Source organism: Pseudonaja textilis, chromosome 1 (assembly GCF_049901715.1).
Source record: "Pseudonaja textilis isolate UNSWEBS1 chromosome 1, rPseTex1.2, whole genome shotgun sequence".
Classification (NCBI taxonomy): domain Eukaryota; kingdom Metazoa; phylum Chordata; class Lepidosauria; order Squamata; family Elapidae; genus Pseudonaja; species Pseudonaja textilis.
In genome coordinates, this window is record NC_141990.1 from 29157206 (window position 1) to 29229294 (window position 72089).

Sequence of the window (72089 nt, forward strand, 5' to 3'; positions counted from 1 at the left end):
CTCTGGAAAGAGTGCAGAGAAGAGCAAAAAATAAATGATTAGGGGATGGCGGGTTAAAACATATAAAGAACGGTTGCAGGAATTGGATATGTTTCGTCTAGTGAAAAGAAGGACACGATAACAGAGTTTCAGAGTTTTCTTTAGTACAGGAACCATTGGTAACTCTTCACCATCTTCATTCATCTGCTGCAAAACAGACTAGGATGAAGCAAAATAGGAAGAGTATTGAAAGCTTTCAACTTTGGTGTTATATAGAATGAGCATACTATGGGTGGCCAAAACAAGAAATTGTAGGATTATTGAACAATTTCTCATTTGAGAGAAAAGTGCACAGATTCAAGTTATCCTATTTGGATATATCATATGAAGCCCAGCTCTCTGGAGAAAACTGTAATGCTTGGAAAGTAGAAGGAATGAGAGGAAGAGGAGAACCAATTGCAAAATAGATGCATTCAGTAATGATGATGCACTATTGAAAGAAATCAAGAACCAGGTTAGGAACAAATTGTCATAGAGAAAATCTATCTATGAAGGTCCTAAGAGTCAACACTGATTTGATAACATATGATTAATCAATCAGGATGATCAATGTATAATTGCACTGCCTGCAGCCAAGAAATATGGTGCAAATATGCCAAAAGGGACAGAATGGATAGTCCCTTCACTCTAGAAGGAGAAAGGAAAAAGGAGAAAAGAAAGGATTTTTGAGGAAGTTTCAGATAACATATAATCAGAGTTGGAAGGAACCTTGCAGGTCATCTAGTCCAACTCCCCATCCAAGTAAGATACCCTACACAATTTCTGACAAATGACAGTCCAATCTCTTCTTGAAAGTCTCAAGTGATGGCACTCCCACAACTTCTGAGGGCAAGCTATTCCATTGGTCGCTTGTTCTCACTGTCAGAAAATTTCTCCTTATTTCCAGGTGAAATTTCTCCTTGTTCAGTTTCACTCCATTATTCCTTGTCTGGCCTACAGGTGCTTTAGAAAATAGATTAACCCCTTGGTCTCTGTGGCAGCCCCTCAAATATTGGAAGACTGCTATGATGTCTTCCCTGGTCCTTCTCTTCACTAGACTAGCCAAGCCCAGTTCCTGCAAACATTCTTCGTATGTTTTCGTCTCCAATCATCTAATCATCCCGGTTGCTCTTCTCAGTACTTTTTCTAGAGTCTCAACATCTTTTTTATAATGTGGTAAACAAAACTGGATGCAGTACTCTAGGTATGGTCTTACTAAGGCTTTATAGAGTGGTATTAGTACCTCCCTTGATCTTGATTGTATCCCTCTGTTAATACAATTTAGGATTGCATTAGCATTTTGGGCTGCTGCTGCACACTGCTGACTCATATTTAGCTGGTTGTCCACTAAGACTCCAAGATCCCTCTCAGAATTACTGGTATTGAGCCTGATTTTACCCAGTCTATATTTGTACTTTTGATTTTTCCTGCCTAAGTGTAGGACTTTACTTTTCTCTACATTGAATTTCATTTTGTTAAATACAGCCCAGTGTTCTAGTCTGTCAAGATCCATCTGGATCTTGAGCCTATCTTCTTGGGTGTTAGCTATTCCTGCCAGCTTAGTATCATCTGCAAATTTGGTAAGTTCCCCTTCTATTCCTTCATCTAAGTTGTTAATGGAGATATTGAACAGTACTGGGCCTAAGATGGAACCTTGTGGCATCCTACTGCTTACTTCCCTCCATGTAGACTTAGACCCATTAAGGACTACTCGTTGAGTACGGTTTTTCAGCCAGTTGCGAGTCCATCTAGTGGTGGTGCTATCTATTCCACTTTTTTCTAGCTTACTAAGAAGTAGGTTGTGATCTACTTTGTCGAATGCCTTGCTGAAATCTAAATATATTATGTCCACAGTATTTTGCTGGTCTACTAATTTAGTCACTTTGTTGAAGAATGAAATAAGATTGGTTTGGCATGATCTGTTCTTAACAAACCTGTGCTGACTGCTAGTTATTACTTTACTAGTTTCTAGATGTTGGCAGATCTGTTTTTTTTTATTATCTTTTCCAGTATCTTCCCAGGTGTTGATATTAGGCTGACTGGTCTATAATTTCCTGGGTCTGTTTTTTTTTTCTTTTTTGAAGATGGGAACCACATCAGCTCTTTTCCAGTCCTCTGGTAGTTCCCCCGTGCTCCAGAATTTTTGAAAGATATGGTGCAGTGGTTCTGAGACGACCTCTGCCAGTTTCTTTAAAACTCTGGGATGTAATCCATCAGGCCACAGTGATTTCTGTTCATCAAGATCAGACAGGTGTTCTCTTACTTTTTTTTTTTTTTGCTTATATTTACTTTTATTTCTGGTCTGTCTATTTCAATTATGTTTTTGGTGGCTTGAGCTATAGTTTCTTTTTGCATCAAGACTGATGCAAGGAATGAGTTAAGCCATTCTGCTTTCTCTCTGTTGCCTGTTACTTCCTTGCCATCTTCTCTCTTTAGTAGACCGACTGTTTCCTTGATTTTTTTCTTGTTATTTATATGTTGGAAGAAACTCTTTTTTATTATCTTTGACTTTTGTTGCAAGTCTTTGTTCATTCTGAGCCTTTGCTTTCCTGACTTCGTCCTTGCAGATTCTGGCTATCTGCTGATATTCCGCCTTAGTTGTATGTCCTTCTTTCCATTTTTTTATACTTGTCCTTTTTTTCTTTCAATTTGCCAGAGAGTTCTTTGTGCAGCCATGCTGGTTTCTTCTTGGATTTCTTCTTTTTCTTTCTCAGTAGTATTGTGCTGGTCTGGGCTTCTGTGATCGTACTTTTCAGGGTTTCCCAAAATGATTGAGTTGTTTTCCCCTTTAGGATTTTCATCCATGGAATCTTTCCCAAGTTCTCTCTGAGCTTATTAAAATCAGATATTTTAAAATCCAAGACTCTGGTGTCATTATGTTCAAATCCATATGCCAACTGTGTTCTTTACCAAAAAAAAGTTACTCAAGGTTACTCAAGGACCATCAACGGTTTCTTATTAATGCAAGAAATAAATGTAGAAATGGCGATTGCAATTTGCGTCCTTGAGACACTTTAACTCTGAGTGTTATTGAAATTTACAGAATTGCTCTATGGTGACATAACTTTGTTGCTACAGCAAGTGACTCAACCACTTACCCGCTCACCCAAAATGAAGATGGAAGTTGAAATGCTTTGTCTGCTTGCTATTTACACTGGAAGAAAATGTGTCAGATCCAAATTTCTATGATTTAGGTCTAAGGGCTCCTCTCCCTCTCTCTCTCTCTCTCTCTCCCTCTCCCTCTCCCTCTCCCTCCCTCCCTCCTTCCCTCTCCCTCTGCCTTTCCTGCATCTTCTCACAGTCTTGATGCTTTGGAGAAAATAGGAGGAGGAAGGAGTATTTGATAAATTAACCACCTTGACTTATTTTTGAAAAATAAAGATGGGGAAAAAAAGATACATAGTAATCATTTAGTAAATCTATTTGTACTCAATGTGAGAAAAAGAGAAGAAATTGCAACAAAAAGTCACATATGTACAGCTTTTCAAGAACAAGGAAGAGCATCCTTGAAAACATTAAAACCAGAGGGGGAAAGCCAAAGGAAAACCAGGTCCTGAAATCAAAGGAATTACTAATTTACACACAAGGTCTCCATCCAAAACATTCAGCAAAACTCACTTGGATTATTTCCTAGCAAACAAGGATCCATGGACGAAAATGGAGGAAAATATATCACTGCAAGATCTTCCACTGGTATTACCTAGATTTTTTTCCTCCCTTATTATCCTAAAATGCAGGCATACCAGCCAATTAAACTATACACCAGGCTTCAAATTTGGCTTGGTATCAGATTTATTTGGGCTGCTGCAGGGAGATCAACAGAAAGGGAGGAAACTTTCTGAAGTGAGAACTTCCTCTAACTCCTAGAGTTTCCTATCCAAGTCCTGTTATTCTATGGAAGAAGACGGTGTCTTCAAAGAAAAAAATGGATATAAATATCAAGATATCTTCACTCATTATTTTCTGTCTCCTCTTTTTCTTTTCACAGGGAATGTCTATCCATGCTGTCATAGCCTAGGAGGAAAGTGTGTTAGGTTTGTGGAACTGAAGAGACTTATCTGTTATGGGAAACAGGATTGCCCAAGTGGATGGTTGTGCTGCAGGTGGTAAGAAAAATCTCTTCTAATAGAAATACTACAAATATATTGTATATCGAGATATTCTGTCTGATATTGTTTGCATTCACAAAACGTTGCAAAGCATAGAATTTACCTTAAACTCATTTTGATCAACCTTTTATTTTATTTCATTTGTACAGCAGGTACAGAAAATAATTTCATCTCCATTTACCACCTGGATTGTCTTCAACATATGGCCAATGACCCGAGATTACCGCCTGCTATCGTTTTATCTTTCTTTACATGAATCAAATTGCTATCTATCAAACTCAAAAACATTTATGCATTGAAGTAAAATTTGGGAAATATTCCCTCAAATAAGACTAAATGAGCATTGCAGACATTGTGTAACTTCTTTAACAGGGATCTGGAGCATTATATTCCCATGAGAGAGAAAAGGAGAGAGAGGGGTGGAGGGAGGGAGAAAGGGGGAGATGGAGGGGGAAGAAGAGAGGGGGGCATCTCTTTGCCCACATTTCTACAAAGAGAAAGGGAGAAAGGGAGAAGGGGGGAGGAGAAAGATGAGAGAGAAAGAAACGAGAGAGGGAGAAAGAGATGACAGAGGAAGAGGCAGATAAGAGAGAGAGAGAAGGGGAAAGAGAGAGAAGGAGACAAAGGGAGATGAGTGAGAGAGAAAGAGAAATGAGAGTGAAAGAGAAATGAGAGTGAAAGAGAAATGAGAGAGAGAAATGAGAGAGAAAGGGAGAAAAGGAGAAAGAGAAGGGAGGAGAAAGATGAGAAAGAGGGAAAAAGAGATGATGAGAGAAGGAGAAAGAGAGAGAGAATGAAACTGAGGGAGATGAGAGAGAGAGAAGAGAGAAATGAGAGAGAGACAGAGTGAGGAGAAAAAGGGAGAAAGAGATGGAGATGAAAAAGAGAGGGGGGGAAGAGAGAGAGAGAAAGATGAGAAAGGACGAAAGAGATGAGAGAGAGAGAAAGAGAGAGAAAGGAAAGAAATGAGAGAGGGAAAGAGAAAGAGAAATGAGAGAGAGAGAGAGAGAGAGAGATGAGAAGCACGACAAATTCTTCTTAGTACCACAGAGGAGATTAACTTGGTTCATTTAAAAATATCATTGAGAAATTATGGAGTGGAAGCAGGATATGTGAAAAGTCCTCATGAAAATTTGCATGTTTTGAATGCTAAAAGACACAAGATAATAAAAATGTTAGAAGCATAAAATACTTCTTGAACTACCTTCATCTATTTCCTGTATGACATCAGTGCAACCAAATTCCCAAGAAACAATTGCCAATACTTAAAAAAAAAATCTATCAGCAGTAAAATTTATGGAATGATGAGCTTCAGTACAGAAGAAAACGGTCCACACATTTGGGCATGTTGTATCATGGCTTCATTTTCCATGTGGCAAGTTAACTGCAATAACTGAAACTAATACATTCCTTCTCTCAAGCCTAACCATTAGTCCCAAACAACAAAATGCCCTAAGCATGCATAATAAATAAAAGGCCTGGTTTATTCAAATGCCTTTCTAACCATTGCCAAACAGTATCAACTTCTTCAAACAAAAATTTATGCAGATTCTTTTCAAAGAGTGCTCCTCAATTATTTCTTAGTCTAAATGTAAGTAACAGTCTCCACTTATTTTATTATTCTTTACCTTCCTTAACTTGATTACTAAATACCAAGGCAGTTTGTATCTGAGGTTTCCTCATTACCATTGTTGCATCCACTCATTACATAAGGCAATTCACAATTTCTTGGGTAATAGCAGGAGTTCAACATTATTTAGAGGTTTCAAGGCAATTTTAGAGATGCAATTGACTTCCAGTATGTCCTCATTAACTGCTTTCAGTGGTTCTTGAGCAAGCAGCCACATTGTTAAATACAATCTTTCTAGACCCGGCCAGTTTTACTATTTTCAGTCTTACTTGGATTTATACTATTTAGTGTACCTATGGTTAATTGATTTCTGATTTTGCATGTTCATCTTTTATAAGGGTTAGGGTTAGGGTCTACCAGCAAGCAGTTGCCAGCTGCATTTCTCAGAGCCTGGCAGAGCTCCACTATTTTCCAGCCTTTTTTGCCACGACATCAATGGAGGTGTCAAAGGCAAATGTTGAGCAGTCATATTTAGTTTGTGAAACTAGGCTGACTCAACAACTAAGTCTAAATTTTTGGTTTGTGAAAACAGATTGTAAGCTATTATGTCTCCCATAGTATGGGAAAATGGCTTGTGCTTCACTTTGAAATTAACTCTAAATCTCTATAGCATACATGCAACTGGATGCAACATTTCAGAAACAACAGAACTTACAAAATAACCGAGTTGGAAGGGACCTTCTAATCCAATTCGCTGTTTAAGCAGGAGATCATATCGTTCCAGACAAATTATTCTTTTAAACGTTCAGCGATAGAGCACCCAAAACCTCTGGAGCCAAACTGTTCCATGGGTTAATTGTTCTCACCTACAGGAAATTTCTCTTTCATTCTAGGTTGGATCTCATCCTGATATGTGTTACGAGCCATACCAGGCTCAGATAACTGAGAGTTAGTGTGAATGCACAATAGTGTATACAGACAGCTGTTTACTGTTTAATTGTGGGTTACTATCCTGGTAAAGATGGCACAAGACACTTCAACAAGTCTATCAGTGATAACCCGGTTGGATGGAACAAACTATGTTTCCTGGTCTATGAAGTGCAGTCTACTTCTGCGTAGAGAAGGTTTATGGAATGTAGTTCAAGACTCACCAGATGTAAATGCTTGGGATCCAGCTAATGAGGATGATGCCAAGAAGATTGCTGACTTTAAACAGAACAACAAATGAGCTCTTTGTATAATTGGACTAACACTGAGTGACCAGTAGCTCATCCATATTCATGAAGAAGAGTCTGCTGCTAGGTGTTAGGAGAACCTGAAGAGGATTTATGTTTGTGACAGTGTAGGTGCACACATACATCTTACACATAAACTGTTTAGAGCATGTCTTCTGAAAGGTGGAGATATCTTAGCTCATTTAAACTTCATGAAAAGAACTTTTCAAGAGCTACATGAAAAAGAACTGATATTTTCAGAGCTGCATCAAGTTTACATCATTATTTCCTCATTGGATGAAAGTTATGATGACTATGTATCTTCACTGGAAGTCCTGCCCAGAGATAAACTGACATTGACTGACATAACTGGAAGATTGTTAGAAGAAGCAAGAAGATGGCTGGATAGGGACCAAATGAGGAAGGAACAACCACAAGAAGAAAATTTGTCTTCAACTGCTTATACTGTTAGGAAATGTTTTTCTTGTGGGGCTAGGGGACATATAGCTAGATTTTGTAAGAAGGGAAAACAGCAGAATATTAGTAAATGCCAGAAGGCCAAGAAGAATGTTAGTTTAGCTATGTCTAGCAATTCACCTGTAAACCATGATTTGTGGGTTGTTGATAGTTGTGCATCACAGTGTATTACTAAAGATAGAAAAGTGTTTGTAAAGATGTCTATGAGTAAACAACATGTATCATTGGCAAATGGATGAAAGATGAAAGTGTCTGGTGAAAGTATTGCACATTGTTCTTGTGTAAATGAACATTTAACTATGTTATATGTACCTAAACTGAAATTTAATTTATTATCAGTAAGAGCTTGAGTTAATCTTGATTATGTAGGAACCTTTAGGGGAGATAATTGTATAATAGAGAAAGAAGTTAAAAGTGTTACTGCTAATTTAGAGAATGATTTATATGTGATACATGATGACCAGTTGAAGATGGCTAAGTCAGTTTATTACAATGTTTAGCCACATGATGAATGTATATATTTACTGCATAGATGTCTAGGGCACATTAATTTCAAAATGCTGAAACAACTGTCAAATTGTCAGAGGGAGTAAAATTGAAACCCTGTAGCAAGGATTTAAACTGTAATGATTGTAGCCAAGAGAAAAGCAAGGTTACTCCAGCAAACAGACTTAATGGTTTTAAGACCAAAGAACCTTTAGAGGTTGTGTTTGCTGACATAATTGGTCCAAAGAAACCAAGTTTAGGAGGTGCCTGTTATAATTTGAGTATTATGGACCATTACTCACGATACGGTTTCTGCTATCTTATGAAAAACAAAACAGAAACATTCCAACATTTCTTTAACTGGCTAAGGTTTGCTGAGAGAAAAATGAAAAGTAAAGTAATTACTTTAGTTACTGATAACGGGACTGAGTTTGATAACAAAAGATTCCAAACTATGTTGAAATTGGCTGGCGTTGAGCATAAACGTTCTGCACCTTACAGACCACAACATAATTCCTTTGTAGAACAAAGAGGGCAAACATTACAAGCCATGGCTCTCACTATGTTATCTGACTCAGGTTTACCTGAAATACTGTGTGGTGAAGCCATAATGTGTAGTAACCATGTTTTGAACAATGTAGTAAATACAACAACTGGAGAATTGCCATTCACTCGTTGGCATGGCAGAAAACCAAATTTAAGTTACCTACACACATTTGAAGCTGCAGCATGGGTACATATTCCCTCACAAGTAAGACTGAAAGGGCAACATAGAGCTAAGAAGGTTATGAGACCAACTATAGATCTTTTAGATTCTGGGATCAAGGCACAGCTCATGTTTATTATAGTGCTAGTGCAAAATTTCTTGAGCACGTTGGATGGGATAAACTGAAACAGGAATCCAGCAATTATATTATTATTGACACCCAAATAGTCCCTAAAGATGAAATAAGTAAACCACGAATAGCCACTAAAGAGGAAGAATTGGCACAGGAGGAAGTAGTAGAAAGGCACAGAAGAGGTAGAAGAATAGGAGCAGGTGGCACAGGAAAGTCCACCAGTAAGCCCTGTATTACCAAGACATTCAACCTGAGTAACACGACCACCTGATAGATATCAGGCTAGTGTTGTATGCCAAGTGAATACAGTTCCAAGTAATTGTAGTGAACTAAAACTGTACCCTGCTAAAGATCAGGCTGCTTGGCAGAAAGCAATGGATGAGGAACTGGAATCATTAAAAAGACTGGAGGTATATGAAAATGTTAAGTTACCACCAGGTAAACATGCCATAGGATGCAGATGGATTTATAAACTAAAGACAATTGTAGATGGGACTTTTACCCATAAAGCCAGGTTAGTAGCACAGGGGTTCAATCAGACAGCAAAAAAGTGATTAAAGGAAAAGATTAGAAATCTGGATACTGAGTTCTAGTCCCACCTTAAGCCTGAAAGCTGACTGGGAGAATTTGGATCAGTCTCTGCCTCTCAGACTGAACCTTCTCACAGTCTTGGTTTTTTGGAGAAAATAAGAGGAGGAAAGATGAAAGCCATCTGGGTCTCCCCCCTGCCCCCCTCTCTCTCAGACCAAGCCTCTGCATGGTATTGCTGTTGTGCAGAGAAAAGGAAGAGGAAGGATTATTAGATACATTCACCACCTTGAGGTTATTTTTACAAAATAAGGATGGGAAAAATAAATGATAAATATTAATCAGGGCTGGGATCCAACTGGTGTAACTACTGGTTTGGTGATTTTACGTTTTGCATAATACAGCTCTGTGTGTATGTATATCTTTGTCAGCTGGGCTGCCTGGACAGAACTGGTAGAATCCCAGCCCCGATCTAGTGAAAATATTTGAACTTAATGTGGGGAAAAGAGAAGAAATTGCTGTAAAATGTCACAAATGCACCACGTTTCAAGAGCAGAAAAGAGCAGTGATAGAAACATTAAGAGAAGATGGAGAAAGCCAAAGAAAAACAGGCCCTGAAGTTTAAAGGAAGTTAATCCTTCTCATTTAAGGTTTTCATCCAAACACCCAGCAGAACCAGCCACTGTAACTCAGCAAGGTTCTATGGTAATACTGGAGAGAAATATATTACAGCAAGGGCTTCCTTTTGAGTGAACCACATTATTTCTTCCCTGCTACCTTAATAGATGTAGGAGAACCATCTAATTCATCTCTGAGCCAGACTTCACACCTGGGCTAATAGCTGATATATTTGAGCTGCTTCAGGGAGATCAGCAGAAATGGATTCCAAAGAAAACTTGTTGTAGACCTAGGAATCCTGCAATTCTTGGAAGGATGTTTCAATTCCCACCTTGGACGAATAGTTACAAAAGCTGATGGAGTTAGCAGAGATGGCTAAACTGACTGTTTTGATTTAAAAAAAAAATATAAGTACTTTTATTTCTACTTGGAAACCACTTCTGGACTTTGTGTTGAGGTAGAAAATAATGATACTATGATTTTAGGTTTTATTGATTAGATTGACTTGTTGATATAGAAATGGCTGATTCATACTACTACAAAACTGTAAAAAGTTGAGATTTGATTTTAATGACTTATTTTACTGCAACAGAGGGAATTGGAAATCAATGCCTTTTGTTTCCCACCCACCCCCTTCTATTGTTGTTCCTTACTGTTTGCTTTTGTATTTTCATATTTTTTATGTTATAAATGAATAAATTGATAAAGGGATTCTGTAGAAGAAAGTAGTGTCTTGGAAGGAAAAATGTATTTAAATATCAAAGGATCTTTACTCGTTGTTTATCTATCTCCTCTTTTTTTCCCATAGGGAACGCCATCTATGAATGTCATCATCAAGGAGGAAAGTGCTTTCACATTAAGTGTCCTAATTCTAGCACCTTGGGATGCTGGGCTGTCCAGTGGGATGGAGATGCTGCAGGCGATAAAAAAACTTTCCTCTAATAGAGATATTACAAACAGAGTATATATTGAGATATCTGCCTGATATTGTTTGCATTCAGGAAGCTTTGCAAAGCACAGCATTTTTTAAATTTGATTTGTCAATCGCTTACAAGATAATAGATATAAGTGTTTATATAGCTATGAATACATGAAATGGGTACATATAAGAAAAATAAACAATAGGACATGGATGGTAGGCACATTGGTGTGCTTATGCACACCCCCTACAGACCTCTTAGGAAAGGGGTGAGGTCAATAGTAGACAGTCCAAGGTTAAAGTTTTTGGGGTTTGGAGAAGAAACCACAGAGTCAGGTAGAGTATTCCAGACATTGACCACTCTGTTGCTGAAGTCATATTTCCTACAATCAAGTTTGGTGCAGTTAACCTTGAGTTTGTATGTATTGTGTGCTCTTGTGTTGTTATAGTTGAAGCTGAAGTATTCATTGACAGGTAGTTCTCTATTTCGATGGCTTCCTTTCAATGACACCCATAACATGAATAAACGGGATGATACCTCCCACCTACCAGACATCTGGAAACTAGCCCTCACCAACAAATGAGTCCCAGCCACGAAAACCAACACCAGACCCAAAACAACACGGGACACCACCACCAGTCCCCCTCATCAGACCCAGGCCCAAACCCATCCTATAAATGAAGGACAACCACCATCCAGAAACCAGACCAAAAACCATTCTGGCACAGCAGTAGGCTAGCCCCAAATTTAAAACTGAAACGGCTGTGAAAGTTTGACTCACAGATGAACACTGTACAGAAGCCTGATGATGGCAGATGAGATTCTGCTGAAACATTGCTACAACTTTAAAAGCACAACTATAATGACATGGGAAAATACCCAAACAAAGCTGAATACCTTACATGTAAGTACCCGTGAAAAGCACAAATGACTTGTTGAATCTTTTATCTGTTATCTGTATGGCACCATACAATTATCAAGCCAGATTCCTTAGGAAAGAGTTGCTAATACTAAAAAAAATCTGTCTCAGAAGTAAAATATATGAAATCATGGAGCCTGGTACAGAAGAAAACCAGCCAAACATGTGGCATGTTATATCAGATTCATTTTCCATTACCTTAGTTAATGTGATTTCTAAACATCAAGTCAGTTTGTCCGTGAGGTTTCTTCATTATCCTTGCTGCACACACTCATTACACAAGGTAATTGACCATTTCTTGGAATACAGCAAAAGTTCAATGTTCTTTCTAGGCTTCAAGGCCAAGAAAATTTCAAAGATACAATTGGATTCCACAGTTTCCTCATCCATTGTGTAATTCTTACACTTAATGGTGTAAGTCTTTTGCTATGCCAGGTGATTACATTTTATTTTTATTTATTAAATCTGTTTGCTACCCATCTCACTGCAATCTTCCTGCAGCTGGTAGCCCACAGCTATAGGTGCCCCAGGCAAATGTTGAACAGCTATATTTACTTAGGGTCTAACAGTATAACTGTATAACTAAGTCTGAAAATTGTACCGTATGACCAATCTCAAATTACCATGTCAGCATAGGTGTTAGAGAATGTCTAGTGTTTCACTTTGAAATTATATATAGCATCCATGTTAACTGACATTACATTCACATCCCAAATGAGGTAACATCAGGGGCCTCCTCCCAAGAGACTTTTTCACATGGGGATGACAGGCACCCAGGAAAGCTTCAGAGTAATAGAAAGATTTATATTAAAAAAAAAACTTCACACAACCACCAGCAGCACTGTCTATCATTTCAAGCTTTTAAAAATTCCCTTTTTACCACTCTGTAATGTCTTAATTATGGGCAGAGTCAAGACAACTGGAACGAGCTGAGCATTTACTGGCTAGATGCCCTTCCTGACACTACACAGAGTTCAGAGCAGATATTTTTTATTTGCACCTTAGGAGAGAATCATTTGAGGCTACCAGGGATTGAGCTCTTAACCTTCTGAGTGGGAGGTAAATGTCTTTCCTACTAGGCCACCATGCCAATCACCTATTCAAACTTAACAGAAGCACCAAAACAATTTGAGAGTTATTCTGAACCATCATGACAGCAAAATAAAGAAACAGAATTCCTTCGTATAGTGGAAGAGAACCTCTGAGGAAATGCAGACAGATTTTGCTCAGAAGTAGAAGAAAGATCTCCAGCCTCATACAACTGGATATCTTGGGTAACTACTGGATGTGAGTACAATCCTGAAAGTTTGAAATCTGGTTAATCGGCTTTAGTAAGGAAATCTGTGAATAGGATCTTCTGTGTAGGCTTTCTCTTTTTAAAAGTAGAGAACAAGTCTGGAAGGAGCAGAGGCAATACCATAAAGTCAATGATTAGAAAGAATAAAAATGTGATTCAGCAATGAGCTTATGACAGTGACTACATCAAAGGTCAATTAGAAACGCTGTGTAATGCTTCCAAATAACATTCCAAAGCATGAGGTGTAGAAGGACGAGTTTTAGTGAAGCAGAAGTTTCTCTTTACAGCAGGGATGTCAAACTCATGGTCCAGGGTCCGCATCCCATGGGGTGTTAGATCTAAACAGCGAAGGACTGGGCCATGGTGCCTTGGCCTGGCCCTCCCGACCTCCATTTTTGCTGGCAGGGTGGTGCGGAAGGTGCAAAACAAAGCTTGGGAGGGCTGCCCGCACCCCCTCCCAAGCTTTGCTAGGACTCTGCCAGCAAACATGGAGCTTGGGAGCGGGTGCGGGTAGCCCTCCCAAGCTCCATGTTTGCTGGCAGAGTCCTAGCAAAACAAACTACTAGTAATAGTGGCATTTGATCACAACACAAGGAGGCATCGAGAAATGTTTCCCCTTTTGCATTTGAGCATCCAAGATGTGACAGGAAAAGAGAAAGGGAAAGAGGAAAGACAAAGAAAAAGAAGGGAAGCTGGGAAGAGAGCAAGGAAGAAAAAAGAAGGAAAGGGGAAGGAAGAAGAAAGGAGAATGAAGAGGGAAGGAAAAAGAAGAAAAAGGAAGAAGGAAGGAAGTAGATTATAATGAGAGGGAAGTAGCATCTGAGGGAAGTCCTGCCTTAGCACCAGCAGCCCTGCTTCCCTTTCACCATCCCCTTGTCTCTTCCTCTTGACCTCTCCTGGTGGTCTCCCATCCTATCGCGGAGGATGCTTTGGTTACAAACCCAGATCTCCTCATGAGAAGAGGGAGTGGGCCTCCCTCTGACCTACCCACTTTTCCCTCTGGCACACACTACGAGCAACCTAGCGAAGGAGAGTGAGCAGCATCCTTGAGGAAAAGGTAAGCTCAGCCAGGCACCCCCTTGGGGAAGTGGGGCCAGCCTGGGCTGGGCTGTGGGATCCCAGTGCCCTGCACTGCCATCCAGGGGTCCTCCAGGTGGCCTGAGAGGGATGGCCTTATTTCAGACTGCTACAAAGTACTGCGTTATACTCACAGCCAAAGAACTAAACCAAAGTATCCTCATACAGAAATAGAGACTGCAGAAGCTATTGTGATTTGAAGAATGTTGCCAGAAAGGCTGTGCATTTTTCATCTTGCATAGATGTTCAGGCATGAGGAAAGAACTGCACTCACTTTGTTCCTCCTGCTGAGACTTCATACAAATAAAGCGTAATGTAGAACTTCCTGTCTGCTCAGCACCTATTGGCTAACTGTTCAAAATACTCATGGAAATTACTCAGGTAAATGTGTCCCTTTACTGCAGACAAGAGTGAACCCATATGTAGAATATTTGTTCACCATTTCTAAAATAGTCTGTGGATTTTTTTCTGCCATAAATCTGCAGACTTTATATCCACTTGTCCACATTTCTCAGAAACCAAAATTTTTATATAATTCAGGCAGTGGTGGGATTCATTTTTTTTACTACTGGTTCAATGGGCATGGGCTTGGTGGGCATGGCAGAGAAAGGATACTGTAAAATCTCCATTCCCATCCCACTCCAGGGGAAGGATACTGTAAAAAAATTTGTCTTATTTTCTTTCTTTCCTCCCCCCTCCCCCAGTACAAATAGGTTTAATAGATGATTAGGATCTTTCTTCTTCCCTGAATAGATAATACTATGGTGATAATTTGGTCAAACCAAAAATAACCCTAAACCCTAATACCTAAAACCAAGCAAAAAAGGAAGGAAGGAAGGAAGGAAGGAAGGAAGGAAGGAAGGAAGGAAGGAAGGAAGGAAGGAAGGAAGGAAGGAAGGAAGGAAGGAAGGAAGGAAGATACAACAACAAAAACCCCAGTACAGTTCAGTACAGAAAAATGAATCATTATATTGGCTTTCCTATTCTTCCTTGATGCATTTCCTTACTTTTTAGTAACGTGGTTAGTCTAACCATTTCTGCACATTGGTGGATTTTATTAGTTATTGCCAGGTCTGTGGGTATCATTGTTGATTTCCAGTTTTGGGCAAATATTATCCTTGCTGCTGTAATGATATGTGATATCAGATGCTGGTGTTTTTTGCTCCATGTCGGTTCTGTCATTCCAAGTAGAAAGGTCTCTGGGTTGAATTTAATCTTTAGTTTTGTCATCTCTTCTAACCATGTCTGTATCTTAGACCAGTACTTTTGGGCTTTAGGACATGTCCCCCACATGTGTAAATACGTCCCCTGGGTAAAGTTATACTTCCAACATTTGGGTGACATATTAGGGAACATCCTAGCAAGTCTTGCTGGTGGGAGGTGCCAGCGATAAAACATTTTATAAATATTTTCTTTACATGAGACTGATAACATTAATTTATAGTTAGTTCGCCAAATTCGTTCCCATTGTTCTAATTCAATATTGTGGCCACAATTTTTGGCCCATATTATCATGTTATCCTTAACCATTTTCTCTTCCATTTTGAATTTCAATAAACAATTGTACATTTTGGTAATCATCTTTTTTTATTTCCTTGTAAAATTTTGTATAATTCCTGATCTGTATTATAAAATCCAAATTGTTCCTTCTCTTTTTTATGTTTGTTTGAATTTGAACGTATGGCCACCACCCAATTTCAATTCCCTGTGTTTTTAATTGTGTCTGTGTTGCCTTCATCTGTTATTAACTCTTTATATTTTATTGTTTTGTTCAAATCCATAACATTGGGATATACTAGTGTCTCCATTGGAGATAGCCAGAGAGGTATTTTCACATAATGGTTTCTTTTAATTCTTTCCCATATGTATAACAAAGTGTCCCTTATCCAGTGTCTTTGAAAGTAGCTATGGGTTTTATTTTTTCCATCCCTGAGAAACGCAGGACAGCATTAGCCTTTCAAAGGTTTTTATAACTACAGATATTAGAGCAACTGGTCTGTAGTCATTCAGTTCCATGGTGGAGGACTTCTTTGCACTGTGATGATAGTAGACCATTTGAAGCAAGAAGAAATATAGCACATCTCCAGTGACATGCAGCTAAAACTACCTATCCTCCAATAAAACTGAGCATGTGCATAGATCTGGACACTTTATTAAAGGAACAGGATGGGTAAAACTGGGAAAAATAGAAATACATCCAATAAGAACCCAAATACAAAATAGGCGGTCTTGAGTTGCTGGTGAGCATAACAACTAACAAATACAGGTAAATCAAAATCTTACCAGCAATGCTGTGCATATGGGATGACAATTTTTGTCCTCAGATGAATGAGTGCCATAGATTAGGTTGGATTCTTCCTGGTGCTTCTGTTTCCTCTGAATGCTAACAGAAATGGAGTCTGGCTTCCCACTTGTTTTTTGGGTGAGGGTTGCTAGCAGTGGTAGGATTCACATTTTTTACTACCGGTTCTGTGACCGTGGCTTGGTGGGCGTGACTGGTGAAGGATACTGTAAAATCTCCAGTCAGAGGTGGTATTTGCCGGTTCTCTGAACTACTCAAAATTTCCACTGCCAGTTCTCCAGAACTGGTCAGAACCTCCTGAATACCATCTCTGGTTGCTGGGAAGATGACTTTTAAATGGCTGGATCAGCTTCCAAACAACACAGCTTGGTGTTTGGCCCAAGCCACTAGATGGGGCTAGAGAGCAACCACAGTTATATCTGGCAGCATGACAACCTTCTTCAAGTCATAGATTCTGCCAATGGCCCATTAGCTCAAATTATTTTTTCAGGAACCCTAACAATATTAATAATTATTTATTTGGTAATTGTCAGGCACCAAAAACTGGACCAACATAAAAAATTCCAATCAAAAAGATTTATTGCTATTGCCTACACATAGGAATATTCTCAGCTACTGGTTATCCCCTATAGGGAGTTATATAACAACCATTAGAATTCATATGGGTTTGGACTTACTATTTATGACTCTGAAGAGACTCTAGACTCAGTCCTGTCTTTTTTTTTTTCATATAAATTTTATTGAATTTACAATTAAAAAAATAACATAACAACATTACATAAGAAACAGAGAGAGAAAAAGAAGAAAGAAAGAAGAGAAAGAGAGAGGAAAAAAAAAAAAGCGCTCGGTCTTGCGACCGAAAAAGGAGAAAAAGAAGTATAAAAGAGAGAAAAAAAAAAAAACAAAGAGACGGAAGAAAAAAGAAAATACGTTAAAACCAGACAAATATTCTTTTTGACAGTCTACAAGATCCAATTCTCCTACCTTACTTTAAATATACACATCTTATCGCTATTTATGGATATTTATGCTTATTTATGCTCATTGAACAGTTTATCTCTGATATAACCAATTATACCATGCATTCCAATTATTATCAAATGCTGAAGACTCTTTATTTTTAAGAGCTATGGTTAAATTGTCCATTTCTGCGCAGTCACATATTTTCTGAATGACCAATTGATCTGTAGGTAAACGGGATGATTTCCAGCACTGGGCAAATGCTAATCTGGCCGCAGTTAGAATATGAATTATTATGTATTTCGTCTTTTTAGGAAAATGTTTATCAGAGATCCCTAGTAGGAAGAACTCTGGTTTGTATTCAATTTGATCTTTGGTTATCTCCTCCAGCCATTTTCTAATTTTTTGCCAGTATTTCTGGGCTTCTTTACAGGTCCACCACATATGAAAGTAGGTTCCCTCTATGTTTTTACATTTCCAACATTTTGGACTAGAGTTTGGGTTCATTTTCGCTAACCTCGAAGGGGTAAGTGCCATCTATATAACATTTTATACATATTTTCTTTGTACGCCGCAGATTTCGTAATCTTAATGATTCTATTCCAGATCTTTTCCCATTCTGTTAATGTAATGCTTCTTCCAATATTCCTACTCCACATTATCATGTTCCCTTTCACTATCTCTTGCTCTAATTCTACCTCCAATAAATATTTATAAAATTTAGAAATATTCTTTTTATTTGATCCTAATAAGATTTTATCTAAGTGTTGTAATTTGCTATAAATTCCAAACTCTTTGATATCTTGTTTGTATCTACTATGGATTTGTATATATAACCACTGATCAATTTTAAATCCCTGTTCCTGTAAGTCCTGTCGAGTTCTTAGTTTCCCTAAAGGATCTAATAAATCTTTATATTTAGTCATTTTTGTTATATCCAAATTGTTGGGATGAACCATTGCCTCCATTGTTGAAAGCCAAATCGAATTTTTAAATAATGTTTTTACATATTTTTTTCCAATTAGTTAATAGTGAATCTCTAATAAGATGTCTATGAAAGTACGCCTGTTTAGTTTTCCCCACATCCCATAGAAATGCGTGCCATCCTCTCTGAAGGTCGTGCCCTTCCAAGGCTAGAGTTCTTTTATTCCGTAAATTGACCCAGTCTTTTAACCATAGTAAGTTGGCTGCCCAATAATATAATTCCCAGTTTGGGCGCTAGCCCACCTCTACTTTTTGCATCTTGTAAGGCCTTAATACTGATTCTAGCTTTTTTCCCTTGCCAAATAAATTTAAGAGTTACCTTATTTATATCATCAAAAAAATTTTTTGGTAATTTTATTGGGATTGTCTAGAATAAGTAAAGGAGTTTTGGTAAAATGTTCATTTTGATTGTGGCAATCCTGCCCAGTAAAGAAAGCTGCAACTTATTCCAGGATTCTAGATCTTTCTTAATTTGCTGTAACAGTTTATCATAATTATTCTCTTTGAGTGATTTACTATGTGGTGTTAACCATATGCCTAAATATTTGACCTTTTTTGTTGCCTGTATCCCCATGGTTTTTTCTAATTCTTTCCTCTGGTTCTCTGTTAGATTTTTAGTCAGTAATTTCGTCTTATTTCTGTTGATCTTTAATCCTGCTACTGAACCATATTGTTCTAGTTCTTTTATTAGATTATGTCCTTTCTCCATGGGATCCTCTAGGAAGAAAACCATATCGTCTGCAAACGCCTGTAATTTATATTCCTCTGCCTTGACCCTAACCCCTTGGATTTCAGGATTTTGTCTTATCCGCGTTAACAATGATTCTAAAGCAAATATAAATAAGAGGGGTGAGAGAGGGCAACCCTGTCTAACGCCCTTTTCAATGCTTAGTGGGCCTGTTTGTTCACCATTAATTAGTATATTGGCTTGTTGGGTATTGTAAATTGTTGTGATAATATTCTCGAATTTAGTGCCCAGATTCATGTTATAGATTTTTTGTATTAAGAAGTGCCAATGTAAGTTATCGAATGCTTTCTCCGCATCTAGAAACAAGAGTGTAAATTGTTTCTCTGGATGAGCTTCATAATATTCTAAGACGTCAATAACGGTTCTTAAATTGTTTTTAATTTGGCGGAATGGAAGGAAACCATTTTGGTCTTCATGAATGTATAAATTTAAAACTTGTTTTACTCTATTCGCAATAATTGAGGTAAATAATTTATAATCGGCATTTAAAAGTGAGATTGGTCTATAATTGTTGATATATCTGGCATCCACATCCTCCTTCGAATTAACGCAATCAACGCCTCCTCCATGAGTCTGGCATTTTGGCAGCCGAAAGTACTTCGTTAAACACTTCCAGCATCAGAGGCCCTACTAAATCTAATGTGGCTTTATATAATTCTACTGGAATCCCATCTGGACCAGGGATTTATTATTACATTGATTTTCCATTGCAGATTTTAACTCAGACCATGTAATATCCTTATTTAGTAATTCTTTGTCTCCTTCCCCTATTGTTTTATCATTCGTATTCTCCAGATAAGTTCTTATTTTATCCTCATTGATTTCTTCTTTTTATATAATCTTTGGAAATAGTTTAATATAATATCCTTTTTCTTCTCAATCTCATGTTGTGGGATGCCTTTCTCGTCTATTAATTGATGTATCAATCTCTTTTCTTTTTCTTTTTTAAGTTTATAAGATAGCCATCTTCTTGGTTTATTGGCGTGTTCAAAATAATTTTGTTTGGACCTTCTCAAGCTAACTTCTATTTTATCTTGTTCAATTAAATTCAGCTTATGTTTGGCTAGTATTAACTGATTTTGTAGTCCTTGGGTCTTAGGGGTTTTTTGTAATTGTGTTTCTAAGTCTTGGATTTGTTGTTGTAACGCGTTTTGTTGGGCATAAATTCTCTTGTTTCTCATAGCATTATAGGAAATTGTTGTGCCTCTTATAATTGCTTTCATAGTATCCCAAATGTTCTGTTTTGAAGTTGTTTCATTATTATTATCTTTTAGAAAATAATTTAGCTCCTCTTTCAGTTTATTAATATACTCTTCTTCGTTTACAATTTGGTTATTTAGTGTCCATCTTTTTTTTATTCGTCTCCTATCCCTCCAAATTAGCTGTATTGGGTTATGATCAGTCTCAGTCCTGTCTTGATTCCTCCTCCAGGTTCTGCCACTCTTCCTTTGCTTAGTGACCATAATTGGGACTGTTAACCTTGTTACTAAGCACCACAGTTGTTAAGGGGAAAATCACCTGACTACTATGGATTTACAAGTTCAATTTCACTTTGATTGTTAAGTGAAACATCATATGATCATGGCTCACAATTTTAATTCTGCTTTCTCTGTTCACAGCTGCTAAAAAAAGCCAAGGCAGTCCTAGGCTGAATTAACAAAGGGATAGAATCAAGATCACATGAAGTGTTAATATCACTCTATAATGCCTTGGTAAGACCATATTTGGAATACTGTATCCAGTTTTGGCCACCATGATGTAAAAAAGATGTTGAGACTCTTGAAAGAGTGCAGAGAACAGCAATGAAGATGATTAGTGGACTGGAGGCTAAAACATATAAAGAACAGTTATAGGAACTGGCCATGGCTAGTCTGGTGAAGAGAAGGACCAGGGGAGACATGATAGCAGTGTTCCAATTTTTGAGGAGCAATCACAGAGAGGAGGGGGGTCAACCGATTTTCCAAAGCACCTGAAGGCCAGACAAGGAATAATGGATGGAAACTGATCAATGAGAGATTCAACCTAGAAATAAGGAGAAATTTTCTGACAGTGAGAACAATTATCAGTGAAACACTTGCCTCCAGAAGTTGTGGGTGTTCCCTACAGGAAGTTTTCAAGATGAGATTGGGCAACCATTTGTCTGAAATGGTATGGTTTCCTGCCTGAGCAGGGGGTTGGACTAGAAGACCTCCAAGGTCCCTTCCAATTTTTTTATTCTGTTAACTCTGCCTGTTGAATGGTGATCACATGAGAGTAGGATGCTGCAATGGTTATAAATATGAAGATTGACTGCAAAACTATTTTTTCTAGGTTTGAATAAAGCAGTCAGTAAGCAGGGGCTAATATATGCCTCTAAGATGGTATCAATCGGGTGAAGGATGATTATTTTACTAACATAAATTTTATCCCACAGCTTAATTGATTTTAACCAATCTATTTACATTCAATTCTATCAGTATATTTACTGCCACTTATTTAGAAATAGTTCTAATCCCAAGCACTGTGTGGCAGAGTGAGCTCCTGCTACTTGTCCCAGCTTCTGCCAACCTAGCAGTTTGAAAGCATGTAAAAATGCAAGTAGAAAAAATAGGGACCACTTTGGTGGGAAGGTAACAACGTTCCGTGCACCTTCGGCATTTAATCATGACAGTCACATGACCACAGAGATGTGTTCGACAGTGCTGGCTCTTTGGCATTGTAATTGAGATGAACGCTGCCCCCTAGAGCTGAAAACGACTAGCACGTATGTGCAAGGGGAACCTTTACCTTTATTTAGAAATATTATGTATTATATAAAATCCTAAATTTTTGTTATAACCAGTGGAAGTAACAAAGCCCAAGTAACTTCATAAATATTTTAATATGTTAGGACCCAAGGGATATAGCCAGATTGATCTCAATGAATCCCAATTAATCTGATAGGAAGAATACATTCCAAAACCTATACTTCCTTTCATAAAATGAAGTTATGAAATAATATAAGTATAAAATATTTAATTATAATGCTATCAAATAATTGTTTTATAATTAAACATAATTATAAAATAAGGCAGAAAGATCAAGTGATAATATGATCTAATGTATTTAACCATTTATTTTTGCCTTACTTCAGAAGAAATGGATACAGAAAAAAATGGTCAGGGGCCTGGCACCAACTTGCATAGAGTTGAAATATTTTTATAGCAGAGATAACAATACTTTGAGATAAACCATCTGCTTTCCTGCTCAGGAATTTCTGTCCCCTAGAACGATGGATGAGACCCTGGTATCAGGTTGCTTAGATCTCAACCTACCCTGTAACATACCTTGCAATCTCAAGTGAACTGAATTATCTTTAGTTAAACTAAATTTCTATGCCCACTGAAGATGTATGCATGATAAATTTGCCCCTAATGATTGGTCCCTAATGTTAGGTGCTTCCATGGTTGGTTCATGGCAATGTAGGCTTTCCAAAATTGTATAAAAGGAGATCCAATCCAAGCGGAGGTGTGCCTATTTGGAACTTGCTTCAGGGTAACCATTTTATTTGCAAATAAAAGTTTTCTTTTTTTCCCTTTCCGCCTATCTAGTGTGATTCATTTGGACTAGCATGCCAGGTTAAAGGACCAGGGTTTTCTGGGACAACAAGAGTACTGACACAAAATTATTAAACTATCGGAGCATAGACAAATAATTTATATTCACTTTCTTCCATCATATAACAAAAGATAACATAAAAGATAAGAAAGCCCTTTTTGGGTTTCTCTGGGAAATGTGGTTGGTAGTGGTAGCAGTCTCCACACCCCTAGCAGTTGTCAAATTCCTTTTTGGTATTGAATTATTGGTGGCCTCCTCCATTGATTTTTGATTGGTTTAGTGGTTAACTAAATTGTGAACCATATGTGCTAAAGAGCTAATCACAGGTGTTTCTACTTCACCAGGAACTTCCCAACAATTATACAAAAACCCATAGTCATCAAACAAAATTGCATACAAAAATGAGTAGAGATAAAAGAGCCTCAAGAATTTTAGGGAGTGTAATATTGTATGGCAATCACCCTTGTAATGAAATAGTAGGCTCCTAAAATATCTAACTGGTCCAGGTACCCACTGTTGGGAAAGAGAGGGAGGGAGGGAGGGAGGAGAGAGAGAGAAAGAGGGAGATAGAGAAAGAGAGAGAGAGAGAGAGAGAGAGAAAGAGAAAGAAAGAAAGAAAGAAAGAAAGAAAGAAAGAAAGAAAGAAAGAAAGAAAGAAAGAAAGAAAGAAAAAGAATTGTATTATTACTGGTTCTGTGGGTATGGCCTGGTGGGCATGGCAGGGGAAGGTTACTGCAAAATCCCATTCCCTCCCCACCCCCTTAATCGGCTTTCCAGCTCCGTTCTCCTTTGTAAGGCAACAAAAGAAGACCTAGCCGATCAACTGGGACTTGGGAGACAGAGAATAGATGGGGGTGGGGCCAGTCAGAGGTGGTATTTGCTGGTTCTCCAAACTACTCAAAATTTCAGTTAGCGGTTCTCCAGAACTGGTCAGAACCTGCTGAATACCACCTCTTTTGAAATGCTTTTTGACTGGAAATAGGAGTCAGAAAGAGGATCCAGATCTCTGTATGTTTGCATCTATATTAGGGACGAGTTGTTGTTGGTTTTTTTTACCATCTACAGCATGTCCATCCTGTTCTACATCCCCATGGCCCAAAACTTTGAGAAGGAGGACACATGAGAACACAATAGCCTCTTCCACCTTGACACCAAATTTGGGCACTCCCTGTGAAAAGGAAATGATGACAGATGAATAAAAAGTAAAGGTACCTTGATTTTTATATACATTTCCCATTTTTAAGACACCTCCAATATTGCAGAATTCCTAACCCTGCACCAGCCCAATAAATCACATATCAAGTAAAGCCTGAACATACACCTATTTATTTTATTTATTCATCAAATTTATTTGCTGCATATATCATGGTTTAAGGTGATCTAGAGTAGAATTGTTGGCATGTGTATACCAATTTAGACATTGGGAGGAAACAATCTGGTTCACCCCAAGATACTTTGCTGTAATATCTCTCTCTCCACTATTACTACAGATCCTTGCTTGCTAGGATATAGTCCTGAATTACTATGGCTGGTGGTCCTGGCTCTTTCTTCCAGCTATCTAACACGATATACTGCAAAACTACACATATACTCCAGGGGTGGGATTCTACAGATTCATACCTATTCACTAGAACTGGTTGTTAACATCCTAAGCAGTTCAGAGAACAGGTTGTTAGAAGAAATTACTGGCTTAATCCTGTAAGGAAGGTAGGAAGGAAACATTGCTTACAGAAACTGCCTCTCCATTAACCCTTATTACATTCTTGGAAGGACTAGATTTCCTGTCTCTGGAACTTCTCTGGAGATTTTTTCCCCTCCTTTGCCGGTACTTTGCTTGTGTGGAGTGACCATTCAAAGTTACAACGGCACTGAAAAAAGTGACTTATGACCATTTTTCACACTTACAACTGTTGCAGCATCCCCACAGTCATGAGAGACCAGGCAAGGAGATGCATGCCTTGATGTGAGTGATGTTGAGTTGGCCACGTCAGACAGTCACATTACCATCAAGCCACGACACATTACCATTTAAGCCACACCCACAGAACCGGTTGTTTAAAAAAATGAATCCCACCCCTGATATACTCTCAAGAAAATATTGATTCTAAGGGTTTATGTGATAGGTAGAAGAAAGATATTTTCTCTGTTTCTAAATTTGTTTGCAAGTCTAGATACTGCCTCATTTCATCTCCCCCCCACCTCACTGAACATACCTAGATTCAATAGATGATTACTTTCTTTTTTATTAAATAAACAATTTGGTGAGAATTTGGTAAACCAAAATCATTCCTAAATTTCAAACCCCAAACCAATCAGCTGCAATAATACACACTCCAGTACATTTCAGTACAGAATAGTGAATCAATAAATTGATTTTCCAGCCCCTCCCTATATCCTGTATTATGTTGGATCTCTAGTTTATAGAGATATATTTTTCAGAAGTTTCAAATTTAGTCAATAATCCATATTTCATAACATTATTTCTTTAAAGCAAAACTAAAAGGTGTCAATGATTGAGATATTTCTAGCTAAAAATGAAGCACTTATTTCAGAAGTCCATTCCTTAACCCCATAATAAGTTCTAGCCCTGGATTCAATGGTAGACCTACAAAGATGTAGAAGATTATCTTGTTTTCAAAGATGAGCATACTTGTTTAGAAAGGAATAAGATACCAGCCCTTTTTAAATTAACAGTAATTTAGTTTCTTAACTGGTTCAGACAGGAAGGCAAGGAAAAGGAATGCAAAGAGCAGATACAGGATTTTCATCTTGGGATTGGTTCTACACCAAATCTTACTCCTGGCTCAGAACAAAGCTCTCTATTTAAAGAGCTATGATGATTGCATCATATCGCCTCAATGAAATATTGCAAATACTGCTACATGTTATTTTTACTGTTCTTCCATAAGGCATTATAGTAACTTCCTTCTGTTGAAACATTTCTGGAGGTTGCTTTGGAAAAGCAACAGATTTAGTTGAATGGTTAACTTGCTATGGTTTCAAAAAATCCCAACATCAGTGCTCGCCAAACATAGATCAGCGCTTGCCTGGACATAGGTGGGGCAGAGAAAAGTCCTTCTTGAATTTCTATCACAACACTACTAGTTAAGAAAGATAACACTTGTCCATATTCACCATTTTTTGAAGTTTTGGAAAAGCTATGATACAGTTTAGAGCCAAATGATAGAATACCTCAATTTTCCATGATATCCTTGCATGTCCTGTGATAGGGACTTGGGAAAACAGCTGGGTCTGTTTCTAGTTGGGTGTCTATGGCAGTGGTGGGATTCAAATTTTTTTACTACTGGTTCTGTGGGCATGGCTTGGTGGGCATGGCAAGGGAAGGATTGTGTAAAATCTCCAGTCAGAGGTGGGATTTGCGGGGTCTCCGAACTACTAAAAATTTCCACTACCGGTTCTCCAGAACTGGTCAGATCCTGCTGAATACCACCTCTGATATGTTTAGTGCTGGAAATATTCCTGCAAATTTATTTGTATTCTAGATTTAGAAGGTCAAGTGAAAAGGACAGTTGGGTTCTACAAGCTGTATATGCCGTCATTGCTGAGTATGTCACATACTCCTGCTTCAGCCACAAGAATTTCATGTGGCCATCATTTTTATTAAATGTTTCTAAACTTTATTTCTCTTCCCAATACTTATTAACAATAATAAGAACCTTAAACCAAAACAGAACAAGAATAGAGGAAGTGCCAATTATACAGTCCATGTCAAAGTCACCTCCAAGCATCTACATTTATAACACACAGGAAGTGATTTCTAACTTTTCTATAATCCACTGAAATGTCAGTAAACAGATTGGGAATCTTTTGTTGAATTTGCCTCATATCAAGATAATAAGAAAAACATTTCACAAAGCTGTAGGATCATTGCTTTCATCAGGGATGTTCCAACTCAACATTTAAAAGGTTTTTTTTTAATAATCATATTTACTAAATCTTTTAAAAATTTCTATTAAAATATACATTTAAAGACTAGCAAAACACTTTTTAATATTTTTTAAATTCTGCATTTTCAGATTCTGCTAATATTAAAGTACATTAATCCTTACTTTAGAAAAATGATAAAATATAAGCAAACTACACTATGCAGTCGAGGACCTGTATACTGCATGACTCAGAAAGAGGGCTGTGAAAATATTTTGGGAGGGCGGAGCTGGCGTTGCGATGATACGGCATGCGATCTTGGAGATCTGAGATCCCTGCTAATATCTTTGCTCCTGGACAGTCCAAACGGATCTAAACCATCCCGAAGAGATGGTGAATGTAAAGAGCACATCCTGTCAATCCCAGGGACACTGCAAAGTCCCTGGTAGATCCAGGAGAAGCTCTTTTTGCTAGCGGCAAAGAGGCAGCCATTAAAGCTGCCGAAGTTGGGACAGCTCTGAAACAAAAGAGAATGGAAAGAGAAAGTATGCCGGTTTGGTGAGAACTTTTTCTTTACTTTAAGATTTGAAAGGACACCCTAAGGAAAAGAAAGAATCTGTAAAAGTTTTGACAGAAGTAATTAAGTGGCGATTTTAAACAGGAAGTCAAAGTAATTTTTTTTTCTCATTGCTGGATTTTCTACACATGATTTTATATTTTGAAACTGGACTGTTTTTTTCTTCTTCTTTCACCTATCCTTTCTCTCCTTTTTGACTTTATAATATTCTAGGCTAGAGACTCCCTTTTAGTCATCTTTTTAAATATCTTTTCCCCATTTTAATTAATTTTTATTATATCTTATTTGGAAAAGGAGGGGGAAAGTGGAAGCAAAAGAAACTTTGTAACACTGCCAACTAGAGGCTTGGAAATATTCTATCTCTTTTTTTTTCTTGACCAGACAAAGCTAAGAAAGAACTGAGACTTCTTTTCAAGGACATTGGCTGTTTGATAAGATAGAGGGAAGAGCATGGGAAAGTATTATTGCTTTTCTGGGTTTCTATCAGTAGTTGGAGTCTGGTGTTGAAGTTTATAGAAAAAAAAGGCAATAAGACTCTGGAGAAGAGTGTTACAAAAGCCTTGGATAACCAAACAAGGTGCAGTGTGCTCTTTTTACTTTTTTTAAGCAGGCCTGTTTCTTACTGTAACAAACCTCCTCCTTACTAGCTTACTTTTTGTAATAGCTATTTGGATTTTTGGCCTTTTGGAACTTGTTTTTGTCTTTCTTTTTGTTTTTGAAGTCTAATTTTTACGTTTGCATTTTATTTTAAAGGAAAAGCTTTAGTATTAATGATTTCCTTCCCCTTTTATTCTTATTAAGGGAGTAGTCTCTTTTCTTTTCTTTTCTCTCTCTCCCTCCCTTGTATTTTTTTTCTATTTACCTTCCATATTGGTTTTTTTTTTTTGTGGCTTTGTTTTTTTTCTTATGCATCCTTTTATACCTGAGACTTTTTAATTGGATTAAGGTGTTGAAGAACCTGAAGAACTTTTCTTTTCTCTTCTTTAGTTTTACTTTCCCACCTTTTTTAGGATTTAACAATTTTTTCTTTTTTTGTGTGTGTTTATGGTCTTTTCTTCCATCTTTGGATTTTTACTGCTATCTAACCAATCGATTGGATTAAGGTATACAAGAACCTGAAGAATTTATTATTATTATTATTATTATTATTATTATTATTATTGTTGTTGTTGTTGTTGTTTGGCTTCTTTTTTCCACTGTTTTACTTGGAATTACAATTGGTTATTTCACAAGTGGATTAAGGTCTAGAAGAACCTGAAGATTTTGAATTGTCTGAAATGAGTGGGAAACTAACAGCCCCTGGTTCCTCAACTTCTACTTCTTCCTCTTCACCATATGGAGGACAATGCTCAATACACACCATGTTACAGCAAGAAAAAGAATAGGAAAAAGTGACGCTGCAGATGATTATGCAAGGAAATCAAAATATTCAAATAAGAACAGAGAATATTGAAAGGAGAACAGAGAACATTGAACAAAGAACATGAAAAACTGATGAAAAGGTGGAGAACATTCAACAAATGATGATGACGTATGATGAGAGATTCCAAAAAATTGAAGAAGAAGATAAACAAAGAGATAAGAAGGTTGGAGATATTGATAGCAGATTAATTGTGTTTGAGCAAGAAAAAAGTGAGATGTTGAGGTGGGAGATGGACAGATCAGAATTTTATCTCAGATTCCAAAACATAGAGGAAGAAAAGGGACAAAACCTAGCTGAGACAATGATAGAAATTTTGGCTGAAGCTTTGGAAATAACTAAAGAGAAGATGATGGATGGAATAGATGAGGTTTATCGAGTCTTCACAAGATATGCAATGAGAAACAGCTTACCAAGAGAAGTTCACATCAGATTTACAAAGAAAGCCATTAAAACGCAAATATTGCAAGTGGCAAGAGAGAAAACATTGAAATATAAAGACAAGGAGATTGTGGTCCTGAAACAAGTACCCAGAAGAGTGAGAGAAATGAGAAGAGAATACTGATATCTGACTAAAATTCTACTTACAAAAAAGGTGAATTATAGATGGCTGATTCCAGAAGGTTTAATGTTCACATGGCAAGAACAGAGATATAGAATTGACTCAATTGAGAAAACTGAATCATTTTACACAGAATTCTTTAGAGGAAAAGAGGAAGAGGCAGAAAAAGAAATTTCACTAATTGAATTCCAAGAGGACCACCAAATGGTGACTGAAAAAGAAGAAGGTGCAGTAGGCGAAAAGGTGGAAGTCAAAGAACAACGTGAACCAAGATCTACAAGAGCTGCTAAACCTAACTACAAAATATAACCATGGAAGAGAAAAAACTGATTACAATTCACATAAATGGACTTAACTCAGTTGTTAAAAGAATGAAAACTTTCCATAAATTAGATAAATTAAAATTTGATATAATCCATCTACAAGAAGTACATATCCAAAAGCAACATTAACAATTGCTGATACAGCCAAAATTAGGGAAAATATTTACTTCTTTGACACAATGCAAGAAAAGAGGAGTGGTTTTATACATTAAAGATATTATCCCAGCAAAATTGATTTATACCGATGACGATGGAAGATTACTAATGGTGAAAGTAATTGACAATAATATGAAAACACTCCTGATTGCAATCTATGCCCCAAAAGACAATCAAGAAGAATTTTATAAAAAATTACATATGAAAATAATTGAACTGGACTATGCTAATATAGTTATGATGGGAGACTTTAATGGAATTGTAGATAATACATTGGATACAGCACAAAAAACAACAAAGCAAAACAGAAAGATTCTCCCTAAATCTTTTTTTTAAATGATAGATGCAATAAATTTGAAAGATACATGGAAAAAAAGAAATGCTAAGACTAAACAATACACCTTCTGTTCAAATAGACATTTATCATGGTCCAGAATAGATATGATATGGATGTCAACAGAATTGTTAGCTAATATTCAAGAAATAAATATTGAAACAAGTACTTGGGTAGATCACAGTCCAAAGACAATTAAATGGAAAGGACAAAGAAGATCTAGATGGACGATAAATAATACTATTTTAAAGGAAAAAGACTTCACACAGTGGATGGAGAAAGAACTGGCTTTCTTCTTTAGAGAAAACAAAAAAGAAGATACATCAATCCAGAATGTATGGGATACAATGAAGGCATATGCCAGAGGTTTGATAATAGACTATACAAGGAAAAGAAATACCATGAAAAGACTAGCCTCTAAGGCATTAGAGGATGAGTACAAAGGACTTGAAAAAGAGCTACAGAAAATGCCACAGAAAAAGGGCATTGAGTTAAAAATGGATATAATTAAACATAAAACAGGACTAATAGAAAAAGAAGAACTAGCACAGAAAATCAAAGGTGCGAAACAGAACTACTTTGAAGATGCAAATAAACCAGGTAGATGGTTAGCATATAAATTGAGTAAGGAGAAAGAATCAAGGAAAATATTGCAATGAATAGATGACCAAGGCCAAGTTCGCTATGGTAGTAAAGAGAAGAAGGAAATCATACGAGACTATTATGGGAAACTATACACACAAGAGAATATTGATGAGGAAAGAATTAAACAGTACTTACAGAATGCTACCCAAGATACCTAAAGAGATTGAAACAATGCTAGAAAGCAATATAACGATGATGGAGTTAACTGAAGCACTCAAGAAGCAAAACAATGGAAAGGCACCAGGCCCAGATGGACTTCTGGAAGAATTTTGTAAAACACTACAAGAATCGTTGAACCTTCCATTGCTAGAAGTTATGAATGAAGTTACGTTAAAGAAGAAGATACCCAAATCATGGTCAGAAGCTTATATTACACTTGTCCCAAAAGAGGAGGCCGATCCATTACAAATCAAGAACTATAGACCCATTTCCTTACTAAACACAGATTATAAAATTTTTGCTTCAATATTGGCAGGAAGACTTAAAAAATACTTAAACAATTTTATCCACCCTGATCAAAATGAATTTCTGCCAAAGAGACAAATTAAAGACAATATAAGAATAATCTTGGACACTTTGGAATACTACGGGGCACACCTTGAAAAACAAATGGCTATGATATTTCTAGATGCAAAGAAGGCATTTGATAATGTGAATTGGTGATGCATGTTATTACAGCTGGAACAGATGGGCTTTGGTAAAAAATTTATTCAAGCAATAGAAGCTAATATATCATAATCAAACGGCAAAGGTAATGATAGAGGGAGAACTGACAGACTCTATTGATATAAGAAAAGGAACAAGACAAGGGTGCCCACTATCACCTTTGTTGTTTGTGTTAACCTTGGAAGTGCTAAACAGAAATACTAGAGAAGAAAAGGACATAAAAGGGATGAAAATTAAAAAGGAAGAATTTAAGTTGCAAGCATTCGTAGATGATCTGGTTTTCATTTTAGAAGACCCAATAGAAACAGCATCAAAACTGATAGAAAAGATAGAGGTATATGGAAAGGTGGGTGGTTTGAAAATAAATAAAGATAAAACAAAGATCTTGACAAAGAATATGCAATCAAGACAAAAGGAAGAATTGGTGGATCTATTGAAAATTCAGGTCACAAATAAGATCAAGTATTTGGGGATACATTTGACAGCAAATAGAGAATAATTATATCTCAAAGAGAATAATTATATCAAACTTAAGCAGCAGATAGCGCTAGATTTGGTGAAATGGGAAAATTTACAACTGTCATTTATAGGGAGAATATCAACAATCAAGATGAATATACTACCCAGAATTTTATATTTGTTCCAAACAATTCCAGTTAGGCTTGGAAAAGATTATTTTGAAGATTTAAATAAAATTGTGTTGAGATATATATGGCAAGGTAAGAAAGCGAGAATAAAGTTAAAACTTTTGCAAGATGCCAGAATTACATTATTATCATTATTAATCATTCATTTGACTGTACTATTGTTCCTTCATGTTATGAGAGATATTCCCTATTTTTCAATTGATTTATATTATAATAATGCATATTATTATCCTAGATCTATCCAATAATAATGTATCTTTATATTATATTCTATATAATTCTGTTCTCCATATATTGTAAAATTCTACATATTTCATTATCTCATTTTATTTTCTAACCATTGATAAAATAGGTCCCAAATCTTATAAAATTGATTAATTATATTTTAATATTTTTGAAAGCATTTCCAAAAGCCATTTCATAGTGTATGGAATAAGATAACTTTTCTCAGTATTATTCTTTCAGTATTACTCAGTATTACTCTTTTAGCCAGCCTCAAAGCATGATATAATCATAACTTTTGATAGACAGACAAACTCTGAAGCCTTGGTATTCTGTATAATTCAAGATCATATCATATGATGTTCATCCTTTCAAGTACATTTCTTGGAAATTTCAATGCACTAAATAAAATTTTGGATCATTCAACTTTAATTTCTGTGGATAATATTTTAACATTTTCATGAATATAAAGCTATTGACATCTTATCTATGTGGCCATATTTCTTACTGCTTGTTTATGTGTGAGGTGATGAGTGGCAATATTTTCCTTTCAAGTAGAATTCCACAAATATCCACAAACAACTTTCACCTGCCAAATTCTACAAAAAGAAAATTGTGTTTTCTGCCACTACATTATTCCTAGGAAAATATAAATTTCTCTGTTTTGATTGCTGCCTTATGATTGATCCAATGTACCTCACACATTAGCTTTATTTATTTATATATTTAATTTCCATAACATGAATGATTTGGTCTTTGTAAATGAATACATTTTGAACTTTGGAACATAATGGATAATCTGCTCTGAAGAATCAAATCACATGAAGTATTAGTAATGGTTTATAAAACCTTAGTAAAGCCACACTTGGAATACTGCATCCAATTTTTGTCACCACATTACAAAAAATATGTTGAGGTGTTGGAAAAAGTGCAGAGAAGAACTACCAAGTTGATTAAAGGCCTGGAGACTAATACATTTGAAGAAGGGACACAGGAACTGAGTATGGCTAGTCTACTAAAAAGGACTAGGGGTAACATGATAGTGATGTTCCAGTATTGAGGGGATGCCACAAACAAGAGGGAGTCAACTTATTTTCCAAAGCACCAGAAAGCAGTACAAGAAATGAAAAGTAATCAAGGAGAGAAGCAACATGGAAATGAGGATAAACCTCCTAACAATGAAAACAATTAAGGTTGCAACCGCTTGCCTCCAGAAGTTATGGGTGCTTCATCACTGACGGTTTTTAAGAACAGACTGAACAGCCACTTGTCTGAAATGGTATAGGTCTCCTGCTTGAGCAGGGGGTTGAACTAGAAGACCAGCCAGGTCCCTTCCAGTTCTATATGGATTTAACACCGGTTGAATCCCACCCCTGAGTGTTTCCATTTGCATCTTCATTTTGGACTGGTGTGTAGATAGTTGCCTCATTTTCTGTAGCAACAATGAGTACAGAGCAATTCTGTAAACCTCTATTTCACCCAAAATTTCAGGATACCAAGGATATAGTTTGCCATAACCATTTCTACACTTAATCTTGCATTAAGAAGAAACCACTGATAGTCCTTGAGTAATCTTAAGTAACTGTTTGTGGGGAAAAACAGTTGAAATATGCATTTGAAATCAGTATATGAAACATCTTCATAACTATGCTTCTTTCTCCTTTCAGAGTGAAGGGCCTGTACACTCTCTTTCTCTTTGCTCATTTGAACCACATTTCTTGGCTTGCAGTTAGTGCCACCCAATTGTACCAATTTCTTAACACTGATCAATCTGATTGATCGAGTGATTATATGCCTTCAAATTGGTGTCAACTCTTAGCACCCACTTAGATTTTCTTCATGGCAATTTGTACCTAGCCTGCTCCTTCAAGTATTCTAATGTTGCATCATTAACCATTGTAACTGAATCTAACCAGCTTGCAGCTGGTTTCCTCTTCTCTTCTTTCCTTCTAGCTTTCCTAACATTAGAACCTTTTCCAGAAATTTAGGTCTTCATTTAATGCCCCATATAGTATAATTTGAGACCAGGCATTTGATCTTCAATGGAGAACTCTGAGTTGATTGTTCCCTTTATATATTTTCTTGGATGTCCATGGAACGTTCCAGATCTCCAATGTCAAATTCAAAATGTACAAAATTTTTCCTATCTGCTTTCTTAAATTCCCATTTCATGCAGACAAATGATTGTGTTGTGGATTCACCAATTCACCAATCCAGTTCTCACACTGGACAGAATCTTATCAGCTGCCTAACAAGATATCTATTGACTTGGAAAGAAAAAAAGAAAAAACTCAGGATTTTGGCATAGTGAAGCCCTGCACGGGTTTTGGTTTTGTGGACAATTTTATATAAAATCTTTAGTTTTATGACAGAAACAAAAATCAACAGATTATTCTGAAATATTCTTGAGATCTATGCTGTGACCAAAATATACCTGAGTAAACAAATCCCCTCTATATGTGGCATTAAAGGCACTCATTTACCTGAAAAATATCTGAGTATTTTGCATACTTAGCCAATAGCAGTTGAGTGAATAGAGAGTTGAGACTGGGCTCTCTCTGTGTTAAGCCTGACAAGGAAAAATGGAGAGAGTGCAGTTCTCTCCTCAGGCCTCAAAAGGTAAGGAGGATACAAAAAGGCCACATAGCCTTTCTCCATTCTCTTCAAATCATAAAATATTTCTCCTGTTTCTATTTCTGTAAAGTGGTGCTTTCTGATTAATTTTTAGGTTCTTTAGTTCTTGAGTTGAAAATATAGCATGGTATAGCACAGTACTTAGTTTTTTTTCCTAAAGTGCTAGGTGCTCCTGCTGCAAGATGGCTTGTGTTATAATGTTATTAAAGCCTTTGATTGCTTTCACCAGCCTTCGACATTTCAGGACTTGGCCCATACCTAATGGTTGGCCAAGGTATCCAGTTGCCTCAGGTTGGAGATATTGATGCTGCTTCTGGGCCAAAGCTGATTTCTAGTTTCTTTGAGGTTTTCTTCTGCTCCAAAAGGGACTTTTGTTTCTTTATTTTGCTCTCATGTTGGTTCAGAATTTATCTCACATTACTTTGGTGCTGCTTTTAAATTCCCTTCCTTCTGGGAATGCCATTTTTGGCTGGCAGAGCACTACTGGATGCCGGGGAGGGCACAAATGGGACATGTGGAAGGTTTGGGAGGCCCAAATGGATCTGTTTGCCTGCAAAGTGCTTCTGGGAAGCCTGGTAGGTCAAAAATGGAACACACAGAGGCCAAAAACTATTTTTTTCTTGTTTACCTTCTCTAAACCTAGTTTAATGTAATGGTCTGGTGCATCTTATAGTTCAAACTCTTTTTATGTAGCAACAGACTTACAACAGTACATGACCAGGGGCATGGCCCAAAGGCAACAATTCAAACTAAAAGATATAAAGAATTCAGAATAATGTTGGCACAGTAGTTAGAATAGAATATTTCAGGCTAACTCTGCCACTGCCAAGAGTTTGATCCTAAACAGGCTCAAGATTGCCTCAGCCTTCCATCCTTTTATAAGGCCATGATGGCAAACCTTTGGCACCTATGCCAGAGATGGCACATAGAGCTCCGTTGTGTATGTGTGTGTGCCTCTCACCAGCCAGCTGGTCTTCAGGTCTCACCCATGTGTGGGGGTGGGGTGCATGGGTGGGGACAGGGCACATGCATGGGGGATGCACATGCATGTGCGGGAGATACATGCGTGGGATACACATGCATGCATGCTGGACATGCGTGCATTGTATTTTGGCAATGCACTCACATGCACGCTTTGGGCACTCAGTGCCGAAAAGGTTAGCCATCCCTGTTCTAAGGTTAATAAAATGAGGAACCAGATTGTTGGGGGCAATATGCTGATGTAAACCACTCAGAGACTGCTGTAAAGCCTAAGTGCTATTGCTATTGGAAGGGACTTTGAAGGTCTCCTAATCCAATCCCTTGCTCAATGATACCATTCCAGACAAATTGCTTCCCCATCTCTTCCTAAAAACCTCTAATCATGGAGCACCCACAACTTCTGGAGGCAAGCCATTCCACTAGTTAGTTGTTCTTACTGTCGTAAAATTTCTTCCTAGTTCTAGGGTGGATCTCTCCTTGATACATTTCCAACTGCTACTTCTTGTCCTGCTTCTAGGTGCTTTGGAGCAGGGGTCTCCAACCTTGGCAACTTTAAGACTTGTGGACTTCAACTCCCAGAATTCCTCAGCCAGCTTTGCTTTAAAAATGAAGCACCAGTATTTCCCTGGATTTGGTACATTCCCAGAGAGTCTCCCAATGGTCCTGTTCAAGGTTACTTGGCCCTTCCTCAGGAAGGAGGACTGGGATGATTATCTTCAGAGCTACATGGAGAGTTTTTAACATCCGATTACTATAATTTCTCAGATTCGCTGTAAATTGGAGCTCAAGCATACTGTGCATCCATTCAAGATCCCCTGGGAACAGACTTGCCATATTATTTTGGAGCAGTATGATTTTTTGTTGGACCTGGGGAAGTGGACAGGATCCTCAGGGCTGCCAGCACCATCACTTGCTTATTAGATTCTTGTCACTTGTCACTTGAAATGTCCAGGGCAATGACTTCTGGGTAGGTGTATTCAGTAATTACTACAGTAGGGGAATTCCCTTTATGGAAGTGATGTTCCAGCCATTCTTAAGAAGCTATCATTCGATCCAAACTTACTGTACAATTTTCATCCAGTTGTGTTGCACAGTGGTTGCACTGCAGCTCCAGAAGACTCTGGATGAAATGGAGACTAGACTCCTTTCAGTAAAATTTCAGGTCCAGTTATGGGACAGAAATGGCATTGATTGTACTAGTTGATGATCTCTGGTAAGAGGCAAATAAGAGTAGTGCACCTGTCCTCAAATTTCTGGTTCGTACCAGTTCACTAGAACCGGTAGCTAACTTTTTGTGAGGTTTGGCAAACTGGCTGATCCCACCACTGGCTGGCCTCCCTTGTCTGGTGCCTTGCCCCTCCCCTCCCAGACACTCCTTTTCTCACCTGCCTGAGCCTTGCCTGCCCACATGCCTTGCCTTCCTTGGCTACGTGACTTGACACATGATGCCCAGCCTCGCCTCAACACTGGGAGGCCAGGCAAGTGTCAGGGTACTGGTGATTGCCCTGATTAAAATCATGAACCATGAGCCAAGCTTCAAAATAATCCAAAAGATTTATTAGGATCAACATGTCGGCATTGATCCATACAAAGCCAACTCTGCCACATGTAATTTATGGTCACCAGTGACCCTGTTTCCCCCTTTCCCTTGGGTGCATCATAAATAAGATTCTCCAATGAAACACATTCGTGGACTGGGTGCCATCAATCACATTCTCCAAAGAAGGATTTTCATGGGCAGAAGCTCTGGTAGCCTAGGCTACAAACTTTGTAAGATAAGCTTGGAATGTACTTCTGTTTTTAATTGCCATACTGCTCCTTCGGGTCCCCCTCCTCCTTCTTATGGCAACTCAAAAACAGGCATAGGAATGCTTTACAAGTTGACAGCATTTTCCCCATCAGTCTGGCAGATCTCTGCCTCTCTGCCCTGCACACTCTAGAATCCACCAAGGCTGGCAGTTCCTCCCCTTCCTCATTGGCCGTTCCCCAGCTGAGGCATGTTCTGCAGCTCAGGATCAGCAATACTGGACATGCCAGGAATGCTCTCATTCTCCCTCAAGGCCTCTGAGGAAGACATGGATGAGCCATCATCCACAGGAGACATCACACTATTGAATTGCATGTTTTTCAATAGGGCCCATTGCTCAAGTCTGCTGGTCAATAATTTAGTCACGTTGTCAAAGAGTACGATAGGTTTTGTCTGGCATGATGTGTTTTTGACAAATTCATATTGGCTTCTAGTGATAGCTTTGCTTGTTTCCAAGCGTTTGCAGATCCATTGCTTGATTATTTTTTCTAGGATCTTTTCAGGAAAAGTGAGACTGATTGGTCTGTAGTTTTCTGGATCCATTTATTTTCCTTTTTTGAAGATGGGAATACATCAGGTCTTTTCCAAATCATCTGGTGTTTCCAGTATCTTTGAAAGATATTCAGTGGTTATAAGATCACATCTGCCAGCTCCTTCAGTGGTTGTACGATCACATCTGCTAGCTCCTTCAGAAATCTGGGATGTAATCTGTCTGAATCTGGGGATCTAAAGTGGATAGGTGCAGGGGTGAGATTCAAATTTTTAACAACTGGTTCTGTGGGTGTGTCTTAGGTGGTGGGTGTGGCTTGGTGGTCATGTGACTGGGTGGACATGGCTGGTGGTCATGTTATTGGCTGGGTGTGGCCAACTCAATATCACGCACATCGAGGCACGCATCTCCTCACCTGGCCTCTCATGACTGTGGGGATGCTGCAACAGTCGTAAGTGTGAAAAATGCTCATAAGTCACTTTTTTCAGTGCCATTGAAACTTTGAATGGTCACTCCACACAAGCAAAGTACCAGCAAAGGAAGGAAAAAAAAAACTCCAGAGAAATTCCTGAGACAGGAAGTCTTGTCCTGCCAAGAATGTAATAAGGGTTAACGGAGAGGCAGTTTCTATAAGCAACACCAGAATGTTTCCTTCCTGCCTTCCTTACAGGATTAGGCAAGTTCCAAACTGCTTAGAATGTTAACAACCAGTTCTAGCGAATATGTGCCAACTGCTAGAATCCCACCACTGGATAGGTGTTTTCTTACCTATTTTGACTTGTATTCCTAAAACAGTCCAAGCTATCAAATTAGGAATATTATTTTTACATACTACTTTTGATAGATTGAACTGTTTTTTTTTCCTTTTGTGCTTTTATGCTCATGTTCATCTACGCTGCCCGCTCTCCATTCCTGCAGTCATACAAATGTACTTTCCTGAGCTGCTTTAAAAGAAATCACACAACAACTTCAATGCTGATTTAGCTATATTTTCATGGAATTTTTTTTGTATTTTTTTCCTTCAATGCATTGATAGCAATTTGGATTGAGAGATAAAGAAATAGAAAGTGATGGGAAATGGTGATGTCAAATCATTAGTCAGCTCTTGAAGATATCCAAGGCAGTAGAGGCAGATTTCATTATTTTCAAATGCTACAAATGAGATAAAATAATAGATTAAACAAAGTTTAATGTATTTTCTAGCAACTGAATCCCCAAAATTCAATCTCTCCTGCCTTCCTTTCTGCTTTTGAAACATCTCTTTTTCTTCAGGCCAATGCCTTGCAATGCTTTTTAAATGACATCCGTAAGCAGTCAGAGTATCCAATTCTACATCTTGATTAAAGGAGAGTTTTCTCACCTTCTACAACATGTGAATCCTCCATTACATCCCCATGTCCCAAGGTTTCGTTCAGGAGGACAGTAAAAGGGAACACAGGCTCCTCCTCGACGCGTACACACATAGTTGGCATTCCCTGTGGAAAAAAAAAAGGAAGCAGGTGCATGATGAGTAAAGATACCTTGATATTTATATAAATTTCTCCTTTCATGACACCACCTGCTTCTGAGAATAGCAGAATTAAGAGGCCTTCAGGCAGTTCTATTTCATTAGACAAATCCATTTCTTCTGTCTTCTTGCAGCAGAAGTGCAGGAATCACATACCAAGCAAAGTCTGAACCCAGACCTAGAGTAAAATTGGCTAGCATGCTTATACCTCTTAATGCAGTTGGAAGGAAACAATTTGATTCTCCACAATTAAGACCTTGTTGAGATATCTTTCCCTCCACTATTAGTCTCAGTCCTTACTTGATTCATAAAATCCTGAGGTACAATTTCTGCTTCCTCTGGTTGTTCTGGATGGGAAATCGTTCAGTCAGAATAGTTAAGCCAACTCTGAATTTAAGGATTTTTTCTGCAGCTTTCACCCTCTTTGCTTAATGTAGGAAAAAGTCCTATTGCTGCTGTTTGCTCTTGGAAATCTGTGCTTATGAAACCCAGTTATGACTTCTGTGAGGGACTCTCAGGATAACTGAGCCCTCAAAAATGTTTTTGAGAAGATGAGGAGGATGCAGCACTTCTGTCCTGCTCTGAAAGAGAACTGCATTAGATTGTTCACATAATCCCAAAGAGTAAAGATTTTCTTTAAGCTGTATATATAGTTTTGCTTTCTCTATTAAAATACAATAATGGATATGCTATTATTAAAGATAATTTCTCTTTTAATTAGTTTGCTTTCTTTTTTTCTTTCTTTCCTCCCCCCTCCCCCAGTACAAATAGGTTTAATAGATGATTAGGATCTTTCTTCTTCCCTGAATAGATAATACTATAGTGATAATTTGGTAAAACCAAAATTAACCCTAAACCCTAATACCTAAAACCAAGCAAAAAAGGAAGGAAGGAAGGAAGGAAGGAAGGAAGGAAGGAAGGAAGGAAGGAAGGAAGGAAGGAAGGAAGGAAAGAAGGAAGGAAAGAAAGAAAGAAAGAAAGAAAGAAAGAAAGAAAGAAAGAAAGAAAGAAAGAAAGAAAGAAAGCTACAACAAAAACCCCAGTATAGTTCAGTACAGAAAAATGAATCATTATATGGGCTTTCCTATTCTTCCTTGATGCCATTTATTATGCTAGATTTTTCGTTTTAATGCAGAAGAAAAGTCAATGGCATATTTTTCAGATATTTTGAAGTTCAAATTGTTAATAGACTGTACTTCTCAAAATTATTTACTCAAAGTAAAGCTAAAAGGTGTCAATGATTGAGATGTTGAATTCTAGAAATCTATTTCTTCTGCTTGTGATAAATTCTGGCCTTGGATTAAATGCTAGATCCAACAAAGACATACTGTATATTACTGCATTTTTAAATATAATCAACTTGTTTAGGGTAGAGTGAGTTATCAGTTATTTCTAAATTACCAGTAATTTAGTTTCTTACCTGGTTCAGGCAGAATTGCAAGGAAAAGGAATGTGAGGACCAGATAAAAGATCTTCATATTGGATTTGATTCTCGACCAAATCTTACTCTTGAAACAAGAGACACTTCTCTATTTGTAGAATACTAATGATTTCATCATATTGCCTCAATGAAATATTGCAATGATTCTTAGGAGTAACGTTTATGTTTCTTACATAAGGCATTGCTGCACCTACCTTGTATTGAAACATTTCTGTGGGTTGCAAAACTCCTAGGAAGAGCACGGGACTTGGTTGAATGGCTAACCTGGTGTAGTTTCAAAAGATCCCAGGGCCAGTCAAAGTTGGTAGAGAAAAGTCTTTCCTTCATTTCTATTGAACCTCTGGAAATCCAGAAAAATAATGCTTGGCTATATAACATTAAAGAAAGGTAAATTAATCCTTACTTCAGAAAAATATAAAAATATAAGCAAAATATATTATCTTATTTTTAGGCATATAGTCAGCCACTGGTTTACTTAAAAATATCATGTAATATCATAGTATAACCAAATCCAAAATATAATTCTAAAATAATTTAAAAGTCTCCACCAAAGTGGAACATTCTGAATTGCTTTAATGCTTTTTTATATCTCATTATTTTTTGGAAGTATTCTCAGAAGCCATTTTCTTTTCTTTTCTTTTTAAATGGCAACTGATGGACCTGCTTGGGTTCCAAAGGAAGCTAGGGAAGTTCCCATGGACACTGCTACATATTTCTGTGGAGGTTCTGTGTGCAACCTGGAATGAGAAAGAGGCAGATGCTCTGGATAGGATTGCACCTATGTGCCCTCTCCTGGTGCATAGGCCCTGACACCCTCATGGTTCACAGGGGAGTCAAGAGTGTTGAAAAGGGCCAAGAGACAGCTAGGACACAGCAGGAGAAAAACAAAGAACAAATCTAATGAAACATTCATTCAGTAACTGTCTACCTATCACATTAGCTAGCTATTATAATTGATTAGTGTACTATTGCCATCGACCATGCCAGCCAAAAACTCCAAACCAAAACAAAAGAAAAATATCTTTACCAATGACCTCCCAGACTCCTGCATGTGTTTCAGATGTCCTGAAACCATCATTGAAAGCGAAATTTAAATCAAATGCCGCCTATGCGACAATCAAGGCCACCCTGCCTGCTTAACCACAAACAAAAGCCTAGCTGATATGGTTAAAAATTGAAAAGCATTGTGATGAAAGTCTCCCATGCGAGGTTTAAAGATGCCTGGAGAACACTTTTCAATCAATGGTGGCAGCAGAACTGCTCCATTCACTTGAGGAAGGTAAGCCCACTCATGTGTGCCCTCCTGGCCCTGAAACAGCTGGCCAAGGGGCCTAATTAGGAGGAGGAGGGTCATCCGTGGCTCATACTCTCTCCTCAGCCAGCTTGGATTTCCAAAAAGTTGCCAAAAAGAAAGAAAAGGAGTAGCAAAGGAGAGCTTGCCAGGTTGGGCCAGCCTCAGCTTTCCAAGAGAGAAAGAAGACACACACACACACACACACACACACACACACACACAGAGAGAGAGAGAGAGAGAGAGGGGGGAGAGGGGAGAGAGAGAGAGAGAGAAATGAGAAAATGATGGAGAGAGAATGAGAGAGAGGAAAAGAGAAACAAATGAGAGAGAGAGGGAGAGAAAATACGAGAAAGATGGAGGGAGAGAATGAGAGAGGGAAAGAGAGGGGGGAAATAAGAGAGAGAAGGGGGAGAGAAAGAAAAGGAAGAAGGAAAGAAGGAAAAGAGAGAGAGGGAGAGGCAGAGGAAAATAAGAGAAAAACAGAAATGAAAGGGAGGGAGGGAGAGGGAGAGAGGGAGGGAGGGAGGGAGGGAGAGAGAGAGAGAGAGAGAGAGAGAGAGAGAGAGAGAGAGAGAGAGAGAGAACACTGAGAGCCAAAAATCCTGGCTAGGCATGGATGGGTGGGTCATATGACTGGGTGGGAGTGAAGTTGAGTTGACCACATCCAGCCAGATTTTGTGGCTCCCACCATTTTCTGTGGGAAATGGGTCTAAATGGCTCTTTGAGTGTTTAAGATTGCAGACCCCTGCTTTAAATTGTCAAACTATAGCTAGAGATGCATGTCTCACTCTAAGAATACAATGTTGCAATCGGAAGTCTGAATAATTTCATGTCAGCTTTGGAAGCCATATTAACACTAGAAGCTTCCATGCTGCCAAATTTCTGTGTCTGTGAAATTAGGAGGGGGATTCTTAGAGTGTTAGTAGTAAGGCATAATAGAATTCTTCTTTTCGGTCAAGGTCATGTTATTCCTGCATCTGGAGTGGTTGAAGGGATGTCTCAAGTTGAGATGGATGGTGATTGGACCATGTGATGGACTGATGAGTGCAGGGGTTGGGTTTTGACTTTTGAATTACTGAGGAAAAACCCAGAACTCTCAGACTCGAGTTTTCTCAGATGTGCCAATATGACTTTTCCAATAAAAAGAAACTTTGAGAAAATGCCTGTGTCTGAGATTTTGATTTGGAGTTTGGTTTTGCTGGAATGCTGACATTAACCCGAATCCCTAAATAATCAACAGGAGTGCTGAGCCGCAGTACTGACCTGCAAAGACTCATTGAAGATGGAGGAGAAAGAGGAAATCACAGAAGGAGCTGTGGGAACAGATACCAGGGAACTTATCTAGACCCGATATTCTCCTCCTGAAGACATGGTGCAAGCCATTGAAGCTGCAGAGATGGCATGAAGGCTAGGCACTCAGCTCAGGGAGACAGATTCCTGGAAAAGTTGTCAGACTGATCCAACTCCAGAAATGGGACTAACAGACAGGAAGCAGCAGGTGAAGGGTGTTATGTCTTGGGGACCGGATGGGGTTTCCAACCAGGTCCGTTCTTTAAGCGGGAGCACGAGCAGCTCCCATTGGCTGGCTCCGTTTGACAGTCGGCTATAAAAGCCGGCTGTCGGGCTGAGCCAGTCGTCGTTCGCTAGCCAGGTCTGCCTGATAGTAAGCAGACGCGACGACCCTTTATTCCCTGAATAAAGCCTGTTCCACTTATGCTCTGGTCTAAGCCTCTCATTTCCTCGATTCACAACACTGGCGACGAAGGTGGGATCGGAAGGCTAGCCAGAAGCACTCAAGAGAGCTGAAGTCACGGAATCGCAAGCGCTGTACCGCAGCCGTATCGCTCGCAAGGAGCTCAGGCTCAGATCGCTGCTGCTCCAGAGTGAAAGTCACGAGCGTTGTAGCCGCTTGAATCAGAACGCTACAGCAAGTGAAAGTCAGGCGCTGAAGCCGCAGCCGCCCGCGCTTGCAAAGGAGCGCCAAATTTAGTCACGAGCATTGTAGCCGCTCGAGTTAGAACGCTACAGTTAGTGAAAGTCGGGCGCTGAAGCCGCAGCCGCCCGCGCTCGCAAAGGAGCGCCAAATTCAAACCGCTGTCGTTTGAATTCAGCCACTCAAGCGAAGTTCGGCACTGTGGCCTACAGTCGCCAACGCTCTCTAGGGAGCGCGAAATTCAAGCCACTGTCAGTTACGGCTCTGCAGCCATAGCCGCCGACGCTCTCCAGAGGGCGTGAAATTTGAACTGCTGACAGTTACGGCGTTGTAGCCACAGCCGCCAAACGCTCGCAGAGAGCGCAAAAATACAAACTGCCTCCTCGAGGCTGGAGTCACTGAGCAAGTCAAGGGTGCTGCAACCACAGCCGCCAACGCTCACGGTTAGCAATAAACAGGGCCACGAACACCCAGTGAGACAAACCAGTCTGCCAAGAGACTGAGTGATCCAGAATGAATGTCAATTCGGCATTCCCACCGTTCAAACCTGATGAAGAAAAATGGGATTCGTACAAGAATCGCTTTAACCATTTTATCGATGCCATCGGATTGGCTGATGCTACGGAGCAGAGGAAGAAATCATACTTCCTCCCCTACTGCGGGGCTGCAGTCTATGATACCGCCACAGCACTATTGGCACCACGAGAGATCAAGAATGTTCCATGGTCTGAGCTGCTGGAAACACTTTCCAACCACTATTCACCGAAACCGTCCCAGATCGCTAGATGTTTCGCATTCAGAATGAGGAAGCAAGCCGAGGGGGAATCCATCAACCAATACATGGCTGCCCTGAGAACAGCAGCTCTTCACTGTGAGTTTAAGAACTATCTGGACGACATGCTGCTCGATCAACTCGTTTGTGGGGTAAGAGATCTAAGGCTCCAAAGACGTCTGTTGGCCAGGAAAGATTTAAACCTTCCCCAGGCCGTTGAGGAAGCTTTGGCTGCTGAACTCTCAGCCCAGTCAGCAGCCGAGATCCAGGGCACCGCACCCAAGCCCAGCACTTCCTCCATACACTCTGAAGAAGTGGTGAGCGAAGATTGCCCTACTGAATACTCTGACATTCATCGCCTCAAGCTGGTGAGACAGTTGCAGGTAGGAACCAGGCAGAGAAACAACAGCGGCCCGAAACAAACCCTTCTGTGCCTGACCTGTGGAGGTTCCCATGCCCGGGCATCTTGCAGGTTCAAAAACGCCAGCTGCCACAACTGTCACAAGAAAGGTCACCTCGCAAGAGTCTGCCAAGCTGTGCGCGTTCTTCCACAAAAATCTCCTTCTCCTGGTTCCCAAAGGCAAGTAGAAAGCTGCTATACTTGCTACCACGCGAATCACACGTTTCATACCCCCAATAAAATTACACTTTCTGTCTCCTTAGAAGGTAAACCCTGCCGCATGGAGGTGGACACGGGGTCAGCGCTCTCAATCATTTCCTGGGACACGCTTAAGAAGATCCAGCCCAGGCTGGCTAGGAAGCAGCTACAAAGGTGCAGCCTCACCCTGAGGGACTACCAAGGAAAGAACATCCCTGTCCTCGGGAAAGGCAAGTTCCTAGTCCAATTCAAAACCTTTAAAGGCCATCTGCCTTTGGTGGTTGTTAATGGTGCCCTCCCTAGTCTTTTGGGGTTGGATTGGTTCCCCTCTCTTGGCCTTAGTGTAACGGGGGTCCATGCTGTTTCAACTTCCGATACTGACTCTTTATTCTCAGACTATGCTGACGTTTTTAGTAGCGAGTTAGGCTGTTATAATGGCACGCCCATTTCCTTCTCAGTAGACCCCCAGGCAACTCCCATCTGTCTAAAACCACGTAGGGTACCATTCGCCATCCGCCCAAAATTAGACGCGGAACTGGACAAACTCCTCGAACAGGGGGTGATTGAACCCACTGATTTCGCCAAATGGAAGACCCCCATAGTCATCCCACTCAAAAAAGACGGTAATTTGAGAATTTGTGCTGATTACAAGACGTCAATAAACCGTTATTTACAGGTTAGCGCATATCCTGTTCCAGTTATTCAGCACCTATTGCATACATTCGAACCTGGCAACATTTTCGCCAAACTGGACATGTCACAAGTGTACCAACAGTTCCCTGTTGATGATCAAACAGCTAACTTACAGACTATAGTAACACACAGAGGGGCATTCAGGTATAAGCGTCTCCAGTTTGGCATAAGTGTAGCCCCAGGTATTTTTCAATCGCTGATGGAGCGAATTCTCCAAGGCCTCCCTGGTGTAGTGCCATATTTCGATGACATTCTGGTCTCAGCCAGAGACAGACCCCAACTCATCCAGAGAGTCAGAGCTGTGTTAGAGAAGTTCAGGCAGCATGGCCTCAAACTAAAATGGGAGAAGTGTGCCATCGCCACTAGGCAGGTGGACTTTCTAGGTTACAGGCTAGATGCCTCAGGCATCCACCCGGTGGAATCTAAAGTCAAGGCAATCCATGAGGCGCCCACGCCCACCAACAAAGTCGAGTTGCAAGCCTTTCTGGGTTTATTGAACTTCTATGCTTCATTCCTCCCACACAAAGCCTCAGTCGCGGAACCACTGCACAGGCTTTTAGATAAAAACTCACCATGGCATTGGGGACACAAGGAAAACCATGCATTTGAAGCAGTCAAATCCCTACTCACCTCTGAGGCTGTATTAATTCAATTTGACCAGCGCCTCCCCCTGGTCCTTGCTGCAGACGCATCCCCTTTTGGGATAGGAGCTGTCTTAAGCCACAGACTTCCCAATGGCTCCGAAGCACCAATTGCCTTCTTTTCACGAACCCTCTCGGCGACTGAGTGTAATTACGGCCAAATTGATAAAGAGGCCCTGGCTGCAGTGGCAGCAGTCAAAAAATTCCACGAATTTCTATTCGGACACCATTTCGAACTAGTAACAGACCACAAGCCTCTTCTAGGCCTGTTATCCGGGGACAAGCAAACCCCCCAGGTATTGTCCCCCAGGATGACCAGATGGACCTTGTTCCTGGCGGCTTACTCGTACAAACTGGTCTATCGTCCTGGAAAAAATCTGAGCCATGCAGATGCCCTCAGCCGATGCCCCTTGCCAGCACCAGTTGAGGACCCAGCCCCCGTGCATGCTATTTTCGAGATCAACGAGCTCAAACTGCCAGTGACTGCCGATGACATCGCGGCCCATTCAAAAACGTACAAAACAATCGCCCAGGTTCTGGACTGGGTGGGGAGGGGGTGGCCGGAAACTAACTATTCAGTTGATTTCACCCCATTTAAAACTCGCCAGCAGGAGCTTTCCAAGCTGCAGGGATGCCTGTTGTGGGGTACCAGAGTCGTCATCCCAACCACCCTTCGCACTCCCATCCTGAAGGTGTTGCACGAGGGCCACCCAGGCATCATGCGGATGAAGGCGTTGGCTCGCAGTTACATCTGGTGGCCAGGGATGGACGACCAGATCGCCAAGTGGGTAAGCTCGTGTCGTCCCTGTCAGGAATCCAGGGCAGCCCCGCCAGCCGCCACTCCCACCAGGTGGGAAAGTGCCAATGCCCCATGGTCAAGGCTTCACATCGACCTAGCCGGGCCAATGCATGGCAAGACCTTCTTAGTGGTCGTAGACTCGTACTCTAAGTGGATCGATGTGGCATTACTTCCGACGACCACCACTCAAGCAGTTGCCAAAGCACTGACTCGCTTCTTTGTGACTCATGGGCTTCCTGACACCCTGGTCTCCGACAATGGCCCCCAGTTCACTTCAAGTGAATTTAGCAGGTATGTCACCAATCTGGGCATCAGACACGTCCTCACGGCCCCCTTTCACCCTTCTAGCAACGAGCTGGCGGAGAGGGCAGTCAGATCGGCCAAGAAGGCTCTGGCCCGGTTCGGCCAAGAGGACTGGCACTCTAAACTGTCTCGTTTCCTCCTGAGCCAGCATACCACACCGTGCACAGTTACGAACAAATCCCCGGCAGAACTGCTAATGGGGAGACGCCTGAGGACTACTTTAGACAGGCTACACCCCCACTACTGCCCGGGCACCCCTTTGGGGTCTGACAGTCTGGCCAGGGATTTCGCATTACAGGACTTAGTGTTTGCCAGGAACTATGCGGGGGATCCACTGTGGATGCCGGGGAGGGTCGTGGCTGTCACAGGTCCGAGATCTTATCGGGTCCAGCTAGAAGACGGTCGTGTATGGCGGAAGCACCTGGACCAGCTGCGGAGACGACGGAGCAGCCTGGCCACTGCAGATCCGTCTCCACGGGACAGCCCTCAGGTTCAGCACCATGGTCCAGTCGAGAATTCCCAGGAAGACCAGCCGTCTCCAACGGAGCAGAGGGAGCAGGCAGTAAACCGGGACTGCCAGCCGGAGACGCCACTGTTTCTCCCCAGCGAAGGCATCCGCCATTCGGGCAAAGACTATTCTCCAACCCAGCCCGAAGGCAGAGACTTTCCCCGGGCTCCAGATCCTGTACCGAGCCAAGCTCGCCCCCCTATGTACTCTGACCAGGACTCCACGAACTTGTCATCACCCAGTGACTCTCCTGAGTTACGTCGCTCCGGTCGCCAACACAGACCACCGGCGTATCTCAAGGACTATACGTGTTCCCATCTAGGGGGAAGGGGTGTTATGTCTTGGGGACCGGATGGGGTTTCCAACCAGGTCCGTTCTTTAAGCGGGAGCACGAGCAGCTCCCATTGGCTGGCTCCGTTTGACAGTCGGCTATAAAAGCCGGCTGTCGGGCTGAGCCAGTCATCGTTCGCTAGCCAGGTCTGCCTGTTAGTAAGCAGACGCGACGACCCTTTATTCCCTGAATAAAGCCTGTTCCACTTATGCTCTGGTCTAAGCCTCTCATTTCCTCGATTCACAACAAAGGCAGAATCATATCTGATACTTGTACAATTAGCACAGCCCCCCCCACCCCGCCCCAAGGCTGTGTGCTTTCTCCACTTCTCCCTATATACCAATGACTGTATCTCAAAGGATCCATCTGTTAAAATACTGAAATTTGCAGATTATATAACAGTGATTGGTCTCATTCGAGACAACAATGAATCCGCATACAGATGGAAGATGGTACAACTTGCCTCGTGGTATGACCAGAACAATCTGGAACTGAACACACTGAAAACGGTAGAAATGGTGGTAGACTTCAGGAGAAACCCTCCTGTACTATCAACTCTTACAATACTAGACAACACAGTATCAACATCTTCAAATTTCTAGGTTCTATCATATCACAAAGCCTAAAATGGACATCTAACATCAAAAATGTCATAAAAAAAGCACAAAGAATATTCTTTCTGTGTCAATTCAGAAAGCTCAAACTGCCCAAGGAGCTGCTGATACAGTTCTACAGAGGAATTATTGAGCCTGTCGTCTGCACTTCTATAACTGTCTGGTTTGGTTCTGCAACCCAACAAGACAGATACAGGCTTCAGAGAGTAATTAGGACTGCAGAAAAAAACAATTACTACCAACCATTGAAGACCTGTATACTGCAGGAGTCAAAAAGAGGACTGTGAAAATATTTACAGACCCCTCACATCCTGGACATAAACTGTTTTAACTCCTACCTCAAAACAATGCTATAGAGAACTGCACACCAGAACAACTAGACACAAAAACAGTCTTTCCCCGAACAACATCACTCTGCTAAACGAATAATTCCCTCAACACTGTCTAACTATTTACTAAGTCTGCATTACTATTACTATTAATCCTCCCATCCTTCCTTTCACCCATCTCCTCCCACTTATGACTTTAACCTTGTTGCTTCTATCCTAATGATTTTTATTGAATAGTATGATTTGATTGCTTATTGTACCCTATGACTATTTTTTAATATATTTTTATTAAGTTTCTAATTTTCAACATAAAACATCATAGTTTCAACAACATTCTTGACATCTATACATGTTCTTATCATAAATATCTTAATACATTGTATTTATATTTATCAACTATTAATTAATAACTTTAACTATAATCATTATTCTATATTCTTACACAGCTTACAAATTTACAATTTTATATGCTTAAGGCTTCTTACAATTAAGTTTCTTGTCTTATTTTTTTGTTCTGTTTACTAACCAGTCATACCATTTGTTCCAGATTAGGAAATATTCAGAATCACCTCTTTCTTTCAATTTCAATGTTAACATGTTCATTTCAGTGCTTTCTGTTACTTTTTGTAATAACAGTTCTTCTTTAGGAATATTGGGAGTTTTCCATACCTGTGCAAAGGCTATTCTGGTGGCTGTTGTGATGTGTAACAATAGATATTTTATTTCTTTTGGTATTCTATCTTTAATAATTCCTAAAAGGAAGGTTTCTGGTCTGAGCTCAATCTAGTAACCAGTAATCTCTTATAGCCAGTTTTTAATTTGAATCCAAAATGTCCTAGTCTTGGAGCATAGCCACCACATATGATAAAATGTACCGTCAATCTTCTTACATTTCCGGCATTTTGGACTTGTGTTGGGATAAATTCTTGCCAATCTTGTTGGTGCTAAATACCATCTATAAAACATTCTCTGACTGTATTCATTTTCTTTTATAATTTGTGGGTTTAATATCCATCTCCTTTTTCTTTTCTTTTGTTCTCTCCAAGTAATTTTCACAGGATTATGGTCAGCCCATATATTGGGCATTATTTCTACTGCAGTGATATCTTTCTCAATTGCCCCATTCACCCACCCATATTGATTCTGGACCACAATTTTTGTGGACTGGAGTAAAATGTGTAATTCTTCTCATTTAGGTTCCTCTTCCACCAAATATCTTCCAGATTAATTTCTTTCTTTAGATCATAGAAAGTTTTTGGTAGTATTCTCTTTTTTTCTTCCTAATTTCTTCCATACTAACATAATCCTTTTCTACTTCTACAATGGCATTAAAATCCCCTATTAAAGAAATATTTTCTTCGCCTATGCTAATTATTTTATCATGTAATCTTTTATAGAACTCCTTTTGGTTATCACTGGAGGTATAAATCCTCACCAGTAGTAATTGGTTTTGATATATTTTTATTTGTATCATTAAAATTCTGTCTTGTTCATTTGTATATACTTGTTTTGCATTTATCCCCTTTTTAACATAAGTTGCTACCCCCTCCCTTTTCTTTTGGTCTGCCAATGCTGTAAAAAGTATGCCTAATTTGGGATATTCTAGGAATTTTCTGTGTTGATTTTGGATATGTACCTCCTGTAGGTGTATTATGTCAACATTTTGTTTTGTTAATTTGGTCAATATTTGTTTTCTCTTAATCTGGGAGTTCGACCCATTGATGTTTATTGAAAGTATTTTGATTTCTTCATCCATTATCAATTATAGGTCTACCTAAATCTTCTGTTGGTTCTTGCTTCTCTTAATGGTCTTGTTCTTAGTCCCTCTCTTCTTGGATGTTCTCTTCTCTACCTTTTTCTTCTTGGTCCGTCTCCTGTATTCCTTGTTGCCGAACTTCCTGTTGATCCTCTTGACTCTTACTTTCCAACTCTTCTTTGCTGCTCCCTTCCTCTTCCATTTCTACTAGCTGGTCATAGAATTCTTGTGCCTTTTTGATGTTATCAATTTTTACTCTTCTTTCTTGCCATGTCACCAGCATTCCTTCTGGCACCAGCCATCGGAACCAGATATTTTGTTTGTTCAGAAATATCACCAGATATCTATAATCCATCCTTAACTCTCCCACTCACCTTGGGATCTGTCTTAGGGTCATAATCTCTTTTTCTTTGTACACCATCGGCTCATCCTTTGTAATTCTATAAACAATGTCTCTTACATTTTTTCAAACTTAATATGGACCTCCCTTGGCAACTTATTTCAACTCATGTAATTTGTGTGGATTCGAAAGACCTTGTCTAGTTCTTTTATGATCTCTTGTTGATCCTTCTGCAATGCTTCTGCTATTAGTTGCTACATTATGTTTCCTAGATCTTCATCCTTAGATTCAGGTACATTCTGGAACCTCAGATAAAATGCTGCACATTCCATTTTGAGGTGAATTATCAAATCTTCCAAGTCTCTATTAATCTCAGTTACTTTTCTGTCCATCCCTTCCAATCTCTTATCAGTTTGTTCAGCTTTGATTTCTATATTCTTTATTTTTTGTTTGTTCTTCTCCATTGTCTGTTGAATCATTCCCATCTTCTCATCCAGTTTTTGGATATTACCCTTCATTTCTCCCATTTCTGTCTTTAAATCTGTATGATTATTTACCATTGTCTCCTGCATTTTAAACATAGTTTCTTGGATGGCTGACAATGTTGCTTGCATCATTTGCATATTAGCAGTATTGCTTGTTTTTTCTACATTCAACATTCCTTCTATTGTTTTTTGGCTTGCTGGAGAGAAGCAATGGACATTGATGAGCCTGAAACCAGTTTTTTTCCTTTCAAAGTCATCATTGTAATGCTGGTCATATTCTTAATGTTATTATAAATTTCTTCCCACTTTATCATTCACTTTTTAGTCTTATCTTCATTATCAATTCTATTCAATAACTCCCCTTAATATGTATCTTTCCACAGATCTAGCCTGTTATGTTATATATCTATATTATTCAGGACTAATTCTATCTTATATTAAAGTTAGGGTTAGGAAGCTCACCAATAAAAGAAGATAAGAGGAAAAGGGGGAGAAGAAAATATTATAAGTAAAACGAAGGAAAGAAAAAAGAAGATAAAATAGGGCAAAGTATAGATACAATAGGTTATTCTTATTCAGCTATATTATTGTATTGTATCAACTATATTATTTATCCTTAACACTAGAATTTAATTTATTTTAAGCAAGTGATAAATATAAATATAAAGATATAGAATTAATTAGATAGTAATAATCAATCAATAATCATCTATATTACAATTCATTAATCTTTTCACAATTTCATATCATTTAAGTTTTTAAATGCTTAATAAATTCAATCAAACCTTAATCAAGATGTTATTTCATTAATTGTTTCTTGGGTATAACTCAGTTATTGTTCAATTATCTTCTATTCACATTCTGTTTAGTCATAGTCTATAGCGTCAGCTTCTTTTCTCTCTATGCAGTCTCAAATGGTCACTTCCGTTTTATTTCTAAGTCCAGTTCTGTCTCTTCCTTTCACCTTTCTTCTTCATTTTCAAATCACAAATCCTTCAAGTTAAATTCCAAATCTCTGAACCCTCTATCTTAATCAGCTCCAAGTTAATCAGAACAAATCCAAAGCATCAGTCAATCTTCCGTCCTCAAATAAATCGGCTCCAGTTCTCTATCTTAAAAGTTCCTTGCTTTCATTGCTGGATCACTATTTTCTGATCGGACTTTCGTATTCTATTTTAAGACTCACAGTTCTGCCGTCTCTCCTCTGCTATTTCCTCTCCCTGACTTGCACTTTCTGCCTTCTCCACTATCCATCCAAAATGCTGCTCACACTCTGGTATCTTCCTCGTTGTGTGAAAGCACCATGGCTTCGGTCTGCCATCGAGATGGCCGATCTCTCACACACTGGAGTAAATGAGGTCTCCCTCAAAACTGCTGGCCGTCGCTACAATCAAACTTCTTCTTGGGCTTCCCAACACCTTTGTCTTCCCCTCCAGGGTCTATGCACCCCTCTCCTGGGCCTCCAAGTGTGCATATTGGGGATGAGAGAGCAGAGCTCTCTCTTCTCTCCCCACACTGCTGCAGTGCCACAACAGGAAGATCTGTACCCTATGATGATATTAAGTGTTATAACTTATGATTCTTGACAAATATATCTTTTATTCTATATACACTGAGCATATGCACCAAGACAAATTCCTTATGTGTCCAATCACACTTGGCCAATAGAGAATTCTATTCTATTCTAAAAAAAGATCTTGACAAACTTGAACAATTGGCCCTATCCAATGTGAGAAAAGCAAAGTTTTACATTTAGGCAGGAAAAATAAAAGGTGTAAGCAAGGGTGGGGTTCTACCGGTTCTATCCAGTTCTTTAGAACCCCTTGTTAACTTTTCATTTCTTCTTTTTGGAATCAAGACTGGCTGAACAAGGACCGCCAGCCGTGCTGGAAGCATCCCTTTGGGTGACTCTCCTCCTCCTCCTCAGGTGTGCATGCCATCCTCCCAGCCCTGCCACAGCTGCCAGTTGCGAGTGGAGGGGGAGATGGGTCACCCAAAGAGATTCTTCCAGCGTGGCTGGCGATCCTTGTTCAGCCAGTCTGGATTCCAAAAAGAAGAAATGAAAATAGCAAAGAGCACCAAGGAAAGCCCAGCTGTGGCTTTGAGGGACACACACACACACACACACACACACACACACACAGAGATGGGTTGGGGGGAGAGAGGGGGGAAGATAGGGACCTGGCTGCTTTACTATCCCCTGTCACTATCCCCAGGCCAGATGAGGGAGGGGAGGGTGAGGGGCAGGAGAATCAGCCACTTCAGGCAAGGTGAAGAGGCATCAACCAAGCATGGGAAAGTAGAAGCCTGGGAATAGTGGCTCCTGGCTCAGCTGGCGTGAGGGGCTGCTGCAGGCATATCAGGACAAAGGCAGCGAGAAGCCCTGGGACATCCGCCCACCCACCTGCTGGCTGGCCAGGCTGGGCTGGGCTTGGGGAGGTGCACCAGCTAGGAGAAGGCAGAAAATATGCTCTGGGAAGGCAGGCAGGCAGGCAGTTGCCCCAGGGCTGTTGCACATGCGTACTGCATGTGTAGCAGCTGCACACACAGTGCGCATGTGTAATAGCCCTGGGAAATCTGCCTGAGCTGCGCCATGGCCACCACATGGTAGGGAAAGCTAGGAGAGTGACTGGGACAAGTGGGCGACCCGGTTCGGGGGCGTGGCCAGCCAGGGGTCACTACCAGTTCTGAGACCCATACCAAATCACCGCTACCGGTTCTCCCAAATAGGTGCGAACCGGTTGAATACCACCTCTGGTGAAGTTTAATCCTGTGTTTATTGATCGTATACTTTTCCCTATTCAGCTTCAACAAGCAACATCTACTGTTGTGATTTAATTATTTGCATTGCATTTGAATTTTTTCTTGCCTCATGGTTTCTTTTTCTATCTGGGTAGGGGGTCTTCCTCACTGCTCTGACACTGTCCTTTTGCGGTATACTTCCAAGAGGCAGGATGCAAGCTTGACACTGATTTTTTTTTTACTGCCTTTCTGGGGGGCATGTGACCTTTCCTTAAATCTGGATGATTTCCTTAGGACATCTCGTGAGGTGAGTGAGACCAGCTGGTGTCTTTAAGTGGTGCAAGAGTTGGCTGATGATAGTTATCACTGCATTTTAACTATTTTCATTCCTCAAGGTGCTCTGGCATCCTGCCTGATTTGTAACTCTGGCTTGCAGGTATTTTTAATTAATGATTGGGATTTAGTGCAGCTTTTTGCAGGCAAAGAAGCTTTTTGTATTTTTGTACAGGTAATCCTTGATTTACAACAGTTTATTTAGTGACCATTCAATGTTACAATGGCACTGAAAAAAGTGACTTATGACCATTTTTCACACTTATGACCATTGCAGCATCTGCACAGTCATGAGAGGCCAGGTGAGGAAAAGCACCCCTTGACATCAGTGATGTTGGGTTGGCCATGCCCACCCAGTCACATGACCACCAAGCCACACCACCAACTAAGCCCACAGAATCAGTTGTTAAAAAAAATGACAATTTTCTGAATACTTTCCTTTTCATAAGCAACACCTGCAACCTGGAGTTACAAATCAGGCTAAGTGCCAGAGCACCTTGAGGAATTAAAATAATTAAAATACAGTGATAACTATCATCAGCCAACTCTTGTTCCTAAAGTGAAACCCTTTAGCAGGGGCTGCCACAAACAAAATTCTCCCTTTTGTCTTTCAATTTGTTAGAGAGTTCTTTATGCAGCCATGCTGTTTTCTTTTGAGAACTGTTATTTTTCTCCTTCATTTGGTATTGTGCTAGATTGGGCTTTTATAATTTCACTTTTCAAAATTTCCCAAGCTTCTTGAATTGTTTTCTCCTTGAGGATTCTCATCCATGGAATCCTTCCCAAGATCTCTCTAAGTTTATTGAAATTAGCTCTCTTAAAGTCCAAGACTCTAGTTTGACTTTGTTCGACTACTTGTGCTTGCATAATGTTGAATTCCAATGTTGCATGATTGCTCGCCCCCAAGATACCTGTAGTTTCAACACCTTCTATCATTTCATCTCTGTTAGTGAGAATTAAGTCCAATATGGATGATCTCCTTGTTCCCTTCTCTACTTTTTGGGAAATAAAGTTGTCTGTTAGGTTTGTTAGGAATGTTGGATCCTCCACTTGGTGCAGAGTTTGTCTCCCAGTTGATGTCAGGGTAGTTGAAATCCCCCATTACTATTGTGATGTGCTTCCTACATAGTTAGGTGGCTGGCAAAAAGTTCATCTATTTCCTCTGTTTGGTTGAGTGGCCTATAGTATACACCTTTGGCAATATCATTTTTCCCCTTTAATAGTGACCCAAAAGCATTCAAGATAATTTTCATCATTAATCAGAACTCAGTAATCACTCCTGCATGAACTGCACTGGTTACCAGTATATTTCCAGGTGCAATTCAAGATGCTGGTGATTACCTATAAAGCCGTACATTACTTGGCACCAGGGTACATGAGGAATCACTTTTCTCCAAGAATTTCTACCTATCCAATTAGATTAAATAGGATGGGCATGATACAGATGCAGACTAGAAAATTAGCTTTTTCTACCATAGCTCCTTTTCTGTGGGACATTCTCTCTCTTTGCTTTGTGTTGGACTCTGATAGTTATTCTCCTATCATAATCTCATTTATGATTCTAGATTAGATTCTAGATTAGATTCCTGAATCTAATTACTGGTGTTAAGATTACAAGTTTTTGGGTTCTAATTATCATTTTACAAAGTAGCCCTGGGATTACCCCTAACATCAAGGCCTACCCACCATAAAGGGTTGAATTCCTGCCTTGACTAAGGGACATCTTCAGTGTTCTAAAGTTGTTCATGATATATTATGGCTTTTATTTTTCTCATTGATTCTGCCTTATAAGAGAGCATCTTAGGTGCCTTTGAAGTCATTAAAGATTTGGGCCCATATTGAGCTGTTAAAATGTCATTTATTGCCTCTGATGTGACCTAAATTTCAAGTCAGGAGAAATCCTTAAAATTGTCATTGCACAATACTTTTAAATCCCAATTATTCTTAAAAGCAGAATGTGTTTCATAATTCTGTACTTCTCTTACAAAATACAGTAAGGTAGAAAGTAGAGTAGTGCATAACATTGTTAAAATATTATTGCATATACAAAAAATATATAGCCACACCATGCTGAAATAAGACATCTCAGGTCTAACTACTGCTTTACAATGTTGACCAAAAGTTCAAGGATCAAATAAAACCCTGACAAGTGCCATATTACAATTCAAAAAGAAACTACTGTACTGCAGGAGTTTAAATATTAATCCCCAAACTAACTTTTGGGGATAGAGATAGCTAATCATCACTTGGTTTAAAAATTTAATCTAAACTAAATCAGGTATTATTTCTGGGTCTCAGATGCCATTCAATTCTTGGCCATCTCCCACAAATTGATTAATAAAAATAAAGTTTCTGCTGACTTTCTGAGACTTATAGAAAAGGGAAAAACATTTATTATTCAGTTAATATTTAAACCCAACTCTCTTCTGTAATTATTCCATAAACTAAGCTCTGTTGATGTTGTTGCTTCAAACAATATACTAGAAACTTATTAGCTTTCTCTATGGATTCCGAATACTTTTAATAGCTTTCTCTCAGTACATATTTAATAACGATCCTATGGCCAGTCAAATCTGCCCTGCTATTGACTGTCCAGGTTGATTTCATATGCAGTTATATTGTCCTTTTTACAATATTGTCTGCAGAAGGGTCATATTTTGTCTCTGCTCCTATTAATAATGCTAGATGCTTCAGGTCAGCCTGACAAACTTTAGGTTGATCTTGTTCCATCAGATAAGGAAGATTTTCTTCCATAATTGGCCAGTGTATAACAGTGGTGGATGAGATAAACAAAAAAACCAAACAAAAACATTTAAAATACCAATAATTGGTAACTATCAATAATATTGAATAATATCAATAACATTGAATAATATCAATAATATTGAATAATATCAATAATATTGAAAGTTACTAATTATTGGTATTTTAAGTGTTTTTTTCAGTGATCTGTGATTAATATTTGAGATATTAAATAAATAAATATGGGGAAAGAATGAGAATATGTGAATTTATAGTATAGAATAGAGAATGTCTTCCACACTGAAATGTAAATAAAGTTTTATGTGCACATAAGTACACACACACACACACACAAACACACACAGAAAGAGCCATGCAATCACATGAATATAATGCCCCGGGCCCATGTTAAAAAAAAAAATCACACAACTAAATTTGCTCATTTAACTGTATTTCAAGGAAAAATTTCCAAGTTTTACTTCAATGCATTTTTAGAGTCTGATAGATAGCAATTTGGATTTATGTAAGGAAAGATAAAGTTATAGCACACGGTGATGTCAGGTCATTGGCCAGTTGTTGAAGATATCCACGGCAGTAGATGTAGATGGCATTATTTTCTTTATTGTCTATTAAAATGATATAAAATAATAGGTTAATAAAAGTGGATTTAACATTTCTTTTGCCTTCTGAATTCCAAAACACATTTACTGTGAATACCTTGCAATGCTTTGTGAATGCAAACAATATCAGGCACATTATCCCAATCTACATTTGTGACATTTCTATTAGGAAAGGATTTTCTTACTGTTTACAGCAAATGTCCAGGCCATTACAATTCCATTGTCCAATAAAGTAGAAGCCTACAGGACAGGGACGTTCATAGCAGTGTCCTCCTCGTTCAAAACAAGTTGCACGAGCTCTCACTGAAAAAAGGAAACGATGAGACAAGTTAATGATAAATAAATATACTTTATTATTTACATGCATTTATTCAGCAGGTTCTGACAAATTCTGGAGAACTAGCAGAAATTTTGAGTAGTTAGGAGAACCGGCAAATACCACCTCTGACTCGCCCCATCTCAATCTATTCTCTGCCTCCTGAGTCCCAGCTGATCAGCTGGGTCTTCTTTTGTTGCCCTGAACAGGAGAACGGAGCTGGAAAGCAGGTTAGTAGGGTGGAGAGGGAATGGGATTTTGCAGTAACCTTCTACTTCGAATGGGGTGGGAATGGAGATTTTGAAATATCCTTCCCCTGCCATGCCCACCAAGCCACGCTCACCAAGCTACGTCATGCCTACCAAGCCATGCCCACAGAATTGGTAGTAACATTTTTTGAGTCCCACCACTGGACCAGATATGTCAGTTTTCACTGCTATCCCTGCAATAACCCAAATATCACAAATCAAACAAAATCTCAACCGTGGACAGAGTAGAATTGGCTGGTAGGTGTGTATCTTTTGAGGCAGTTGAGAGGAAACAATCTGCTTCATTACAAAGTTCACCTTGCTTTGATATCTCTCTCTTCCCAGTATTACTAATAATTCTTGATTGCTAAGAAACATTCTTGGGTTACAATGTCTATGTCCAGTAGATGTTTTAAATAGAGTGGTTTTTTTTGGGGGCGTAAAAATGGATAATTTTCTGATTTGCCTCTGGATTTTTCTCTTTCCTTAATGTACAAAATATTTCCACTGCTGCTCTTTTCTGCTCTTGAAAGACTGCACATATGTGAGCTAGTTATGATTTGCATGAGCAACCTCCAGGATATCCCAGCTGTCAAAAAAGCTTTAGAGAAAATGGGAAGAATACACCCGTTTTGAACTGCTCTGAAAGAGAAGTACATTGAGTTGTTCACTTAATCATCAAGAGTTAAGCTTTTCTTAAGGGAGTGTGTATACTTTGCTTTCTCTATTAAGAAAATAATGATATGTACTTGGAAAAAGATAATTTATCTACTTCTAGATATTTCCATTTTGAAATAAGTATGAGTAAATTCACTTGATGATTGCTATAGTATAAACATTTTCCTTCTTTACTCAACACCCCCCCCCCCAATAGAATAGTGAATTAATAAATTGGGTTTTGGGGGCCCTTCTTGGCACATATATCAATATTGGATATCTAGTTTTAATTAAGCAGAAAAATCAAATACATATTTTTCAGATGTTTGGAAGTTCAGATTGTCAGTATTCCAAACCTCATAACTATTTTTAGAGCAAAGAAAGGTCCTAATTGTTGAGATATTTATAGTGAAAAGATGAAGATTTAATTTAAATTCCTTAAATTGTAAAAATTCTGGCCCTGGATTGAATGATAGACCCAAGAAATACGTAGTAGTTTACACTGCCTTCAAATATTATCAGACTTGTTTAGAACAAGAATTATCAGTCCTTTCTAAATAATCAGTAAGTTAGTTTTTTACCTGATTCAAGAAGTAATGCAAGGAAAAGGCATGCAAAGAGCACATAAAAGATCTTCATGTTGGAATTGGTACTGCATCAAATCTAACTCCTGGGACAGGACACAGAACTCTATTTATAGAGCTATAACGATTGCATCACTTTGCCTCACTGAAATTTTGCAACTATTCTTAAGTGTTATGTTTACTGTTCTTACATAAGGTATTGTTGTATCTTCCTTCTTTAGAAATACTCCTATGGTTTAATTATGATTTAATTGAATGGTTAATTATTTACGGTTTCCAAAGATCCCAGCCTTACCACTTTCCATATCCAGGAGGAGCAGAAAAAAGTTCTTTCTGAATCACTGTTGAACCTCCAGCAGTTCAGAAAGATAGTACTTAGACAGATTCAACAGTGATGGCAGTTTTGAAAGTGCCATGATACAGTTTAGAAGTATAGGAAAGAAATTCTGGATCTCCCATCTCTTGAGGTCCTAAAAATTTGTTCATTTCCCCTTTGTTGTTTCTGGGAATGCATGAATTCCTTTGTTTTGATCATCTTATTCTGCTTGATCTCCTGTTAAATATTATCTTGATTGATTAACTTACCATAGGTCTTTGCAAATGAACACATTGTGAACATTGGAATATAGAGAACAATCTGCTCAATTGAGCAAGAGTCAAAGTGGGTTACAGCAAAAATTTGAAATAAATGAAATAAAATGAAGAAACAACTGTCAGGATTCCAGCGATTGCTCTAAGTAAGTCATGAGCCCTGAGCCAAACTTCAACAAACTTCCAAAGATTTATAAGGAGTGACATGCTAGCATGATCTGTATGAAGCCAACTCTGAGATACGTAATTTACAATCACCTATGACCCTGTTTCCCCTCCCTCCTCTGGGTGTATCATAATTCAGATTGTCCAAGGAGCATGTTCATGGGATGGGTGTATTCAATCCTCTTGAATAGACGAACTCCCTGAAGGCTTCCCCATCAGGTGTGATGAAATGCTTCCGCCCTAGTTGCCACCTCTTTGGAAGGGTGGGCCAGCCTTTTTACTGTATCCCCAGTTTCAGGACCATGGTTAGGTTGATCAAGGACTCAGTGCCGCCTGAATCTATTGGGGCTTGGAAAGTCCCCCGAATCCCTGTTTTGGGGGCTGTGAGCCATATTGGGAAGATGAAAGGGGAGACTGGTCCACTCACCATTGGGTCATTTTCATCCTCATCCTTGCTGTCACAAGAATCTGGCAACTGGTCATCATTGTCTGGGGTTGCCCCCCTTTGGCTGGGTGGGAAGAGACCTCTGCAGCTGAAGGCCCTTCTGGGATGTGTTGACAGCATGTTTGAGGCCTCATTCCAGTTGTGCCTTGGGTGGTGGTTCTTGCCTTGGTTTTGGGCCTGGGGTTGCACAGGCCGCTGCCATGTGACACTCCCCAACATGAGTAGCATTTAATTGGGCTTTGTGGGAGGGCTGGTTTGGGGGCTAATTGTGGTGCTGTGGTTCCCCATTGCCTGGGTGGTCTCTCATCTAGCTGACCTCTCCCTTTGGTTTTTAGCAGCTTTCTCATGCCATTAGTGCATGCTGCCTTATCGACTTTTATGGTTACTTGGAACCACTCAGTCAGTTTGGGATGTCCCAATAGGTGGTTATTTGCAAATTTGCTTCTCCAGGCTGGTTCTAAAAAAATGAACCAGCATCCACTCAGGCAAAAGGGATAGCTTCCCACTGATTCTCCTGCATTCATGGATGTATTCCTTGATGGGTTGCTCTCCCTGCTTTAGGTTGCTGAGCTCATCTTCTGCATACAGATCATCCTCTGCCTCCTCAAATCTGTCAGTTATAGGAAGTCATCTACATCCTGCAGTTGGGGGGGGACCCTTATCTTGTGGAGAGTTGCTAGCCATCTTCTTGCTTCTCCCTCCAACCCCTCAGAAATGGCATTCATCATGGCTCTAGGGGAGGATAGAGGTGTCCATAGCATTCTAGGTGGATTTCAGCTGAATCAAGGAATAGGGCTAGATGGTCTGGGTCCCCATCAAATTTTCCCCTGAACCGGGGCAGTTTGTAGAGCTCTTCTCTGCTCTCTTCCTGTCGCTCTATGTAAACCTGTGCATGTGGTGGCTGACCTTCCTGCTCAGCTCTAGTTCACACAGGAGGAGGGAGATGCCTGCTGTGTGGGGAAGGCACTGGTTGCCACTGCGGGCTCTTGTTTCTTCTGCTGGGTAGAGGAGGGGGCTATGATCTTGCCTGCTTCTCCTCATTTCAGAAGGCTCTCTGGAAACTCCTCTCTGTTTTGAGTGGTCATCTCTAATGGTAGCCTGGACAAATTCCTCTTTCAGCTGCTCCATGGATCTCCCCAGGGATCCCATCAGGAGCTTTTAGGCTCCTCTCTCATCCTGTCCCACTCTGTAAGCCTGTACTTAAGGTGGCTGGCCTTCCTCCCGGCTCTAGTTCACACGCGGGGGGGAGGGGTGCCTGCTGTGTGAGGGAGGCATGGGTAGAGAAGGAGCCCTGTGGTCTCACCTGCTTCTCCTCACTTCAAAGAGCTCTGTAAAAATGTCCTTCTGTTTTGGGCAGCATGATGAGTCATCATTCCAAATGGTGGCCTGGTCAAATTACTCCCTTAGCTGTTCTATGGATTTCCCCAGGAATTCTGTCAGAGACTTTGGGGCCCTGACCTGTGCCCATATCCAATCCACTTTTCCAAGCTCACTCAGGGGCCTTCCACCTTTTTGGCTTGACGGGGGGGACTCAACTTTAGGGGTAGGGTTTTTTCCACCCATACTCATCCATTTTTCCTTCCTTCACCAGAAAGAAAGTTCAGAAAGATAATGCTTAACCAGATTCAACAGTGGTGGCAGTTTTGAAAGTGCCATGATACAGTTTACAAGTATAGGAGACAAATTCTGAAGCTTCCATCTCTTGAGGTCCTAAATATAAAAATATGTTCATTTCCCCTTTGCTGTTCCTGGGAATGCATGAATTCCTTTGTTTTGATCATCTTATCCCGCTTGATCTTCTATTAAATATTAGCTTGATTGATTAACTTACTATAATACATATAATTTTGGTCTTTGCAAATGAACACATTATGAACATTGGAATATAGAGGATAATCTGCTCAACTGAGCAAGAGTCAAAGTGGGTTACAGCAAAAATCTGAAATAAATGAAATAAAATGAAGAACCAACATAAAAATAAACAGCTATTGTAACAAAGTGGAGCAACAGTGTTTTAACAACAGTTCTGAAATACAATATCTCTCACAGCTAATATAATACTGAGATTGTTTGTAAAAGGCAGGTTAAAATTATTTTTTGAAATAATGAATATAATTGTAGGCAACTGAAACAAGATGAATGCTGTGGAAAAAGATGGCAAATGAGAAGACATGTCTCTATCACTCCTTCATCATCTTTAGGGCAAAGGGCTCTGGGAAAATGCCATTCGATAGATTCATAGGTCTTAAGTGTGTGAAAGCCTTAGATTAAGACAGAACATTTGAACTAGGTCTCTATCTCCAACCTTCTTTTGTTAACAAAATGGTCAGATTGGACCTTTTTAAAATGAACCTTACCTCAACAATCCATATTATCTACACTTACTTCATCTGGATTTCATGCTGACATTTAGGATGGAGACACTTTTAGTCTTGCTTGTTAGAAATCTGTGGCAGAGCCTGTATTGAAGTGGAGCATGTCTCAGCAGCTTTTGTTAATTTTAACCATAGTACTCTTTTGCACCAATTCTAGTGTCCAGAAATAGCGGGTATCATTTTATAGTAATACTCTTAACTTTTCAAAAGCTGATTATAGTCAGAGTCCATTGTATATGTAAAGCATGAGTGACAATGAGAAGAATCCTCTTCTCATAGTCAGGGAAAGGCTATAATGGACATGGTAGTTGCCATCTGATATTTAAGCAGAAGCTTTGAGTCCAATAACATTGCCTAGTTAGAAGACAGTCTCCATTTCCACTTCATGAAGAAAGTAAAATGCCATGATTAATAGTATTAAAAGTCAGAGAGAGGTCAAGAAAGATGGGAAATTTCTGCCCAGTCTCACTACAGGTTATCCTAAAAACAATATTTTATCATTCAGTCTTAATTTTGGATAGGTAGGTAGGTTGTTGCCTCACTTTCTGGAACAACAGAGTTATGTCAACACAGAGCAATTCTGTAAACCTCTATAGCAATGCTGCAATCTCTCAAGGACACAGATTGCAATAGTGATTTCCACAGTTAAGCTTGCATCAGGAATAAACTGCAACTCTCTGTGGAAAGAATGGAGTTGGGATAAAAAATTGAAAACTGATATGTACAGCACATTCCTTTCTCCATCCAGAGTGAAGGGGCTACCACTCCATCTCTTTGGCATATGTGCATCACATTTTTTATCTTCAAGCAATACCATCTGACAGAACTTATTTCTTGACATTGATCATCCTAATTGATTTACTGACTATGTGGCATCAACTCAGTGTTGACTCTTAGATCCAGAGTGATAGATTTTCCTCCACATTATTTGTACTTAACCTATTCCTTTAGCTGTTTTATCTGTGCACAATGGCCATCTGTGAGTCCATCTAACCTTCAGCTGGTTGTCCTCTTTTTCTCTTTCCTTCTAACTTCCCCAGAATTAGAGTCTGTTCCAGAATGCTAGGTCTTCATGTATTCCTTCTAAGTAGAATAATTTGAGACTAGGCATTTGTCCTGTAAGTTCTGAATAATTGTTTAATAATTTCTTGACTATCCACAGTATGCTCCAGATATTCAATATCAACTTCAAAGGTGTCATTAATTTTTAAAGGTAAAGGTCTCACTTATCCATTCATGACCAACTCTAGGGGATGTTGCACATTTCTGTTTCTTAGGTGAGGGATCCAACAGTGTCTGAAGACATTATTGTGGTCATGTTGCCAGCATGACTATATGCCAAGGTGCACAGAATGCTTTCCCACCAAAGTGGTACTACTCTCATTTGCATGCTTTCAAACTGCTGGGATGGCAGGAACTGGGGCAAGGAAAGAAGATCATCCTGTTACATGGCATTGGGATCTTGAACCCAGGTTGTCAGTTTTTCAGATGACAAGCTCTGCCTCTTTAGCCACTGAGCCTTCATGTCTTCCCCCAATACTTTATAAAGTCAAATTTATGGCAGAAAACAAAATTAACAGGCTATTTTTCAAGTGTTTTTGTGATCTATATGGTAAGCAAAATATACCACAGTGAACAAATATTATGTATATCAATTCTTCTCAACAGTAAAGGGACTCATTTACTGAACTGAATCATATCTATAATTATTTTGCATCATTACTCAATAGAGCCAAAGTGTACAGGGATCTGAGGATTTGTTGTGTGGGTAGGAAACCTACAGAAAGGGGGCAGTTCTTTCCTGACAAGTGAAAAGCTAATTAGGATACAGTTATATAGAGACCACACAGTCTTTCTGTCAGTACCACTCTCTCCATACCATAATAGAATTCTGCCATTTCTATTTCTGTGTGGTGAGGGTATGTATTTAATTGTTAGGTTCAGCTTGTAGAATTTTTTAAAAAATCCAGCAATTTAAAGAAAAAGCTTTTTTTCCCCTAAATTGCCCTGTGATATCCACTACTTTTATCTGCACCTGATGCTGGAAGGTGAACAGTGATGCTTTAATGAGACACTATGAGATCCTGGACCTGGTCTCCAACACCCTTCACTTTGGAATCTAAATAGAAGCATGGCACAGCTCTACTAATCGATCCCTGATCTAGCCATCTCCTCTCAGGTTTACAATTCTCTCTGTTCCTCCAAATCTGTAATTTAATTCTACAAGCTTAATAAAGTGTAGGATGAACAGAACTAGGTCTATCAAGAAGTGGCCCTAGGCTATTGCTTCAGACTAAGGATCATATTGTTGACACCCATAAAAGTGCCTGCACTTCTTTCAAAAAAATTAACATAAACACCCTGTTGTACTTGTTAACTTTTACAGTTTGTCCTTTGCTTGTCTTTTGAAATGAATTATATGCAATTACAGAAATTTATATGAAAATATTTTCTGCAATCTTTCTGAAAGAATGTATATTTTCTCTCTGAGATTATTATGTTTCCTATAAGTGTACAAAGACAGTGGGAGATCAAATCCATCCCCATGTTACAGAAGTTTCAACTTCCATGGATGTTATAGAGTCAGATAGATGATTTCTCAGTGAAACGTAAGTCATTCTCCTTTACTTAAGTCTTTCTTCACATAACACAATAATCTGACACAATTATGTAGTCAACCTTGTAATGGGTCCAAACTAAAAATACCTCTTCAATATTTGTTAAGGAAATCAATAGTTGCGGGTTGCTGTTGAGGGAAGTATGTATTTACATGATGAAGCAGCAGACATAGATTAATAAGTGTAGAAATTCCACACGTTAACTATGGTTTCTTTCATTCAACAGAATGAGAAGAACGGAGACCATTTCAGGATATATTAAACTATCCCATCTACTTTCACCTCCCTGCATGCAATAGAAGTGCTCTGGCAAAGGGATGGAGGAAGAGGGAGGAAAAGAAAGCTGGTCTCAATAATTTCTGTGTTATATGCATCTTCCTATAAAAATGGGATGACCCAAAGTATAATATAGAATATTTGATGAGGCCATTGAATGAGTTGGGGCTTTGGCAGGTTTCAAAATAAATAAACAGAAAATAACAATGCTGATCAAGAATGTGTCTTCTCAGGATAGTGAAATATTGAATAAAAAGCCTGGTTTTAGGTTGACAAAAAGGTGATATACTTAGGGGTTATGTTGACAAATACAGATATAAAACTGTTTTAAAATAACTACATCCCTCTTTAGGATATTATACAGAATTTACAAAGATGGAATGAATTGCATTTATCATTATTGGGTAGAATTTCTGTAACCAAGATGAATATCTTACCAAAGATGATTTTTCTTTATTTCAGATGTTACCAATGCTTATAACTGATAATCCATTTAAACAATGGCAGAATGATATTTCTAAGTTCATATAGCAAGGGAACAAACCAAGAATTAGATATAAGCTACTGCAAGATGCTAAGGAAAGAGGGGGTTTGGGTCTACCAGATATGAAATTGTATTTTGATGGGCAATTTTTGACCTGGGAAAAAAAATGGGTGAGCACCAGAATAAGGTTACTTGAACTAGAGTGCCATGAATTAAGGATTGGATGACATGGCTACCTAGGGTATGATAAAAGTAAAGTTAATGTTGATTTTAATAACCATTTTGTTAGATGTGTCATACTTAGAGTTTGGCATAAATATAAAACACTTTACAAAGTAAACAAATAACAAATCTAAATAACAAATCTAGGACTGGAACAACTAGTAACCAACAATACTAGACTAAACGACTGCCTCGATCTCAACTTCTGCAATAGTTTGAACTCAATTTACAGAATACAAATTAAAGAACCCTTTTCCAACAGTGATCACAACATGATTGACTTTGGTCTCAAAATAAAATACAAGTTGAATAGTCAAGACCTTGTTGATTATCCAAACTCTGTCAAGGACCTTGGAATTCTCATCTCAAGTGATCTAAGTGCTAGAGCCCACTGTAACTACATAGCCAAAAAAGCATTAAGAGTTGTTAACCTAATCCTATTTAGCTTTTTCTCTGGTAATATCACACTACTCACTAGAGCATACAAAACATTTGCTAGACCAATACTTGAATACAGCTCATCAGTCTGGAACCCACATTACATATCTGATATTAACACAGTTGAGAAAGTCCAGAAATATTTCACAAGAAGAGTTCTCCACTCCTCTACTTGTTGCAGAATACCTTATGCCACCAGACTCGAAATTCTAGACCTAGAAAACCTAGAACTACACCGTCTTCGGTCCGATTTAAGTATAGTATATAAAATCATACATTGCAATGTCCTACCTGTCAATGAATACTTCAGCTTAAACCATAACAAAACAAGAGCAAACAATAGATACAAACTCAAGGTAAACCACACCAAACTTGATTGCAGGAAATATGACTTCAGGAACAGAGTGGTCAATGTCTGGAATACTCTACCTGACTGTGGTTTCTTCCCCAAACCTCAAAAACTTTAACTTTGGGAGAAGGTGGAGCCACATCGCTGCGAAACAGCTGCAATCTCAGGGCTCTGAGATCGCAGCTGATATCTTCACCCCGGTTGGTCCCAACGGACCTAAACCGTCCCGTAGGGACGGTGATAGTAAGGGGTGCGTTCTGCTGATCCTAGGGACATCACAAAGTCCCTGGTTGATCCAGAAGAAGCCCCTTTACCATCAGCGGAGAGGCAGCCATTAAGCTGCTGAAGATGTGACAGCTCTGGAAGGAAGAGTCAGAAAGGGAAAGTGTATCGGCTGGTGAGAATTTTCTTTTTTTTTTTAATTCGGGAGTTAAGGACACTCTAAAATGATTTAAAATATTAAATCTCAAGCCACTCAGCTGACTTTCATGAAGAGCACTATCTACTCAACACCTGCTTTAAATACTGAACCAAATCAAAGATTATTTTTGGGTCTCACGATTCTAGCATACCATGTATGTCATATCCCACATATCAGTTAATAAAGTAAGTAGTCTGATTCTTCACCATTTTTTTTGAAAACAATTTTATTGGTTTTTTAACAAACAAACAAACAAACAAAAACATAAAAAACATCTGCTCTCTTAACAAAACAAATAAGACATCTCATTTAAGTAGAATATAATTCTAAATTATCACATTTCCACACATAACTTAATAAGCATCTTATATATTCAACTTCATATCTTATTACTGTTTTCCACCTTCTTACTGTTTCTTCCTTTATTTCTATTCAATTTTATTCATTCATATATTTCATCTTACTATATTTCATATTGTTACTATTTCATATGTTCTTATCCAATATTACTCCTCAATAAGCAAATATAGACTGACAAACACATAACATAAAAAATATAAAACTTCCTTTTAGAAAGCGGCTTAACCCCGGGTTATAACTTTTGGTACAGACTTAAATTAAATTCATGCTCAGCTTATATACTATTTCATATCCTGTTAAAGATTCTACATTTTACAGATATCTTCTCCCCTCTTTTCACTCTCTTAATTCTACTTTATTTACTTAATATCAATTTAAATCATTTCACTTGTATTTTTTGTCCGTTCTTTTTCAATCATCCATTTATCTTTCTCTTAAACACAATCTTGTCCCTGTAATAACTGGTTGAAGTATGACACCTTTCTATTTCCCCCCCAAATTCAACGCTTAAAATTAAACATTATTTCTATTCTGATTCTGCTTAGTACATTCTAAATAACATTTTAGAATAAAAAAAATAAACATAATATTCTTATAGATATTAAAAATAGTATTCCCTAACAAATTAGTTAAATACACATCAATTACACAGTCCCTACAATATTTTATTGACACATATTTCAAATACAAATATAAAATGCAGTCTTGTGTACCTTTGCAGAATCTCTATTAAGATTTTATTTTACCCTTTGTCTCTGAAAAAAATTGCTTATAAACAAAACAAACAACATCTTGTTTAAAGTCCTTATAACTTCCCTTCACTTTGTCTCTTCCTTCCTTGTCAAATCTAGCCTTTTTACCCCCCCCTCAATCTCCCACTTTTTAATCTCCCCTCTCTGTTGCATTCCTCTTTTAAATGTTTTCTTAGTCTTTCAAAAGATAGTTCAAGTCCCAAAGTCATTTGCTCTTCCTGGGGGAGAATTCAGTTACATAATTCCAAGATATTTTTTGGAAGTTTTATTACAGTTTAATCTCTAATCTTATAAAACTCCAAGCAGTCTCCTTCAACAAACGTTAGTATAAATCATTTACCTCTCTTCCTTCCCCCTTAAAGCAAAAAAATTTGAGTTTTAAAATATCAATATTTAAAAATATAATTTCCCCTTGGCTTCAATTTTGAAAGTTAATACCTTCTATTGCCAATACGGGTGTTTCGAATTTCCATCTGCTGCCTCCGTGGGAAGGAAAGTGAGGAGAAAAAAAAAGTTTTCCCTTTACTCTTCCACCGCAGCTTAATGATCCTTTGGAAAACAATATATCACTTGAAAAGCCAAAATTCCAGGGTATTCAGATGTTAATTGTTGTCCCGGTTCAGCCAAAAGCTTTCTCTGTTTTTTTTTCTTCCTTCAGCACCCCTCCTGCGCAATCTTTTCCCGGATGCCAGCCTCTTCATGGCGGCCATAAGACCGTCGCTGCATCGTCTTGAGAGAAGGAGGTTTAAACTGGGGGGGGGTCTGCGACACCCCCAAACCCCTTCCCAGATCCTCCCTATCTTCGGCTGCCTCTACAAGATAGCCTTATCCTCCAAATCCATCTGGATCGGAGGCACCAAGACGGTGAGCACAGCGGGGATCGCGAAGGAACGCAAATCCCTGCTGTCACCGAAGCTGACAAACGGAAGTAGTCTGATTCTTCACCATTTTTGATGAACTGAGAGGAGTGAATTATTTGTTTTGCAACCTCTCTATTCAGTGTAGTAGTTAAGACATTATTATATATTTGAATTAATCAAATAGGCCTTTAATTAGCACAAATTTGGGGAACATATCTGGGCTTAAAAGCAACCGTATATATTTCAAATAAATAAAGGGAACACAAAAATAAGACATCCTAGATCTGAATGAATGAAATATTCTCATTAAATACTTTGTTTATTATATAGTTGAATGTGCTGACAACAAAATCACACAAAAATTATCAATGGAAATCAAATTTAGCAACCCATGGAGGTCTGCATTTGGAGTTACACTCAAAATTAAAGTGAAAAAAAAAACACTACAGGCTGATCCAACTTTGATGTAATGTCCTTAAAATAGGTCAAAATGAGGCTCAGTAGTGTATGTGTGGCCTCCAAGCCTGGGCATGCTCCTGATGAGGTGGCAGATGGTCTCCTGAAGGATCTCCTCCCACACCTGGACTAAAGCATCCCCCAACTCCTGGACAGTCTGTGGTGCAACGTGTTGGTGGATGGAGTGAGACATTGTGTCCCAGATGTGCTCAATTGGATTCAGGTCTGGGGAATGGGCGGGCCAGTCCATAGCATCAAAGCCTTCATCTTGCAGGAACTGCAGACACACTCCAGCCACATGAGGTCTAGCATTGTCTTGCATTAGGAGGAATCCAGGGCCAATCGCACCAGCATATGGTCTCACAAGAGGTGTGAGGATCTCATCTCAGTACCTAATGGCAGTCAGGGTACCTCTGGCGAGCACATGGAGGGCTGTGCGCCCCCCTAAAGAAATGCCACCCCACACCATTACTGACCCACTGCCAAACTGGTCATGCTGGAGGATGTTGCAGGCAGCAGAACATTCTCCACAGAGTCTCCAGACCCTGTCACATCTGTCACATGTGCTCAGTGTGAACCTGCTTTCACCCATGAAGAGCACAGGGTGCCATTGGCGAATTTGCCAATCTTGGTGTTGTCTGGCAAATGCCAAACGTCCTGCATGGTGTTGGGCTGTAAACACAACCCCCGCCCGTGGTCG

The 72089-nt window shown here is 39.1% G+C and overlaps 1 protein-coding gene and 2 long non-coding RNA genes across 5 annotated transcripts; 1 reads left to right on the forward strand and 2 right to left on the reverse strand.

Moving 5' to 3' along the window:
* Positions 1–4986: 4986 nt before the first annotated feature.
* LOC148127549 (uncharacterized) lies at positions 4987–42077 on the reverse strand. 3 transcript variants are annotated; one of them, XM_087921409.1, is made up of 4 exons: positions 41134–42077; positions 39352–39466; positions 23699–23810; positions 4987–5276 (listed from the first exon to the last, which is right to left on the reverse strand). In XM_087921409.1, the coding sequence occupies exons 1-4, from the start codon at positions 41146–41148 to the stop codon at positions 5207–5209; spliced, it is 312 nt and encodes a 103-aa protein (XP_087777535.1). In that variant the 5' UTR covers positions 41149–42077; the 3' UTR covers positions 4987–5206. The 3 variants fall into 3 exon arrangements, with proteins under 3 accessions (XP_087777535.1, XP_087777540.1, XP_087777543.1); XM_087921414.1 differs by lacking the exon at positions 41134–42077 and adding an exon at positions 39799–40238; XM_087921417.1 differs by lacking the exons at positions 4987–5276; positions 23699–23810 and adding an exon at positions 38965–39143 and having other exon boundaries at positions 41134–41323.
* A 16509-nt stretch (positions 42078–58586) lies between these two features.
* LOC113446329 (uncharacterized) lies at positions 58587–60735 on the reverse strand. Its single transcript, XR_015742934.1, has 3 exons — positions 60575–60735; positions 58958–59075; positions 58587–58778 (listed from the first exon to the last, which is right to left on the reverse strand). It is a non-coding gene; the product is annotated as an uncharacterized LOC113446329 (long non-coding RNA).
* LOC148127550 (uncharacterized) lies at positions 59504–67327 on the forward strand. Its single transcript, XR_015742937.1, has 3 exons — positions 59504–59598; positions 66645–66762; positions 66998–67327. It is a non-coding gene; the product is annotated as an uncharacterized LOC148127550 (long non-coding RNA).
* Positions 67328–72089: the final 4762 nt, after the last annotated feature.

Bases quoted from the DNA above. Each gene is read 5' to 3' on its own strand.
- LOC148127549 (XM_087921409.1), bottom strand. The intron at 23,811-39,351 runs GTGAGAAAACTC...TCCTTTTCACAG, and splicing joins GGATTCACATGTTGTAGAAG to GGAGTGCCCAAATTTGGTGT. The intron at 5,277-23,698 runs GTAAAAAAAACC...TGTGTCTTTTAG, and splicing joins GGATGGACATGCTGTAGATG to CATTCAAAACATGCAAATTT.